The 72,089-nt window shown below is 44.2% G+C and overlaps 2 protein-coding genes across 4 annotated transcripts in view; one reads left to right on the forward strand and one right to left on the reverse strand.

Moving 5' to 3' along the window:
* Positions 1-7,517: 7,517 nt before the first annotated feature.
* LOC109868823 (neurocan core protein-like) lies at positions 7,518-37,409 on the forward strand. The gene is made up of 19 exons (XM_031802248.1): positions 7,518-7,695; positions 10,505-10,576; positions 11,586-11,975; positions 13,573-13,747; positions 13,861-13,988; positions 14,090-14,383; positions 19,864-21,369; positions 23,941-24,113; positions 24,253-24,510; positions 24,755-25,089; positions 25,175-25,509; positions 25,607-27,262; positions 28,161-28,274; positions 28,685-28,798; positions 30,973-31,131; positions 31,863-31,945; positions 34,588-34,732; positions 35,482-35,664; positions 35,777-37,409. Exons 2-19 carry the CDS (start codon positions 10,516-10,518, stop codon positions 35,872-35,874), a joined length of 6,207 nt encoding a protein of 2,068 aa, XP_031658108.1. The 5' UTR covers positions 7,518-7,695; positions 10,505-10,515; the 3' UTR covers positions 35,875-37,409.
* Positions 37,410-63,374: 25,965 nt separating this feature from the next.
* Positions 63,375-72,089, reverse strand: part of LOC109868822 (myocyte-specific enhancer factor 2C-like) — a 19,303-nt gene continuing 10,588 nt past the window's right edge. The window contains exons 3-8 of one of the 3 annotated variants that reach the window (XM_031802855.1): positions 69,925-70,068; positions 69,582-69,831; positions 68,935-69,125; positions 67,895-68,024; positions 65,804-65,927; positions 63,375-65,169 (exon numbers count right to left, since the gene is read on the reverse strand). In XM_031802855.1, coding sequence (XP_031658715.1) covers positions 64,836-65,169; positions 65,804-65,927; positions 67,895-68,024; positions 68,935-69,125; positions 69,582-69,831; positions 69,925-70,068 — 1,173 coding nt within the window. In that variant the 3' untranslated portion in view covers positions 63,375-64,835. Of the gene's footprint in view, positions 65,170-65,803; positions 65,928-67,894; positions 68,025-68,934; positions 69,126-69,581; positions 69,835-69,924; positions 70,069-72,089 lie in introns of all 3 variants that reach the window. The other 2 variants (XM_031802856.1, XM_031802854.1) reach the window with 2 other exon arrangements.

Genomic DNA, 72,089 nt, shown 5'->3' on the forward strand with positions numbered 1-72,089 from the left:
CAGACCAGAGGACATTTCTCCAAAAAGTACGATCTTTATCCCCATGTGCAGTTGCAAACCGTAGTCTGGCTTTTTTTTATTGTGGTTTTGGAGCAGTGGCTTCTTCCTTGCTGAGCAGCCTTTCGGGTTATGTCGATACCTTTTGTACCTGTTTCCTCCTGCATCTTCACAAGGTCCTTTGCTGTTGTTCTGGGATTGATTTGCCCTTTTCACACCAAAGTATGTTCATCTCTAGGAGACAGAACGTGTCTCCTTCCTGAGCGGTATGATGGCTGTGTGGTCCCATGGTGTTTATACTTGTGTACTATTGTTTGTACAGATGAACGTGGTACCTTCAGGCATTTGGAAATTTCTTCCAAGGATGAACCAGACTTGTGGAGGTCTACAATTTTTTCCCCCTAAGGTCTTGGCAGATTTTTTAAATTTTCCCATGATGTCAAGCAAAGAGGCAGTGAGTTTGAAGGTAGGCCTTGAAATACATCCACAGGTACATCTCCAATTGACTCAAATTATGTCAATTAGCCTATCAGAAGCTTCTAAAGCCATGACATAATTTCCTGGAATTTTCCAAGCTGTTTAAAGGCACAGTCAACTTAGTGTATGTGAACTTCTGACCCACTGGAATTGTGATACAGTGAATTATAAGTTAAACAATTGTTGGAAAAATGACTTGTGTCATGCACAAAGTACATGCCAAAACTATAGTTTGTTAACAAGAAATGTGTGGGGTGGTTGAAAAACAAGTTTTAATGATTCCAACCTAAGTGTATATAAACTTCCGACTTCAGCTGTAGATGTACACAGAGGGAAAGTGTCAGTAACATGCATGTCAGTCTCTCCTGGCTCAAAGTTGAAGAGAGATTGACTTCATCACTATTGGTCTTTGTGCGAGGTATTGATGTGTTGAAGGTACCAAACTGTCTGTTCAAGCAGTTGGCACACAGTTCGGACACTCATCGGTACAACACAAGACACAGTCCCCAGGTCCAGAGCAGAGGCTAGGAAACACACAGTATTAAATAGAGCCATGACTTCATGGACCTCTCTGCCACCCCAGGTAACTCAAGCTAGCATTAAACCAGTTTACAAAACAGATTAAAAACACCTTAATGCACAAAAGGGACTGTGAAGAGACGTAGCCATTTTATATATATTGTATTGTAATTTGCACTTTACTGTATTAGACCTATATACAGTACTAGACCTATATACAGTACTAGACCTATATACAGTACTAGACCTATATACAGTATTGTATGTATGTACTGATATATACACTGTGTGATTTTTAAAAATGTATATATTTCAGTCCTTGACTAATAATGTTCTGTACTATCTATTTGTTCATGTTCATGTGGACCCAGGAAGAGTAGCTGATGCTTTTGCAGTGGCTAATGGGGATCCTAATAAATTCCAAGTGTCAATAAAGAGGCTAGCTCTTAAGGATCTCTTATTCGTCATTCTGTCACCACGCACTTAACTGTGTGACATCATTCCTGGTGTCATGGATCTGCTTGTGGCTGTCATGCAGTGACAGATGAAGAAGACATAATGACACTGCCTCCTAGTTCTGAGGAGGGGAGAAGGAGAGGAGATTCAACAGAACAGAACAGTGTTTTTATTGGTCAAATCAAATCAAATCAAATTCATTTATATAGCCCTTCGTACATCAGCTGATATCTCAAAGTGCTGTACAGAAACTCAGCCTAAAACAGCAAGCAATGCAGGTGTAGAAGCACGGTGGCTAGGAAAAACTCCCTAGAAAGGCCAAAACCTAGGAAGAAACCTAGAGAGGAACCAGGCTATGTGGGGTGGCCAGTCCTCTTCTGGCTGTGCCGGGTGGAGATTATAACAGAACATGGCCAAGATGTTAAAATGTTCATAAATGACCAGCATGGTCGTATAATAATAAGGCAGAACAGTTGAAACTGGAGCAGCAGCACGGTCAGATGGACTGGGGACAGCAAGGAGTCATCATGTCAGGTAGTCCTGGGGCATGGTCCTAGGGCTCAGGTCCTCCGAGAGAGAGAAAGAAAGAGAGAATTAGAGAGAGCATATGTGGGGTGGCCAGTCCTCTTCTGGCTGTGCCGGGTGGAGATTATAACAGAACATGGCCAAGATGTTCAAATGTTCATAAATGACCAGCATGTTCGAATATAAGAAGGCAGAACAGTTGAAACTGGAGGACTATTGGTCCATAGTCTCTCCATGTTGTAGCTGCTCGCTTGGCTGTTCCTGAACTATGGTAGAGGACAACCTGTAGAAAACACCTGGTCTCCTGCAGTATGGTGGAGGACAACCTGTAGAAAACACCTGGTCTCCTGCAGAATGGAGGAGAACAACCTGTAGAAAACACCTGGTCTCCTGCAGTATGGTGGAGGACAACCTGTAGAAAACACCTGGTCTCCTGCAGTATGGGGGAGGACAACCTGTAGAAAACACCTGCTCTCCTGCAGGCTCTCTGGCTTTATGGTAATGCTGATTGTGTTTTAGACTGGAACACACAGACTCACGCACATACTCACACACACAAACACACACACACACACACACACACACACACACACACACACACACACACACACACACACACACACACACACACACACACACACACACACACACACACACACACACACACACACACACACACACACACACACACACACGGTAGCTTCAGGTGGTCCAGCTGGTCATGAGGAGGCTGGTACCCCAGGAGAAATAACTGTTAACACAATAAGACCTGAAGCAGCCATGTTTTAACAGAGAGAGGGCCGAAGTAGGGTAGTCCTACTCTGATTGATTTCTCAGCCTGGCAGTCTGGTGTTGATATAACAGCTGGTCTAGTCGTCCTGTATGTCTGATGGTTAGAAAATCACATGAGAGTTTATTGGTCTTATACACAGTTTAGCAGGTGTTATAGCGGGTGCAACAAAATGCTTGTGTTACTAGCTCCTAACAATGCAGCAAAATGTCAAACAATTCAAATGTATAGAGGGAAAAAGGCAAGAAATCAAGAACGGTGGGACAAATTTATTTAGCAACCCAAATAGCACAGTAGCAGTAATCAAATGCAATCTATATGTCACATTGTATAATGATTGGAGACAGGCGCCAGAATACGTAATATTTTCCCCACCCAAACAAAATAGCGAGGTGTAAACCTCGTGTAGACCTGCGTGTTATTGTGCACTTGTTTTACGGGTCTCGTCCCATGCTGTCACAGTTGTCATAAGAACAGGACCAAGGCGCAGAGGATGTTGAGTTACACATATTTATTGTAAAGTGAAACTTAAAGAATAAACAATAGATCAATAAATGAACAACTGAACGTGAGTACGTGGTGCACAAACACAAAACAAACACAAAACAATATCCCACAAACACAGGTGGGAGAAATATCTACTTAAATAGGATCCCCAATTAGAGACAACGATTACCAGCTGCCTCTAATTGGGAATCATACAAAACACCAACATAGAAAATATAAACTAGAACACAACATAGAAACAAGGGCTCTCTATGGTCAGGGTGTGACACATGCATTATTTAGAGGTTTACACATATACTACCGTTCGGGGTCACTTAAACATTTCCTTGTTTTTGAAAGAAAAGCACATTTTTGTATCCATTAAAATAACATCAAATTGATCAGAAATACAGTGTAGACATTGTTAATGTTGTAAATGACTATCGTAACTGGAACGGTAGTGTACGCTGAGTATACCAAACATTAGGAACACCCCCCTTTTGCTCTCAGAACAGCCTCAGTTTGTCGTGGCATGGACTCTACAAGGTGTCGAAAGCGTTCCACAAGGATGCTTGCCCATGTTGGCTCCAATGCTTCCCACAGTTGTGTCAAGTTGGCTGGATGTCCTTTTGGTGGTGGACCATTACTGATGCACATGGGAAACTGTTGAGCGTGAAAAACCAGCAGCGTTGAAGTTCTTGACTCAAACCGGTGTGGCTGAGCCTGCCAACTACTACCATACCGCGTTCAAAGGCACTTAAATGTGTTGTCTTTCCCATTCACCCTCTGAATGGTACTCCTACACAATCCATATCTCAATTGTCTCAAGGCTTAAACATCCATCTTTAACCTGTCTCCTCCCCTTCATCTACACTGAAGTGGATTTAATAAGTGACATCAATAAGGGATCATAACTTTCACCTGGATTCCCCTGGTCGATTCTGGGTAAAGCAAAGGAGGTTGAGCAGACTGACAGTCCACTGGTAGCTCTCATAAGAATGATTATGTAAAACATGGTATTATTGTCATGTCCTTGTGTTAAAGGCTTTATACTAGTTCAAGAGAATGCATTTGTCAGTTTACAGTTCTGCTGTGCATTGGCTGATTTTCCCATGACAAACTGTCCCTCTCTGGTTTAAGATAGACTGCAGTACACACACACACACGTACACACACACACATATACACACACACACACACACAAGCTCTGCAAACGATAAGCACTTATAATCGCTGGTATTGATACAGCTCTGTGTGTGTACTCCATGTGTGTGGTTACATGTGACTGGATTTGTAAACAATACCTGGCACACACACACACACTAATCTCCTCCATCTGAGGCTCAGAGACGGACCTGTGTTTACATCAGTCAGTACTACCTTCTGTTTCATACAGAAACATTACCATGGAGGTGGTTACTGATGTGTCACAGGACCACCCGTATGTATGTGTGTCCATCCGTAGTCTACTGTTCTCATCTCTCCATGCACTCCCCTATGCCTGTGTGATCTCACCTTGCCTAACTACTTTCAGGAGTTTAAATGTGTTCATATTGGTGATAATGATTTATAACAAGTTGAATGGCTTTGCTCTCTTCATACACTACACTACACACACACACACACACACACACACACACGCACACACACACACACACACACAACATTGACATTGGTGTGTTTAACAAGGGGACTGTTAGATGGTGAAGGAAGTGAGGAGTTTGTTGTGATAGTGATGTTAGGTTCTGCTGTTAGTTCAGCATTAAAACTAATATCTCTGTTAAAGTGGTGTGTATCAAACCTGTTTAGTCATTAGCAGTCACTGTAGTATGTTACAGTGGAGTGACTCAGCTTTCAGATGAGTACACACACACACACAGTTTAAACTGCTCCCAACTACTGACACACTGTTTCCACACAGGAGAGAGCTCAAAGTGTGTGAAAATGGTTCACATGTTTTGTTTGAACTTTTGGGGGGAGTGTTAATGGTTTGAGTGTGTGTGTGTGTGTGTGTGTGTGTGTGTGTGTGTGTGTGTGTGTGTGTGTGTGTGTGTGTGTGTGTGTGTGTGTGTGTGTGTGTGTGTGTGTGTGTGTGTGTGTGTGTGTGTCATAAACTCTATATTGAAGTCCATCTCTCCCTGTGAGTGTTGCCTCCAGGGTTGATATGAGTCTTTGAGTGTTTCAGGATGAGTAACACTATGCTATACTATACTAAATGTAGTGAAAACCTGATATAAATTGGTAAAACTGTATAAAAGTTGAACCCTTTAACAAGCCAACCTGTGGTGTCAGACCGACTGTAGTCAATCACACTACTGTCTACTGTTTGATGTAGGTTGTTCAGCGGCTGAGTGAAGCTGATGTTTGATTTTCCCCCGCTTTCCCTGACAGACACACACACACACACACACACACACACACACACACACACACACACACACACACACACACACACACACACACACACACACACACACACACACACACACACACACACACAGGTATTCAACATGCCCATGTGTTTCCAGTCCTGCCTAACAGGCTACCTGATACACACTTCCTGTTTCCACATGGAGACCAGGCTGTAAACCTGCTTCATTAGCCCAATGACCTGTTCCCCCTCCTTCCTTGCACTTGAATCTCAGTAGCATACATTCCAATGTGGTTTTCATACAGGTATACAGCCATTGGTTTGAATCTCAGTAGCATACATTCCAATGTGGTTTTCATACAGGTATACAGCCATTGGTTTGAATCTCAGTAGCATACATTCTAATGTGGTTTTCATACAGGTATACAGCCATGGTTCGAGAAAAAAAAGAACCCAGCACACTCTCATTGCTCTGATGCAGTACATGCAATAAATACCAGTACATTGTTTTACTGTATGGATTATACTGACGTTTTAGTGTGTGTGTTGGAAGGAGGGACCACTGTCATCGTCCAAGGCTGCAACCAATGAGGATCAGGCTCTCCAGCGTTCTACTGATGTCAGTCCTGACTCTGAAGACCTGTTTAAGGACTTCTGAGTACTGACTTTTCACTCCTCCATCAAATTCTGCCTATCCCTCACTCCTTTTATCTCTCTATCCTCCATCACTTACTTCTCTGTCACTCTATCAGCTGGTCCCAGCTCGCTCCCTACCCCTACCCCTTAGCCCTAATTGATCCTTCTATGTTTGTAAATCTACAAGATCTGGATAGGTATAAGCAGTGTATTGATGGAGCTTCCACCACATTCCTTCCACATCTGCAAACATCAAAGGGTTAGGGCCAAGGGGAAGGGGTAGGGAGCACATTGGGATATTCTATCACTCACTATTTTCCCTCTCTATCCTCCATCCCTTGCTTTCTCTGTCTCTCTATCCCTCTACACAGGTGTGGCCAACACCTGGTACTAATCAGCTGCTCATCATAAGGACCTTGGCAAGCTGAATCAGGTGTAATGGCAGGGCTGGAACTAAAGCCCACTAGCTCTAGAGAATAGGGTTGGCCACCCTTGCTCTATCCTCCATCTCTCCGCCTATCAAGACGTTCTAGTTCCAGCTGTATAGAACTCCCCGACCACTCAATCCTGTGCCATCCTCTATCACTGAAACTACTGAACAGAATTACAGAGGATGCCAAACAGACTGTTAAATAGACAGAAGTGAAGAAGTATTTTTATACTGTACCATTGTTTACCAAATGGGATCATTTATAATAATGTAAGGGATATTTGTATCCTCAAGATGGAGGAACATGAACTAAGTGCTTATTTTAAGATGATGAACAAAAGTGTCAGTTCCTTATGTAATGCTGTATGTGTATGAAACTCTAATACAGTGTAATAAAATAAAGTGAAGGCTAAGATAAAATATAACAAGGGCTGTTGTGTTCTCTAGTATGTTAACTGTGGTTTGATAATGATCTGTTTTGGGGGGGCTACACACAGACAATGATGGAAAGACAGTTATCTTATATGGCATCCTTTATATCGCATCCCGGAGGACATTGAAAACATTGTGAAATGATTACCGGTGACTTATTTTGTTGGGATTCTGCCTGGGTGCGCTACTGAGTCATTTTAACTTATGGAGCATAAATTGTTTTAGGCAACCCCATCTCTCTCTCTCTCTCTCTCTCTCTCTCTCTCTCTCTCTCTCTCTCTCTACCCCCTTGTGTTTTATGATACGGGGCGGTATAGACATTTGTGTGTAGGGCATGTGCGCCCCTCCTCTAGCTGGTGACGGATAATAGTAGTGGGTGTGAGGTGGATTTGAACTTGAAGCCGGGGCAGATTGGAGGAGACTCCTAACTGATGTCCGAGTAGACTGCGCTCTGAGGAGAGAAAGAGAGCTCTATACAGCGGGAACTAGAACGTATATTAGTCTGGTTCTGGAACTAGAATCCGGGATCTTTGGAAAGTTGATCGAAAACTTAGTTGGTGGATATCTGGACCCAAGGTAGGATATTATCGTTGCTTGATTCAATTGCTTTTTTATGTATGTCTGTTGTCATTTGTCATAGGCTAAGTAAGGGTAGTCTTATTATTACTTTTTAATAAACTGCCGTTTTCTCAGTCGCATATGAGACGTTTTGCAGTGGACGTCTTTGTAACAAGGCCTCAGTTGAAGATGATAGTTCACATTGATGTCTGCTCATTGACATGTTTCACGCTTTGCTTGCTGTGATTTATCACCGTCTATACTGTATATCCACGGGCATTCAAAGAGAGAGGTGTTTGGGTGGTCAGGTTGAGGAATGTTCTCAATGAACGAGGACCTATAGCCTACAACAGCTCCATTAACAGACCTCACACCAGGGGTTAGCGCTTTAATGGCCAGGCCATTTACAGTGATCGACAACATGTAACCTTTTCAGCACAGCTACTGCTGTAGACGATTGAGAGGCAAGCGAATTTATCATTTCTGTTTCGGGACGCCTCTGAGTGGCGCACGTCACAGTTGTCCAATTGCGCGAAGGAACATCTGGAGTGAAGTTGTCCCCATTGCCCTCAGCTTCAGCCAGGTGTGTGTGTGTGTTTAGCCATTTTCTACGGAGCTGCTGGAGAGATGTCCCTGCTTGTCAAAGCTGTTTTCAGTGTGTCATTTCACTGATTGTTCCAATACGACTCAACGCAGTGTCCCAACAAGGTTTTTATTAGTTCCATTATCCTACTTAGTGGCTGTAGCTTTTATAGTCATGAGTCTCTTGTCCATTGGTTCCCCTGTTCCAGAACAGCACCACTCTCTATTGTCAGACAATAGGGCTCCTAGCTCTGTGTTTTTGTGTTTTACCTTTCAACACCATAGTGAAGTGAAGTAGGTTGTAGTAAATTTAGCATGTAGGCATTTCAACACAAAGGCTAAACAAAAAGAATCATGTTAAGTACATAGTCTACTGAAAGGCTGGTAATGGCTCACATCAACACCATTATCCCAGAAACCCTAGACCCACTTCAATTTGCATACCGCCCAAACATATCCACAGAGGATGCAATCTCTATTGCACTCCACACTGCCCTTTCCCACCTGGAAAAAAAGGAACACCTATGTGGGAATGCTATTCATTGATTACAGCTCAGCGTTCAACACCATAGTACCCTCAAAGCTCATCACTAAGCTAATGATCCTGGGACTAAACACCTCCCTCTGCAACTGGATCCTAGACTTCCTGACGGGCCGCCCCCAGGTGGTGAGGGTAGGTAGCAACACATCTGCCACACTGATCCTCAACACTGGAGCTCCCGAGGGGTGCGTACTCAGCCCCCTCCTGTACTCCCTGTTCTCCCACGACTGCATGGCCAGGCACGACTCCAACACCATCATCAAGTTTGCTGATGACACAACAGTGGTAGGCCTGATCACCGACAACGACGAGACAGCCTATAGGAGGAGGTCAGAGACCTGGCTGGGTGGTGCCAGAATAACAACCTATCCCTCAACGTAACCAAGACTAAAGAGATGATTGTGGACTACAGGAAAAGGAGGACCGAGGACACCCCCATTCTCATCGATGGGGCTGTACTGGAGCAGGTTGAGAGCATCAAGTTCCTTGGTGTCCACATCAACAACAAACTAGAATGGTCCAAACACACCAAGACAGTCGTGAAGAGGGCACGACAAAGCCTATTCCCCCTCAGGAAACTAATCATATTTGGCATGGGTCCTGAGATCCTCAAAAGGTTCTACAGCTGCAACATCGAGAGCATCCTGTGACTGGTTGCATCACTGCATGGTACGGCAATTGCTTGGCCTCCAACCGCAAGGCACTTCAGAGGGTAGTGCGTACGGCCCAGTACATCACTGGGGCAAAGCTGCCTGCCATCCAGGACCTCTACACCAGGCGGTGTCAGAGGAAGGCCCTAAAAATTGTTAAAGACCCCAGCCACCCCAGTCATAGACTGTTCTCTCTACTACCGCATGGCAAAGTGGTACCGGAGTGCCAAGTCTAGGACAAAAAGGCTTCTCAACAGTTTTTACCCCCAAGCCATAAGACTCCTGAACAGGTAACCAAATGGTTACCCGAACTATTTGCATTGTTTTCCTTCCCCCCCAACCCCTCTTTTACGCTGCTGCTACTCTCTGTTTATCATATATGCATAGTCACTTTAACTATACATTAATGTAAATACTACCTCAATTGGGCCGACCAACCAGTGCTCCCGCACATTGGCTAACCGGGCTATCTGCATTGTGTCCCACCACCCGCCAACCCCTCTTTTTACACTACTGCTACTCTCTGTTCATCAGATATGCATAGTCACTTTAACCATATCTACATACTACCTCAATAAGCCTGACTAACCGGTGTCTGTATATAGCCTTGCTCCTCTTATTTTCAAATGTCTTTTTACTGTTGTTTTATTTCTTTACTTACCTACACACACACACACACACACACACACCTTTTGTTCGCACTATTGGTTAGAGCCTGTAAGTAAGCATTTCACTGTAAGGTCTACACCTGTTGTATTCGGCGCACGTGACAAATAAACTTTGATTTCATTACTTACATCAGCCGACAGTATGTCACTTGCTCAGACTTGGTCAATACTTGTAGTAAAAACTGACTGTGCATAGCTGTTCCAATAGGGCCATGCAAGGTGAGGGCCCTGGAGTGTGTGCATGTGTACACAGGTAGAGTCACTAGTTTAGGTCCCACTTTGGATTTCCCCCCTCAATCGCTACAGTTGATGTTAAAGTAGGTATATACTGTATGTAATTCATGATCATTTTGATATAATGAACTCAGTGTGTATTGGTTCCACAGGTTCTATAGAAATGTTACATCTCAGACACCTGCTTTGGCTGATGTTTCTCTGTTCTGCTTTAGCTGAAAAAGGTGAGTCTTGCTGTGTATGTGTGTGTGTGTATGTGTGTGTGTGTGTGTGTGTGTGTGTGTGTATGCGTGTGGGTGTTTTTTCACTGACAAACTGGAAACAGGTCATTCGTTTTACACAAAAGCAGAAAGAGACATTCACGCAGCTCCATTCATCTTTCTCAATCCTCAAGACACGCACACACATGCACACAGGGTTGCTTAAGTAACTTTCTAAATGTAATCTGTTAGTTACTAGTTAACTGTCCAAAATTGTAATCATTAATGTAATGTTTGCATTACACAAACTCAGTAACGTAATCTGATTACTTTCTCTTAAGAGGCATTAGAAGAAGACAAAAATGATCCATCACAAACTAAACCCATTCACAAACTAAACCCATTCACAAACTAAACCCATTCACAAACTAAACCCATTCACAAACTAAGCACATTCACAAACTAAACCCATTCACAAACTAAACCCATTCACAAACTAAACCCATTCACAAACTAAACCCATTCACAAACTAAGCCCATTCACAAACTAAACCCATTCACAAACTAATCCCATTCACAAACTAAACCCATTCACAAACTAATCCCATTCACAAACTAAACCCATTCACAAACTAAACCCATTCACAAACTGAACCCATTCACAAACTAAACCCATTCACAAACTAAACCCATTCACAAACTAAACTCATTCACAAACTAAACCCATTCACAAACTAAACCCATTCACAAACTAAACCCATGCTCTGTGTATCTGTCTGCTCTTTGTCATTTAGTGACTTGCAGGCGATCTGTCCTGAATTACACCCATCCACCCTGTGTGCTATCTGACCTGATATAACTGTAGTCATTTTAACTATTAAGCCCTGACCTAGACCCTCACTTTATGACCTTTAACCCCAATCCCTAGCCATGATCCCAAACCTCATATACTTGCTCATCAGTTTTGATAATATAGACACTTGTGTCCTTACTTGCATGGCTAGATAGTAACTCCCTCTTTCTCTGTCTTTAGATCCATCATGGAGGATGACGGTAGAGAAGGCTGCCCCCGTTAGTGGTTCTCTGGCTGGCAGGGTGGTGCTACCATGCCACTTCTCCATCACCCCCACCACACACACCCCCACACTCACCCCTAGCACCCAGGGCCCAGAGGACCAGCTGAGGATCAAGTGGAGCAAGGTGGAGGGAGATGGGGAGCGTGTGGTGCTGGTGGCCCATGGAGGAGTGATCAAGGTGGGGCAGGAGTACAAGGGAAGGGTGTCTGTGCCCAGCCACCCCCAGGCAGTAGGGGATGCCTCGCTGATCGTTGTCCACCTGAGGGCTAGCGACGCTGGGCTCTATCGCTGCGAAGTCATGCATGGGATGGAGGACACCCAGGATACTGTTCATCTCAATGTCAGTGGTGAGTGGACACACACACGGTAGCAGACACACACAGTAGCACACACTCACACACACATTTCGCCCATTAGAATGTGTAAATAACATAATATACGCCATTTAGCAGACTCTTTATCCAAAGCGACTTACAGTCATGCGGCATACATTTTGCGTAGGGGAGGTCCATGCGCTTTTGTCTTTAGTTCCAGTAGTTGTAATATAAATAATGGGAAACTCTCTAATACTAACTGTTTCCTGTTATTCCCACTCAGACATGCTGGTCCATAGGGAGCCTCTAGTTAGTCTGTAAAGGTGCCACGGTGTGGTCATGTATCAGCCTTATTATGGTGGAATAGTGCAGGTAGCTTTCTTGGACAGCAGAGCTGAGCAGCAGGCCAAGTCATCATCGCTAGACGGAGGAAGTAACTGGCAGACAGTGGTGTTGTAGGACTCCAGGAGGGGGACGGTCTTGTACATCTTGAGACCTGAAGACTGGTGTTAGTGACTCAGCTTCATCATTACCTGCTCAGATGGCAGGAGATTCAGACTGGGACTGTGATGTGTGAGGCAGAGCAGATGTCTGGCTGAAACATTTAGCAGGTCTGCATACGTAGATGGAGAAACATTATTGTGTATTCTGCCCTGGGAGTACTGCTATGTTACTATGGTTGTAACACATTACCTCATGCTGGGTCTGATCTGTGCAGACCTACAGGGCTGGTGTAGGTCTTCTGAGGATAAGGTAGAGGTGGTCTGCTCTTAACCTAGAACTGTATCCCTCATCTGACAAATTCATCAGTAGTCTACAGTAGCTAGTTTCACCATGTTTCACAGCACGGCAGTCAAGTGTCCATCAAGTGTCCATTAGTAAACAAAACCACACATTGTCTGCAGGTCTCTCTGGGAGTCTTTTTGGGTAGCATGCTGATGTCAGCTGGCTCTACACCTGTAGTATTGTTCACTAAACATAGAAACCTGTGTTCCAAATATTCTGCTCTGATAGATTTGTCTTATACATTGTGTTATATAGCTCATTTGGGGGGTGGTGTGGGTTACAATGTACTACTGTGTGTGGCATTCAAGCTGGGTATCTTTCAAAAGGAGAGACCCCCTAAATAGCCCAGATTATCATAGATTCCACATTAGAGATGAACAACAGCCTGTTGATATAGTACAGCCTTTGTGTGTGTGTAGATACAGCCTCTGTTCAGTCTCTGTTCACTAGGCAACAGACAGAGACTGTTCTATCAGACTAACAACTGTCCTTTTACTGCACGTCAAACTACTCAGTCAACTCTATAACTGGAGCCAGCTTCCTAGAGGGAAAAATATTCAACTCTTATGAACTTGGAAAATAGGGGTCTGATACCTCTGCAGAACCATAGTCGTGTTACTTGGTTGTCGCAGTTTCCTTATTTGAATGCACCTTTTGTACAGTAAGTGGATCTGGATAACAGTGGATCCAAAACTACACACACACACACACACACACACACACACACACACACACACACACACACACACACACACACACACACACACACACACACACACACACACACACACACACACACACACACACACACACACACACTGACCTCCTGTCTTTGTCTCTCCAGGTGTGGTGTTTCACTACAGGTCTAGCTCTAGTCGTTACACCTTGTCCTTCCCTGGGGCCATTGAAGCGTGTCTCGCTGCCGGGGCCACCATCGCTACAGCCGAACAGCTGACCGCCGCCTTCGAGGACGGACTGGACCAGTGTGACGCCGGCTGGATAGCTGACCAGACTGTCAGGTGTGTGTGTTACCTGAGCTATCAACTGATATACCCATCTCAGGGATACCTCCATCCTGTCAGAGTTTGTATTGAAGACTACATTTCCTGTGCTCCCTCTCGCTTCCCTGTAGATACCCAATCACGAAGCCCCGTCCTGGTTGCATGGGCGATATGAAGCACAGACCTGGGATCAGGACGTATGGGCTCAGAGACCCTAAAGAGACCTATGACGTCTACTGTTATGTAGATAAACTACACGGTGAGGGAGTGTTATTGTTGATGTTTCATGATAGTGAGCTAAATCTATGTCAGCGTGTGCCTCTTTGGGTAAAGTGTGTGTATATCTCCCCTGTACTGTAGGCGAGGTGTTCTACACTCCTGTCAGCTACAAGCTGACCCTTCGCCAGGCCAAGCATGAGTGTGAGAGGCAGGGGGCGGTGCTCGCCTCCCCTGGTAACCTGTTCGCTGCGTGGCGTGGAGGACTGGATCGCTGTGATTACGGCTGGCTGTCAGATGGCAGCGCCCGCTACCCCATCTCCGTCCCCAGGCCCCAGTGTGGAGGAGGGCTGCTGGGGGTCCGGACCCTGTACCGATTCCCCGACCAGTCAGGCTTCCCCAACCCTATTGACAGACATGGAGCTTTCTGTTTCAAGGGTAAGACTACTGTAATACTATTACCACCACTGTTACTGAAGTTGCTGTCGCTGCTGCTAAGAAAATGAGGACAATGGCAATTACATTTATGCTAATGAGGATAGGAAGGAAGAGGAGGAGGACGAGGATGAGGAGGGAGAAAATGAAGAGGAGGAGGATAATGAGAAAGAGAGGAGTAGGAGGAGAAAGGGGGAGAGAGGAGACATGTCTCTCTCTCTCTCTCTCTCTCTCTCTCTCTCTCCCGAAAAGACAGAGGAAAAGTGAGAGAGTTGATCCTCTATTGTAGTAACAGACAGGCAGACTTGGCAGGGGAGTATCACCAGGGATATTTATGCAGCTTGAGTTTCTCTCAGGCTCAATGAGTTATGACCCGTCCTGTGTGAGGAAGAACTCTCACCCTGTTTTCACTTCCTGCTGAGGGTTGTCTAAATGGCCAAGCCTGGGGGGACAGATCACATCTCAGTAGAGAGAGCGAGGAGGGGATGGGGAGAGGGAAAGTGAGGTATGGAGGGAATGAGGGAGGAGTAGAATGAGAAAGAGCGAGAGAGACAAAAAGGGGGGAGAGGAGGATGGCAGTGTTATGTGAAAGTCCTTTTACAGCAAAAGACTAAAGAAATATGCATGTAACCCACATCTATTCCTACATCTCCCGTTGATATCAATGCATGATTTATGTAATAGTTAAAGTTACGGGCATGTGTTCTACGTTAGGATCTGGCCCACTAAGTGTTCAAAGCTTTTATTGTGTTATCATGTTGGACATGTCTGTTTACGCACTGAGAGTTTACTTTATATCACATCTGGAAAGACAATGGCCCACTCCCTTCCTCTCCCAGACCTACTGTACACCCAATACTCTCTGCCTTACAGTATCACCCCATACTCCCAGACCTACTGTACACCCAATACTCTCTGCCTTACAGTATCACCCCATACTCCCAGACCTACTGTACACCCAATACTCTCTGCCTTACAGTATCACCCCATACTCCCTGACTTACTGTATCACCCCATACTCCCAGACTTACTGTATCGCTCCGTACTCCCTGACTTACAGTATCACCCCATACTCCAGACTTACTGTATCACCCCGTACTCCCAACATCTCCATCATCTCTACCTTACTGCAGTCACCAACCTCTCCATCCTCTCTCTACCTTACTGCAGTCCCCAACATCTCCAACATCTCTACCTTATTGCAGTCACCAACCTCTCCATCCTCTCTCTACCTTACTGCAGTCACCAACACCTCCATCATCTCTACCTTACTGCAGTCACCAACCTCTCCATCCTCTCTCTACCTTACTGCAGTCACCAACACCTCCATCATCTCTACCTTACTGCAGTCACCAACCTCTCTATCCTCTCTACCTTAATGCAGTCACCAACATCTCCATCATTTCTCTCTACCTTACTGCAGTCACCAACATCTCCATCATCTCTACCTTACTGTAGTCTGCAACATCTCCATCCTCTCTCTACCTTACTGCAGTCACCAACCTCTCCATCCTCTCTCTACCTTACTGCAGTCACCAACCTCTCCATCCTCTCTCTACCTTACTGCAGTCCCCAACATCTCCATCATCTCTACCTTATTGCAGTCACCAACCTCTCCATCCTCTCTCTACCTTACTGCAGTCCCCAACATCTCCATCATCTCTACCTTATTGCAGTCACCAACCTCTCCATCCTCTCTCTACCTTACTGCAGTCACCAACATCTCCATCATCTCTACCTTACTGCAGTCACCAACCTCTCCATCCTCTCTCTACCTTACTGCAGTCACCAACACCTCCATCATCTCTACCTTACTGCAGTCACCAACCTCTCTATCCTCTCTACCTTAATGCAGTCACCAACATCTCCCTCATTTCTCTCTACCTTACTGCAGTCACCAACCTCTCCATCCTCTCTCTACCTTACTGCAGTCACCAACATCTCCATCCTCTCTACCTTACTGCAGTCACCAACCTCTCCATCCTCTCTCTACCTTACTGCAGTCACCAACACCTCCATCATCTCTACCTTACTGCAGTCACCAACCTCTCCATCCTCTCTCTACCTTACTGTAGTCTGCAACATCTCCATCCTCTCTCTACCTTACTGCAGTCACCAACACCTCCATCATCTCTACCTTACTGCAGTCACCAACCTCTCTATCCTCTCTACCTTAATGCAGTCACCAACATCTCCATCATTTCTCTCTACCTTACTGCAGTCACCAACCTCTCCATCCTCTCTCTACCTTACTGCAGTCACCAACATCTCCATCCTCTCTACCTTACTGCAGTCACCAACCTCTCCATCCTCTCTCTACCTTACTGCAGTCACCAACACCTCCATCATCTCTACCTTACTGCAGTCACCAACCTCTCTATCCTCTCTACCTTAATGCAGTCACCAACATCTCCATCATTTCTCTCTACCTTACTGCAGTCACCAACATCTCCATCATCTCTACCTTACTGTAGTCTGCAACATCTCCATCCTCTCTACCTTACTGCAGTCACCAACTTCTCCAATCTCTCTCTACCTTACTGAAGTCACCAACCTCTCCATCCTCTCTCTACCTTACTGCAGTCACCAACATCTCCATCCTCTCTCTACCTTACTGCAGTCACCAACCTCTCCATCCTCTCTTTACCTTACTGCAGTCCCCAACATCTCCATCATCTCTACCTTATTGCAGTCACCAACCTCTCCATCCTCTCTCTACCTTACTGCAGTCACCAACACCTCCATCATCTCTACCTTACTGCAGTCACCAACCTCTCTATCCTCTCTACCTTAATGCAGTCACCAACATCTCCATCATTTCTCTCTACCTTACTGCAGTCACCAACCTCTCCATCCTCTCTCTACCTTACTGTAGTCTGCAACATCTCCATCCTCTCTACCTTACTGCAGTCACCAACCTCTCCATACTCTCTCTACCTTACTGCAGTCACCAACCTCTCCATCCTCTCTCTACCTTACTGCAGTCACCAACCTCTCGATCCTCACCAAACCTTACTGCAGTCACCAACCTCTCCATCCTCTCTCTACCTAACTGCAGTCACCAACCTCACCATCCTCTCTACCTTACTGCAGTCACCAACCTCTCCATCCTCTCTCTACCTTACTGCAGTCACCAACCTCTCCATCCTCTCTACCTTACTGCAGTCACCAACCTCTCCATCCTCTCTCTACCTTACTGCAGTCACCAACCTACCTTACAGTCTCCAACTCCATGGCTGATTTAGCCCAATGTCTCCAACATGGTTGGTTAAGGCCAATTCTTTAAGGTTCAGGGCTTAAGACTGGATCCTGGCTCGAAACATGGCTCTGATTTGTTGGGTCACTAGAAAACCTTAAAAACGGTAGGTGGGTCGCAGCAGAGACCCAGTTACAGTTAGGAACCCAAGTTTATAGTGTGGTGTTGTAAGGTGGTTGGGTTCTGCAGAGAAATAGGGCTCTGTTTAACTCTATCTCTCTCCTGTTCCTCACATTTGGGGCTGTGTGTTTTTTACGAGGGGAAAACCCAACTCCTGCTCTCTAAGACAGAAACAGGACAGGTCCCTAATGCACTACAGCTGGCCCCTTCCCAGAGAGAGAGTGTAACGAGAGAGAAAGCAAAAGAGGAGGGAGAGAGAGATACTGAGTAGGAGAGCGAGCAGGCAAGTAATACTTGCCCAGGAGTATCATTATCATCATCATGATCATCGTCAGAATAGATTTACGCACTTGCAACCTTCTTTTTCCAGGAACAAAATATTATGTTGCAATCTAGTGGTTTCTAAAATACCAGAAAATGAAATCCATGACATAATTCCCATGTAAATCACCTGAAACAGTAAGGTCTCTGACAGTGTGGTAGTGATTTATACAGCTCAGAACGTACAGTATATGTGAGCTGCCTCATGCACAGTGGACGTGACATGGCTATAGGGACAGGGGACAGACTGCAGCCCAGCCAACCAGATGGCCTGGCCCAGCCAAACACATGACATCAGACCTGGACTGGAGCTAAGCAGGAGCTGTTCCCCTCACAGTGTGAGTGAGCAGGCTAACTAACTCCCCTGAGGGTCTCTGCTCAGAGTAATGCCAGCTATAAACGCCCCCAACACTCACACAGAGAGAGAGAAAGAGGGGGGTGGGGGTGGAGAGGACAATATAGTGATGGAGAGGGAGTGAACGGCAGAGAGAGAGAGGGAAAAAGAAAGTGAAAGGTTGGGAAAGAGAGAGAGGGAGTGAGAAGGGGTAAGGGGGGGGGGACCCAGCTCCTTCATCTATACATGGACTCAACATTTTGAGAGGAGGTGGGGTGCTGAAATGGAATATATACATTAAACATAATTATGTCATTACCGTGTGTCAATAAGGTTAACATGCGACAGCTGCCCATGTGTGTGTGTGTGTGTGTGTGTGTGTGTGTGTGTGTGTGTGTTTGTGTGTGTGTGTGTGTAAAGATTTACTAGGGATCCACAGATGTTGTTGGATGCCAAACTCATATTTCTCGGTGGTTTACACAGACAGCCTGTGGGTGGACTATATGGGCAGACAATGTAAAGACTTTGGGTAAGGCTAGAAAAGAGGGAGGGCTAACATGTTGGCTTAAGATGTGCTCCAGTGTTGAAACATAGCAGGTTATGTGAAGCCAAAAGGGTGCGTGTGTGTGCGTGTGTGTGCGTGTGTGTGCTTGTGTGTGTGCGTGTGCGTGTGCGTGTGCGTGTGTGCGTGTGTGTGTGTGTGTGTGTGTGTGTGTGTGTGTGTGCTTATGCCAAAGAATCTCCCAAGGGAAAAAGGAGGTTGGAGGTGTACAGTTGTTGTAAAACTGCACGTTTTAACACAGTTCAGACACCATGCTGTCTAAAAATACAGACCTCCTGGCAGTTAGAGAGAGAGGGTTATTATGCTGACAGATTGACACCACTGGCACTGACACTTCCACTAGTTTATTCTTGACGACTGACGTCTCTCTTTAAAAATAAAACTCTCTGAGTTGGATTGCCTTTTACAGCCCGTTGCTGTGAGCTGACACCGTTCTGATTCTGACAACACCATGTTTAGCATTCTCTGTTAACGTTGAGATTCTTGTTTTTTATTTACTATGGCACAGCATCGAACATCTGACCCCATCTGACCCCCATGGTTCATCTGTATATCTGTCCCCCATCTAACCCTCATCTGACCCCCATGGTTCATCTGGATATCTGACCCCCATCTAACCCTCATCTGACCCCATGGTTCATCTGGATATCTGACCCCCATCTAACCCTCATCTGACCCCCATGGTTCATCTGGATATCTGACCCCCATCTAACCCTCATCTGACCCCCATGGTTCATCTGGATATCTGACCCCCATCTAACCCTCATCTGACCCCCATGGTTCATCTGGAACATTACTGTACCTTGACTGTTATCTCAGGTGGGGGTATATGTTCCTGTTAAAGGTGTTGTGTCCACAGCTCAGCATCTCCCGTCTCCCTGTCTCTGCAGGGAAGGAACCAGAGATCACCTCTCCTGGACCTGTGACGACCACAGACGCTCGCAGGACAGACGCAGCTCCAGACAAAGCTGATGCCATCTACCACACAGCCAGAACTGACCACACAGTTACAGACCCGATTCACTCAGCCAGAACTGACCACACAGTTAAAGACCAAACTCACACAGCCAGAACTGACCACACAGTTACAGACCCAACTCACACAGCCAGAACTGACCACACAGTTACAGACCCAACTCACACAGCCAGAACTGACCACACAGTTACAGACAGAACTCACACAACCAGAACTGACCACACAGTTACAGACCCGATTCACTCAGCCAGAACTGACCACACAGTTACGGACAGAACTCACTCAGCCAGAACTGACCACACAGTTACAGACAGAACTCACACAGCCAGAACTGACCACACAGTTACAGACCCAACTCACACAGCCAGAACTGACCACACAGTTACAGACCCAACTCACACAGCCAGAACTGACCACACAGTTACAGACCCAACACACACAGCCAGAACTGACCACACAGTTACAGACAGAACTCACACAACCAGAACTGACCACACAGTTACAGACAGAACTCACACAGCCAGAACTGACCACACAGTTACAGACAGAACTCACACAGCCAGAACTGACCACACAGTTACAAACAGAACTCACACAGTTACAGAGGAACCTCTCCCCACAGACAGACCACACCAGACTACTGCAGAGCAAGACAGAAGTCAGCATGCAGGTGGACTACATGAGACAGCTTATACAGGCACAGACAGACATCACACAGCTACTGATAGAACACACACCACCAAACACAAACATCACACCACTGACTATACGACAATAGACAAAGACAGAACTACAGGCAGAAAAACAGACTTCACTGTTGGTACCACTCTGTTCCCTGAGTATGACGTGGATGACTTTGGCCCAGACCTAACCAAGGTAGAGTCAGTTCCTAGCAGGGGTGATACCCTGTTCCCTATGCAGCTGCCCCCTCTCCCCACCACCCGCTCCCAGCCCATCCACCCCCACCTCGACATCAACCAGGGGGGAGACCAGGAGGGACAGGGAGAGACTCAGATAGGCTCAGGCAGAGGGGAGAGCAGTGGGAGTGGGGAGGGGAGCAGTAGTGATGGGGGAAGTGAGGGGGAGGACAGGGTAGTAGTGATTCCTACACAGGGCTTCATGGCCGGGACAGGGATGGGATCAGACCCTTCACGCCCAGGACAACCAGGTTACCCAGGACGTCCAGGGTCAGTCACCCCAGAGCAGGGCCAACCAGGCTGGGACAGAGTGACAGGACAGAAGCCTGCTGTGGTCTACAAGGAGGAGGAGGGCCAGAGCTCTAGAAAAACAACCCATAGCATAGCAGGAGCCATGGAATCATACAGCGTGGACCAATCGGTGGCGATCCCTCATGAGGCATCTCCCACCAAACCACCCTTCCACCTCATCATTGTCAACGTGCATGACAAGAACCAAACAGGTGAGAGTTTACTGTTGACTCTAGTGACATGGTGTGGAGAAAAACACAATATTGTTTAATGTACTTCACAACCAGCCTAACTCTTATCTCAGGACTGCTAAGTAGACGCACTGTAACACCTGTGTGTAGAGGTATTTTCCTCACGATTGTATCACCAAACTATGCAGTGTCTCAGCCCTCTTGTTGTGAAGTGACTTTAATGTTGTGTACTCTAATATTAGAGAGTCTCTGTGGGTTACTGTGTGCTGAAGGACTCTGTACTCACTGTACCCACAGTGGCCTGCTTATATTGATGCTCTGTAGGCAGACCGAATAGAGAGAGAGAGATCACATGGAAAGAGAGTATACAGGACACATTGTTAAAGAGTGTGTGTACCACGGACAAGAAGGAGACAGTGACCACTCTTAAACCAGACTACTGCTGGACAACTGTGACCTAAACTGACCTGATACATCTCCATAATATATTCATATCTCCAGATTACCACCCAAGACACATTTACGAGGGGTCTCTGAGATCTGTCATATCAGGAAGCCTTGGTTGCTGTAGGACTTCAGGATCTGTGGGAGCATTTTTAGATTCAGGGCTGACCTCATTTAGCTGCGTGTGTGTGCGTGCTTGGAGTCATGCCTTGAGGACATGTGTGGCTTGACGAGGTTGAGCTCTGGATGCTTTCTAGGTGTTTTATGTCTTGTTTTAATAGAGAAGTTGTATCATTATCACCCCTGTCCATTTACAAGCAACACCCGTTTACATGCAAACACATCACATTCTGCACAAACAGAATCTGTTGGTCTTAGCTTGGTCCTCCAGAGAGAGTGAAAAAGAGAGAAAGACGCGCATACACACACACACACACACACACACACACACACTACAAGTAGGCCTAAGCATTTCGTTGGATGGTGTATACCATGTGTATCATGTACATTATGACCAATAAAACTTTAAAGTTAAACTTGGAACACACACAAGGTCCACTGGCAGAGCCTGTTTTAGCTCAATCAGCGATGTAATCATTGTCAACTAATTACTCCCTCCTTCTCCAACCTTCATCCCCCTAACTCCCCCGTCCCCGTGCCTCTCCCTCTTTCCCCTTTGATGTGCGTGAGTCGACACTGCTCCCCTACCCCCATCCAAGGTATAACATTTATGAATGGCTATTGTTTATTATTAAAGGGGTATATTGTATATTGTAGTAAAAAGTTAGGTAACATTTCACCCAGTAACTCAATAAGAGCTCAGTTCTTCAGTGGGTTATAGTCCCATTGTTTCTACATTAGAGGAAATTGAGAAATTGAAATATATAGTATTATGGTTCACACATCCTGTTTCACATATAGTAGATATTTTTGATTCAGGGTCACAATTGGACACCTCTTTAGGTTGGGAGTGGGTTTTATTAAGATGGGTAAGTCTGACGCACACACACATTTAAGTAATTTATTAGACGCTGTTATCCAGAGGGACTTACAGGAGCTCAAGGGCATGTCGACAGATCTTTCACCCAGTTGGCTCAGGGATTTGAACCAGTGACCCTCAGTTTACTGGCCCAACTCTCTTAACCGCTAGGCCGGATATATATATATATATATATACACACACACACACGCACGCACGCACGCACGCACACACACACACACACACACACACACACACACACACACACACACACACACACACACACACACACACACACACACACACACACACACACACACACACACACACACACACACACACAGATTAAAATGATTTATTTATACCATCTCGTCACGGTTTTTATTTGTCCCCAGAGATATAACTAACCTCAGGTTTAGTGCTGCCTGTCCATATGTGCTTCCCCCTTGCACCCGTTCCCACGATATATGTTCCATGTGTACCATAAAGACCTAATGAAGACACACAAACCTGCCTTGTTCCAGTAATACGTCTGGCTCGGATCGACCCAGTCGTAGCCAACACACAGCAGACACTATTCACTCTTTGTGGATGGTATTGCAATGCTGAAACAATTATAATTGATCAGAAATGTGGAAGAGGGATTCCCCATGGTGTTTCTGGTAGACCTTAATCTGCAGGTCCTGATGCACACACACACACACTTATTTGGATCCACAATGTAGATTTCAAGAGGTATCCAAACCTCTCAAAGGTCCCTGTATACATGGACACTGAAAGATAAAGAAACCTCCTTCTCCAAACAGCTAGGCTGCCTCTAACAGCTGAAACAGAGCAGTACCTAGCCAACTGTTTTGCTTTGGTCTGGAGGCCACATACTGCAAGCCTATGAATGTGGCTGAGACTGACAAATATAAGTATCACAGTGTATCAGAGGCTGTCCAAGCGTGCTACGAAGGGCTGTTATTTTATGTAGCAGTCAAATGAGCAGCTTCTGGAATCAGCCCCCCCCAACCACCATTAAAGAAAGCACATCATCATCAACATCGTGGGATATGTCCACAAGGGAGCATCTTTCTTGTTTTACTATCCTCGTGGGTCCCCACTAGGATAGAACCAACCCACACACACACTCTCTGACTTCTCCCTGTGTTGCCCTGTGCTTCCAGTCGACCACATCCTGCAGATCCTTGGCCAGCCTCTAGGGGGTAATGGAGATTTCCAGTCCCCTCTCATCCCAGCCTTCCCATTCATCCAGACTGAGGCCATCCAGGGCAGCGAGGACAGTATCCATCCCATCACTCTCCCCCCAACACTCAGCTTCATCAACGGGAAACACCAGGTCAGATTTACTGTGGTTGTCTGGATTTGTGAGATATATTCAGCATCTCTTTCAAGGACAATGGAAGTAGAAAATCATCATCAGGATGGGTTGCATAAAGTGACACTACAGGAAAATGAAAATGAATTCATTCATTTAGGTGACTCTGGAGCCAGAGCTGCCAGGGAAGGAGCAGGAGGCGAGAGGAGACCAGTTTGAGACGGCCACACCAGTCCACATTGAACTGGGGGAAGAGATGGATCATGACGAGGAGGAGAAGAGCCTCACTCCCTTTGACTATGGAGCTATTCATACTGGAGAGACCAGAGAGTCCACTACTACAGACAGAGACACAGACATAGACACAGACAGAGACACAACTACAGACAGAGACACAACTACAGACAGAGACACAACTACAGACAGAGACACAGACAGACACACAACTTCAGACAGCGATACAGACAGAGACACAGACAGAGACACAGATAGACACACAACTTCAGTCACAGACCAATATACAGATAGAGGGAGGACACAGACAGGAGGAAAGACAGAAAGCTCTAAAGAAACAACCCCTTCTTCCCTACACACATCTCCAGGCTCTTCCCCAGTCTCTTCCCCAGTCTCTTCCCCAGTCTCTTCCCCAGTCTCTTCTCCAGGCTCTTCCCCAGTCTCTTCCCCAGTCTCTACCCCAGGCTCTTCCCCAGTCTCTTCCCCAGTCTCTTCCCCAGTCTCTTCCCCAGGCTCTTCCCCAGTCTCTACCCCAGGCTCTTCCCCAGGCTCTTCCCCAGTCTCTTCCCCAGTCTCTTCCCCAGGCTCTTCCCCAGTCTCTACCCCAGGCTCTTCCCCAGTCTCTTCCCCAGTCTTTTCCCCAGTCTATTCCCCAGTCTCTTCCCCAGTCTCTTCCCCAGGCTCTTCCCCAGTCTCTACCCCAGGCTCTTCCCCAGTTTATTCCCCAGTCTCTTCCCCAGGCTCTTCCCCAGTTTATTCCCCAGTCTCTTCCCCAGTCTATTCCCCAGTCTCTTCCCCAGTCTATTCCCCAGTCTCTTCCCCAGTCTATTCCCCAGTCTCTTCCCCAGGCTCTTCCCCAGTCTCTTCCCCAGTCTCTTCCCCAGTCTCTTCCCCAGTCTCTACCCCAGTCTCTTCCCCAGTCTATTCCCCAGTCTCTTCCCCAGTCTCTTCCCCAGTCTATTCCCCAGTCTCTTCCCCAGTCTCTACCCCAGTCTCTTCCCCAGTCTCTTCCCCAGTCTCTACCCCAGTCTCTTCCCCAGGCTCTTCCCCAGGCTCTTCCCCAGTCTATTCCCCAGTCTCTTCCCCAGTCTATTCCCCAGTCTATTCCCCAGTCTCTTCCCCAGTCTCTTCCCCAGTCTCTACCCCAGTCTCTCCCCCAGTCTCTACCCCAGTCTCTTCCCCAGTCTCTTCCCCAGGCTCTTCCCCAGTCTCTTCCCCAGGCTCTTCCCCAGTCTCTTCCCCAGTCTCTTCCCCAGTCTCTTCCCCAGTCTCTTCTCCAGGCTCTACCCCAGTCTCTTCCCCAGTCTCTTCCTCAGTCTCTTCCCTAGTCTCTCTCCCAGTCTCTTCCCTAGTCTCTCCCCCAGTCTCTTTCCCTCTCTCTTCCCCAGTCTCAGCCTCATCCCCTAGTTCCCCCAATACTTCCCCAGATGGCATCTTCCCCTATGAGGACATGGAGTGGTCAAGCGGCCATACCCAGGAGGGCTCAGCAGATGATACCCGGCCCACCCCAGCCTCAGATAGCCAACCAGGTGTGGTCACGGACGAGACAGAGATTGGAGGGGCGGAGAGCGTCGCACACACTCCATCTCACACACACCACACTTACACCAAAGACACACAAACTCCCTCACAGACCGAGGTAGTAGACTTTGAGGGGTCTACGTCGACAGAAGAGGAAGGCTCGGCCCAGGAGGTGTACCCACATGAAGACCCCAGATTCACCAGCCCTGGCAGCCCTGGAGCCATTGAGGCTCCCCTGGTGGGGCCTGGGGTGGAGGGACAGGTGACTGTTACACCCGAACCGGGAGCCAGACCAGGAGCCAGACCAGCCCAGGCAGGAGAGACTGTAGGAGACCGCACTGCAAATCACATAGACTCTTCTACACAGCACACAGACTACCCCCTCCAGCCTACCACGCAGGATAAAGATCTCTCCACTCACACTAAGGATCAGACCAGATACCCCACTACACAAACCACCCAGCATGCCACACACGATAGAGATCACTCCACATACACTAAGGATCAGACCAGATACCCCACTACACAAACCACCCAGCATCCAACACACGATAGAGATCACTCCACACACACTAAGGATCAGACCAGATACCCCACTACACAAACCACCCAGCATGCCACACACGATAGAGATCACTCCACACACACTAAGGATCAGACCAGATACCCCACTACACAAACCACCCAGCATCCAACACATGATAGAGATCACTCCACACACACTAAGGATCAGACCAGATACCCCACTACACAAACCACCCAGCATCCAACACACGACAGAGATCACCTCACACACACTAAAGAGCAAACCAAACAACCCTCTCACCCTAGATTCCCCACCACCCACCACCAGGAGCAAACCAGCCTCTCTACCACAGATCAGAAGACCACACTGCACCTGAACCTGACACACACACCCCCTGCACACCCCTCCACTCCACCTCCCACCCGCGCCTCCAATTCACCTTCTGCACATCCCTCCACTCCACCTCTCACCCGCCTTTCCACTCCACCATCTGCACATCCCTCCACTCCATCTCTCACCCACTCCTCCACTCCACCTTCTGCATATCCCTCCACTCCACCTCTCACCCACTCCTCCACGCCACCTCTCACCCACTCCTCCAATCCACCTTCTGCACATCCCTCCACTCCACCTCCCACCCACTCCTCCACTCCACCTCCTGCCCAACCCTCCACTCCACTTCCTGCCCGCCCCTCCCGCCCCATCCCTGACTGGGCCCTGACCACCCAGACCCTCCAGCCTGATGGGGAGGAGTTTGTGGATTATGACCATGTGAATGGTTCTCCTCTGCTGGAGGCCAGTCCCCCTGTTCCTGAGCAACCCCAGTCCACCTATCAGCCTGAAACAGGAACTGACTACTACATCGAGGCCCAGACCGTCGATGTCAGACGTAGGTGTAAATCTCAGAGCCTATTCAATGTTTAACGATGGGTGTATGACGTCATCATGGCCATTAGTTGTTGTTGAACGTTGATGATAATAATAATGTTATTGATGATGATAATAATATTATTAATAATGATCGTAATGTTATTGATGATGATAATAATGTTATTAATGATGATAATAATGTTATTTATGATGATAATAATTGATGATGAAAATAATGTTATTGATGATGATAATAATAATGTTATTGATGATGATAATAATGATATTAATGATGATAATAATGTTATTAATGATGATAATAATGTTATTGATGATGATAATAATGTTATTAATGATGATAATAATATTATTAATAATGATTGTAATGTTATTGATGATGATAATAATGTTATTAATGATGATAATAATGTTATTGATGATGATGAAAATAATGTTATTGATGATGATGAAAATAATGTTATTAATAATGATCGTAATGTTATTGATGATGATAATGTTATTGATGATGATAATAATGTTATTAATAATGATCGTAATGTTATTGATGATGATAATAATGTTATTAATGATGATAATAATGTTATTGATGATGATAATAATTGATGATGAAAATAATGTTATTGATGATGATAATAATGTTATTGATGATGATAATAATGTTATTAATGATGATAATAATGTTATTAATGATGATAATAATGTTATTGATGATGATAATAATGTTATTGATGATGATGATGATGATGATAATGTTATTGATGAGGATGATGATAATAATGTTTTTGATGACAATGATGCTGATGATGATGACAATGATCGCGATGACGATGTTAACTTTGCGATGATGCTAATGATAACTGCTGTGATGATGAGGATATGTGTGTGTCTTTTCTCAGCTCTGCAGCAGTGCACGGTAAATGTGTGTCTGAACAAAGCATCTTGCTACCAGAGAGGCAACGCCAGCATCTGTGTATGTGCACCTGGATACACCGGACAGCATTGCCAAACAGGTACACACATCTCCATAATATATTCATGTCTCCAGATTACCACCCAAGACACATTTATGAGGGGTCTCTGAGATATGTCATGTCAGGAAGCCTTGGCTGCTGTAGGACTTCAGGGCTGACCTCATTTAGCTGCGTGTGTGTGCGTGCTTGCAGTCATGCCTTGAGGACATGTGTGGCTTGACGAGGTTGAGCTCTGGATGCTTTCTAGGTGTTTTATGTCTTGTTTTAATAGAGAAGTTGTATCATTATCACCCCTGTCCATTACAAGCAACACCCGTTTACATGCAAACACATCACATTCTGCACAAACAGAATCTGTTGGTCTTAGCTTGGTCCTCCAGAGAGAGTGAAAAAGAGAGAAAGACACACACACACACACAGTTATATTATATTCTATGTCATTTGTGTAGATGTTGATGAGTGCCAATCCAACCCGTGTGCTAATGGAGCCACCTGTATGGACGGAGTCAACTCCTTCAGCTGTGTGTGTCTGCCCAGCTACACAGGACAGCTCTGTGAACAAGGTAACACACACACCAGTGCAGCTGTTTTAAACCCCTAATCAAAGCTTTTACAAGAAAGAGGCAGCCTTTCAAGACAACTCACAGTTCTGTCCAAAAGTGTTAAATGGTTCTAGTGGAACTGCCAGCTCTTGTTCGTATTTAGTCAGTAAACAGACTCCATTCTCTGGATCAGGCTGAGAACACCATTGTCCAAGGTTGACTATGGCTTTGTATAGGGTGCATCACACACACACACACACACACACACACACACACACACACACACACACACACACACACACACACACACACACACACACACACACACACACACACACACACACACACACACACACACACACACACACACACACACACACAGTGAGTCATGTCTATGCTCCCTGGATATCCCCTAACGCTGGGCGTTGGCCTCACACTAGATTAGTTCCAGCTCCATCCCTAGTACTGCTACTTTTACTCAGCAACTATACTGTACATACATGCATGCTCACATGCATACACCCAATAACATGTGCATTCACCCTCGTACTGTATCTGTAACAGCACATACACAAATATCATGCTAAACAAACACACTGACAGCCACACCTGGAGAGCCACAGCTGTGTTCTGATGCTATTGGGCCAGAGGAGAGAGGGCAAGGACAGAATCAGTCCATTATTTTATTAGAAAGATGTTGCAGCTGTGGTGGACTGGATCAATGCAGGCTGTACTAACCACTGGCATGGACTAAACCAACTCTTTATCCAATACAGCGCTGATCGTTGACAAGTTTGTGTATGTTTGTGTTTGTGTGTGTGAGCATGTGTGTATGTAAGCGCGTGTGTGTCTGAGCATCTGTGTGTGTGTGTGTGTGTGAGCCTGTATGTGTGTGTGTGTGTGTAGCCAGTGACGGGGGTATGATAAGTTAATAAAGGTGATCTGAAGCTCGCTGATGAGAGATGCACCTTGAGGCCTTGATTAAAAGTCATTTCATTGTCAATTGCACTCAAGGACCAACTGAAACTTTCTCCTTTAACCCATCCTCTCTGAATCTGAGAGGGCGTTACCTGCTTTACTCATGGGCAGAAATACAGATTGTTGGCTTGTTGGCTCAGGGATTCAAATTATTCAAATGGTCAACCTTTCGGTTACTGGCCCAGTGCTCTAACCGCAAGGCCACCTGCTGGCCCATAACCCACCACCTGACACACATCACAGACATGCTCAGTCTACCAGTCTAGCTTTAACCCTTTATAATGTTTGCATGTTTCTCTAGACATTATAAGTGATGACGTAACAAACACCTGCCTGTTCAGCCTGTACGATATGAATAACACTGGTCATTCCCTAGCAACGAACTTAGCAACAAGACTCACGGGAAACAAGCTAAACAGACCTGAGAAGGGATTTTTGCAGATTGGCATTTGTCGTATCAAGTGTCTCATCTTTAAATTATGTCAACGCATGATGTGTTGCTTTTCATAACATATTGAGCCCATTCAACATTCTACAGTAGAACACTCAGAATAAACTTGTAGAAGAATGCAACTACTCTAAACAACTATTCAGAATTCTAATTCTATGACAACAGCTCATCCAAGCCAGCAGCATGCCGGATCATGGTTTTCTGACATAGCATTGTGGACCCACTAACATACACAAATCTTGCAAAGTCCCAAAACTACAAAGAGGGTTCAGTATGGAGTGACAGTCCCTTAATGCAGTAGCATGCTCTTCCATTCTCGACTTACACGGGTGGATCAATGTGGATGAATGCATGAGAGCGAGCAAGCTTGTGTGTGTGTGTGTTTGGCCTAGAGAACAGGGAAACTTGTGAGGGTTTCCAAAGCAGATAATGAGCTCCAACTGGGAGTCTGTGAGCTCATTCAGTCAGGGACCTTTCTAAACCAGCTGGAGCTCTTTCTCTTGTACAGTCCACACTTCGTTTTAGTTTCTCTCTCTAACTCTCTCACTCTGTTTCTCTCTCTAACTCTCTCACTCTGTTTCTCTCTCTAACTCTCTCACTCTGTTTCTCTCTCTAACTCTCTCACTCTGTTTCTCTCTCTAACTCTCTCACTCTGTTTCGATCTCTTTCACTCTCTGTTTCTCTCTCTTCTCCCTTTGTTTCATCTCTGTGGATATTGTTAGCCATTGATTCATCTGTTAATCATTGATTCCTCTCTCTCCCCCAGACACGGAGGTGTGTGAGTATGGCTGGCAGAAGTTCCAGAGCCATTGTTATAAGTACATCACCCACCGACGGACCTGGGACGCTGCCGAGAGGGAGTGTCGTGTCCAAGGAGCCCACCTAGCCAGTGTCCTGTCACAGGAGGAGCAGCTGTATGTCAACCGTAAGTCCCGCCTCCCTTAGGTTGTCATTAGTCACAGGTAACAGGTCCAGGTTAGGGTGAGAGGTCAAAGGGTAGAGAGTATGGAGCGTAGAGATATTGTGTGTCATATGTAGCACTCAGGACTCCATAATGAAACTGTTTTGATGAGTCTGCACAACAAACTGTACAAGACTGATGTTTGTGCAACATGCAGCTCTGGCTGTGGTGACAGCATGACAACAGTTTTCCTGACTAGTTTATTGGGGACAGTTCACAGTAGGGGGTACTCACGTCATACCCTAGGGCTGCTTACCTACTGTAAAGTAAGTACCCCCTCTGATTTGGTCTGTATCATTCATACACACACACCTCAAACTACCCACTGGGCACAAACGTCAGCTCAACGTCTAGTTTTGATTTACATTTGGTTGAGTTGTCAGCTAATGTGAATTCAGCGTAAAATCAACACATTTCACCATGTCATTGGATTTAAAAGTTGGGTGACAAAAATATCCAATCAGTTTTCCACATTGATTCAATGTCATCACATAGAATCTTTGGTTGAAATGATGTGTAAACAACATTGATTCACCTAGAAAGGGGGAAAGAGGGAGAGATCTGCAGTGTTTTGGGGCTCAGAAAGCAGCCTTTGGGAACAGGAAGCTGGTGATTCACACATCTTAAAATGTATTTGTGATTTGCTGTTGTAGAGTTAGACAGATGCAGTCATAACTGTTGTTTCTCACCCCCAGGTCTGGGCCATGACTACCAGTGGATCGGTCTGAACGACAAGATGTTTGAGAGAGACTTCCGCTGGACAGATGGCAGCATCATGGTAGAACAGGAGAAAATTCCCTGATAAGATTCACTACATGGTCAAAAGTATGTGGACACCCCTTCAGATGAGTGGATTCAGCTATATCAGTCACACCCGTTGCTGACAAGTGAATAACATCCAGCACAGAGCCATGCAATCTCCATAGACAAACATTGGCAGTAGAATAGCCCGTACTGAAGAGCTCAGTAACTTTCAGTGTGGCACCGTCAAAGGATGCCACCTTTCCAACAAGTCAGTTCGTCAAATCTCTGCCCTGCTAGAGCTGCTCCGGACAACTGTAAGTGCTGTTATTGTGAAGTGGAAACGTCGCAAAGTGATTGGCCACACAAGCTCACAGAATGGGACCGCCGAGAGTTGAAACGTGTAGCGTGTAAAAATCGTCTGTCCTTGGTTGCAACACTCACTACTGAGTTCCAAACTGCCTTTGGAAGCAACGTCAGCACAATAACTGTTCGTTGGGAGCTTCATGAAATGGGTTGCCATGGCCCGAGCAGCCACACACAAGCCTAAGATCACCCTGCGCAATGCCAAGCGTTGGCTGGAGTGGTATAATGGTCGCCGCCGCCATTGGACTCTGGAGCAGTGGAATCACGCTTCACCATCTGGCAGTCCGACGGATGAATCTGGGTTTGGCGGATGCCAGGAGTAAGAGTGTCAACTGTAAAGTTTGGTGGAGGAGGAATAGTGGTCTGGGGCTGTTTATCATGGTTCGGGCTAGGTGCTTCCAACTTTGTCGCAACAGTTTGTGGAAGAACTTGACTGGCCTGCACAGAGCTCTGACCTCAACACTATCGAACACCTTTGGGATGAATTGGAACGCCGACTGCCTAATCGCCCAACATCAGTGCCCGACCTCATTAATACTCTTGTGGCTGAATGGAAGGAAGTACCCACAGCAATATTCCAACATCTAGTGGAAAGCCTTCCCAGAAGAGTGGAGGCTGTTATAGCAGCAAAGGGGGGACCAACTCTACATTAATGCCCATGATTTTGGAATGAGACTTTCGACGAGCAGACTTCCACATACTTTTGGCCATGTAGTGTATGATATGATGTGATATGGGTGTTACAGATGGTTTTAAGACACACACACACATACTACGCAGGGAATGTCTAGCTGTTTTCTCTGTATGAAGTGTGAGCTAAGATATGGAGTAAGGACAGTGTGTGTTTGTGTGTGTGTGTGTGGGTGTTGCTGCGCACACACAGCCACAAGAGAGAGACGCAGATGATACTGTTGAAACAATGTTGTTTTTTAACGGCGTTATCGCTCAGTGCTGCAAGACACAACCTTGTTCAGTTCTAAGTGTACATGTGTGTGTTTGAGTTAACATGCATTGATGCATAGCTGTAGCCGTTTGGACCAGGGACACTGCAACAAAAAGATCCTAAAGAAGAGAAGGGGGAGAATTCCCCCTGTCCCCATGCCAGAGGGTGTTGCTGGTGGTCGGGGGTTAGCTAAACATCTGGTTCAGTTTCACAGTAGAGATTATAGGTCTGGCTCACTGAGATGGAGCAATAGCGCCCCTGTATGACCTCTTTGTGTATTACAGCCACATGCTAACTCCACCTCAGCACTATTCTGTCACAGTAGGAGTCTCCGCTGGGTTCTCTCCTCTAGAGGCTGTTCATAAGTAAAGCATAGCTCTATTCTGTCACAGTAGGAGTCTCCACTGGGTTCTCTCCTCTAGAGGCTCGTAGAGGCTGTTCGTAAGTAAAGCATAGCTCTATTCTGTCACAGTAGGAGTCTCCGCTGGGTTCTCTCCTCTAGAGGCTGTTCGTAAGTAAAGCATAGCTCTATTCTGTCACAGTAGGAGTCTCCACTGGGTTCTCTCCTCTAGAGGCTCGTAGAGGCTGTTCGTAAGTAAAGCATAGCTCTATTCTGTCACAGTAGGAGTCTCCGCTGGGTTCTCTCCTCTAGAGGCTGTTCGTAAGTAAAGCATAGCTCTAGTCTGTCACAGTAGGAGTCTCCACTGGGTTCTCTCCTCTAGAGGCTCGTAGAGGCTGTTCGTAAGTAAAGCATAGCTCTATTCTGTCACAGTAGGAGTCTCCGCTGGGTTATCTCCTCTAGAGGCTCGTAGAGGCTGTTCGTAAGTAAAGCATAGCTCTATTCTGTCACAGTAGGAGTCTCCGCTGGGTTCTCTCCTCTAGAGGCTCGTAGAGGCTGTTCGTAAGTAAAGCATAGCTCTATTCTGTCACAGTAGGAGTCTCCGCTGGGTTCTCTCCTCTAGAGGCTTGTAGAGGCTGTTCGTAAGTAAAGCATAGCTCTATTCTGTCACAGTAGGAGTCTCCACTGGGTTCTCTCCTCTAGAGGCTCGTAGAGGCTGTTCGTAAGTAAAGCTTCTGACAGCTTACAGAAAAAGCAGGGTTAACAAAGGAAACTTGTGTATAAACCGATAGGCTTGTTGAAAGGTCATCTGGTTCCTATAATGGCTAGTGATGAATGAGATTGGTAAAGAAGTTACAATGAGATTCCTCCCCTGTGTTATACAGTGACTACCTTACAGGTCATGTATACTGTGAATGATGATATTATACAGTAAGGGCTGTGTGAGCTATCAGGGTAACTGTGGAGCTGTTAAGCTGCTATTGAATATGACTGTTGGTAATGATGAGAGCGTGTGATTGTTTGTTTGCAGCAATATGAGCACTGGCGTCCCAACCAGCCAGACAGTTTCTTCCAATCTGGAGAGGACTGTGTGGTGATGATCTGGCATGAGGGAGGACAGTGGAACGATGTACCCTGCAACTACCACCTCACCTTCACCTGCAAGAAGGGCACAGGTAACACAAACATTATTGGGTCAATTCCAGTTCAATTCCAGTTCAATTCCAGTCAATTCAGAAAGTAAACCAAATTTCAATTTTTTTCATTGAAAAACATTGAAGAGATTTGGAATGGGTCCTCAGATCCTCAAAAGGTTTTACAGCTGCTCCATCAATTCAGAAAGTAAACCAAATTTCAATTTTTCTCATTGAAAAACATTGAAGAGATTTGGAATGGGTCCTCAGATCCTCAAAAGGTTTTACTGGTTGCATCACTGCCTGGTATGGCAACTGCTCGGCCTCCGACCACAAGGCACTAGAGAGGGTAGTGCGTACGGCCCAGTACATCCCCGGGGCCAAGCTTCCTGCCATCCAGGACCTCTATACCAGGTGGTGTCAGAGAAAGGCCCTAACAATTGTCAAAGACTCCAGGCACCCCAGTCATAGACTGTTCTCTCTACTACCGCACGGCAAGCGGTACCGGAGTGCCAAGTCTAGGTCCAAGAGGCTTCTAAACAGCTTCTACCACCAAGCCAAAAGACTCCTGAACAGCTAATCAAATGGCTACCTAGACATACACTCTCACACACACACACACACACACACACACACACACACACACACACACACACACACACACACACACACACACACACACACACACACACACACACACACACACACACACACACACACACACACACACACACACACACACACACACACACACACTCACACCTTACCCCTGTCCTCTCTCCTCCCTACAGTCTCTTGCAGCCAGCCCCCATTGGTGAAGGATGCCTGTGTGTTCGGTTCTATGAAGCCTCGTTATGAGATCAACACTCTGGTTCGTTACCACTGTAAAAACGGTTTCATACAGAGACATGTCCCTACCATCCGCTGCCGTGACAATGGCCAATGGGACAGCCCCAAGATCACCTGTATGAGCCGTGAGTACCTTCCATTTCCGCTGTCTCAATGACTACCAGAACTGACTACAGCCACCAACTAATCAGGGCCTTGATGCAACGACATTAACAATCTCTCCTTTTGTTTTTTCAGCCGCTACCTACCAGAAGGCTTTCGTTTCTCGGCAACGTACCGATAATCACAATCATAACCAGAATCAGTACAATCACAACCAACAATACAACAATTAAAACAACCAAGACCAACAGAAGAATTACAACTAGCAACATCAGGGCAGCCGTAACCAGCAGCAACAGAGCCAGAGAGAGACGAGACATCAACACTAATCTGATTTCTGGTCAGTCCTTAAAAGCGCAGATAAGGTTGCAAAATTCCAGGTAACTTTCCCAAAATTCCAAAGTTTTCCAGAAATCCTGGTTGGAGGAATCTGAATTTCCTGTTATTCCCTCCTGATTCCAGGACTCTTCCAATGGGGATTTCTGGAATTTTGAGTAATGTACTAATCCCAGACAGAGTCAGATCAGATCCAAGGGGTTAGCTAGGGCCAGACGCATTGACATACTTTCAGAACTATTTATAAATATATATAGCTAGGGCCCTGGATAGGGCCATGGGGTATTTCACAAGGCATAATCACAATCAGCAAGCCTAAACTCTCATTAAACACAGGTTTAATAAACATTGTAACACATTGAGTCCATTTCAAATTCAACTAGGACAAATGAAGTTTCAGAATATTTTTGAAGTTAGTTGGCTAACTTGATCTTGATCTTGCTTAGTGAAATCCACCCCAGATCACGTCTGATTCTTCCGACAACAACACACACTGCCTTAATGGTTAACACAGCAACAGTGTCTGTCTCTAGAACAGGGGAGCTTTTCTGTGCCTGCTCTAGAGGGACACATCTCAATCCAATGCTTTCTGAAAATGTCCACTTTATGCTGTTTCTTTTTCCTGAGAAATAATCCACTGAAAAGACACATAAAATATATATTTGGCTCACTACTAGAATGTCTGCCTGTGCCCTGGTGACAAGTTTGCAATTATTCCAGTGAAAGAGACCCTAGTTTATTATTTGGAATAATGAGCATTCACATAATCACATCAGCAAGTTATGAAGGTTTATATGAATCATTCCATATTTTCTGCTCACAGAATGGAAGATAGAAGTTGATTGTTCTCATATACAACCCCCTTCAGAACAGCTTCAGTTTGTTGTGGCATGGACTCTACAAGGTGTTGAAAGTGTTCCACAGGGATGCTGGCCCATGTTGACTCCAATGCTTCCCACAGTTGTGTCAAGTTGGCTGGATGTCCTTTGGGTGGTGGACAATTACTGATAAATACAGAAAACTGTTGAGTGTTAAAAACCCAGCAGCATTGCAGTTCTTGACACAAACCAGTGTGCCTGGCACCTACTACCATACCCTGTTCAAAGGCACTTCAATCTTTTGTCTTGCCCATTCATCCACTGAATGGCACACATACACAATCCATGCCTCAAGGCTTACAAATCTGTCTTTAACCTGTCTCCTCCCCTTCATCTACACTGATTGAAGGGGATTTAACAGGTGACATCAGTAAGGGACCATAGCTTTCACCTGGATTTACCTGGTCAGTCTATGTCACGGAAAGAGCAGGTGTTCTTAGTGTTTTGTATACTCAGTGTAGACTTGATTCAATATTGTGCATACAGGCAGTATGTCATGTGAATTCATTTTATGTAAAAAAAATAAAAAATAATGAGCCACATGTTTTTCACCATCTTTGGTCAATTAAAAAGTCACTATGAAGTGCAATCTTTGTTCATGACAAGTGACTGTTAGCATATAAGGGATATCTGTGACAGTCACCTCCTGCAGTGGCTCTCCAGCGTATTAAAAACATCAGTAATACAGTGCCTTGCGAAAGTATTCGGCCCCCTTGAACTTTGCGACCTTTTGCCACATTTCAGGCTTCAAACATAAAGATATAAAACTGTATTTTTTTGTGAAGAATCAACAACAAGTGGGACACAATCATGAAGTGGAATGACATTTATTGGATATTTCAAACTTCAAAAACTGAAAAATTGGGCGTGCAAAATTATTCAGCCCCTTTACTTTCAGTGCAGCAAACTCTCTCCAGAAGTTCAGTGAGGATCTCTGAATGATCCAATGTTGACCTAAATGACTAATGATGATCAATACAATCCACCTGTGTGTAATCAAGTCTCCGTATAAATGTACCTGCACTGTGATAGTCTCAGAGGTCCGTTAAAAGCGCAGAGAGCATCATGAAGAACAAGGAACACACCAGGCAGGTCCGAGATGCTGTTGTGAAGAAGTTTAAAGCCGGATTTGGATACAAAAAGATTTCCCAAGCTTTAAACATCCCAAGGAGCACTGCGCAAGCGATAATATTGAAATGGAAGGAGTATCAGACCACTGCAAATCTACCAAGACCTGGCCGTCCCTCTAAACTTTCAGCTCATACAAGGAGAAGACTGATCAGAGATGCAGCCAAGAGGCCCATTATCACTCTGGATGAACTGCAGAGATCTACAGCTGAGGTGGGAGACTCTGTCAATAGGACAACAATCAGTCGTATATTGCACAAATCTGGCCTTTATGGAAGAGTGGCAAGAAGAAAGCCATTTCTTAAAGATATCCATAAAAAGTGTTGTTTAAAGTTTGCCACAAGCCACCTGGGAGACACACCAAACATGTGGAAGAAGGTGCTCTGGTCAGATGGCAACAATGCAAAACGTTATGTTTGGCGTAAAAGCAACACAGCCCATCACCCTGAACACAACATCCCCACTGTCAAACATGGTGGTGGCAGCATCATGGTTTGGGCCTGCTTTTCTTCAGCAGGGACAGGGAAGATGGTTAAAATTGATGGGAAGATGGATGGAGCCAAATACATGACCATTCTGGAAGAAAACCTGATGGAGTCTGCAAAAGACCTGAGACTGGGACGGAGATTTGTCTTCCAACAAGACAATGATCCAAAACATAAAGCAAAATCTACAATGGAATGGTTCAAAAATAATCATATCCAGGTGTTAGAATGGCCAAGTCAAAGTCCAGACCTGAATCCAATCGAGAATCTGTGGAAAGAACTGAAAACTGCTGTTCACAAATGCTCTCCATCCAACCTCACTGAGCTCGAGCTGTTTTGCAAGGAGGAATGGGAAAAAATGTCAGTCTCTCGATGTGCAAAACTGATAGAGACATACCCCAAGCGACTTACAGCTGTAATCGCAGCAAAAGGTGGCGCTACAAAGTATTAACTTAAGGGGGCTGAATAAATTTGTACGCCCAATTTTTCAGTTTTTGATTTGTTAAAAAAGTTTGAAATATCCAATAAATGTCGTTCCACTTCATGATTGTGTCCCACTTGTTGTTGATTCTTCACAAAAAAATACAGTTTTATATCTTTATGTTTGAAGCCTGAAATGTGGCAAAAGGTCGCAAAGTTCAAGGGGGCCGAATACTTTCGCAAGGCACTGTACCTTCATCGTAAAGATAATGTTTAAAAAAATGTTTTTTTTTATACAAACAGTATGTATACAATGATAAAGAGGAAAATATAGAGTATAATGAATGTCAGGTATGTGGGTGAACGTGTGCTGTGGCTAGAGACCTGACTCATAAGATAGAGGATAAACGTTATATATTAAGACATATTCATTTCATTTATTGTTTATGTTACACCAATGAATGGACTGTGATACTGGTAAAGGTCATGAGAACTGAAGTGATTTTTACAACAATGACTTATTTTGCTGTTTACAAAAATCTGCCTTGTTGTACCTTGCAGAGAAAGATCCGTATCTTACATTATGTCTCATTTCAGTTCTTTATGTTGCACACAACCTGTTTAGTAAAGTTATACAATCCAGATATCTGAGCTGTTACCGTGCTGGGCAGGGGGTTGACCTGTACCGGAGAATCCCCCCAAACTGCTCTCAACAGAAGCAACTTTGAGAAACACTCAGGTCGTGTTCCCCTGCTCAGACAATGAATGTATCAACCAATGGATGCGTGCCAGATCACCATTAGGCACCAGATTGCTGTAACATATGAATTTGTTGGCTGATACGTAAAATACCTATCCAGGCACATCTAAGCAGAGTAACACAACCTCAAAGACACTTGAACTATGACCTTTTAGAAATACAAATTATTCCTTTTTACGTAAGGAACATTTTTGATCCCCCAAAAATAGCTCAAACACTTTTTCAGTATATCCTGTTACTATCGTCTGTAAAATATCTGTATAAATCAATTGCTCCTGATTAAGCATGAACAACAGTACAAAGAGGAGACTGTATTGACAGTTTATCGGCTAATATCGCTGTTCCTCAGTTAGAAGATTCTGCTGCATTTGTCTTCTTTGTTTACTGCTTTCATACATTCTGTTTGCTCTGTTTTTATCATGTCTGTTTCTACCCAGAGAGTGTTGGGGATACTGTATCGGAGGAGGCAGAGGGAATGTGATTTATCAGAGAATAATTTGTCTGTTTTTATGTTTATGTTGTGTATGTCGCCAAAGACCCACTAATAATGTACCTATACACCATCCTCTGCTCCATCGCAACTTCTGCTGTGTGTGCAATAAAAATATGATAACGGATTTTATCCATGTGTATCAATGTTCTCTCGCTTCATATCTCAATGCAGAAGATTTGTCATTACATGCACTGGAGCTTGTTGAAAATATTACAAATAGTGTCTTTACCTGCAATAAGTATTGATTACCAATAGAGGGAGCCACTGTACTTTATTTTAGAGAGTGGGGATGCATTCTAATGTCTAATGCTTAAAGAGTGATGATATACTCTCAAAAAGTGAATGAACAAATAAGTGACTGAAGTGAGTGAATGGGTGGGGGACATGAAAATAGCCCTTTGCTCTGGAAACCAGCATGAAAATATGAAACGCCACCAGCAAACCAACCACCCTCATGACATCATCCAGCTTCTAAAACAATCTGCTGCTTTGAAAGACATTTTTCAGTAACAAGATCAAGGAACAGAACAGGAATACCACGAGAAGACACCTGTGTACTTCTGTAATTCCTCAAACTGGCAGGAAAACACGCACATTTGGAAACACGTACATTACTGAGGGCCTGCATGTGTGTGTTGGTACCCAATACCCTTATCCTCATACCAAATCCTCTACCACCATCCTCCTACTATATCCTCGACCCCTATCCTCCTACTATATCCCCAAACCCTATCCTCCTACTATATCCTCTACCCGTATCCTCTGACTAAATCTATACCTATCCTCCCACTATATCCTCAACCCCTATCCTCCTACCATATCCCCTATACCTATCCTCCTACTATATCCCCTAACCCTATCCTCCTACTATATCCTCTACCCGTATCCTCTGACTAAATCTATCGCTATCCTCTTACTATATCCTTGACACCTATCCACCAACTATATCCTTTAACTCTATCCTCCTACCATATCCCCTTTACCTATCCTCCCACTATATCCTCAACCCCTATCCTCCACCCTTATCCTCCTACTATATCCTCAACCCCTATCCTCCTACTATATCATCTACCCCTATCATCCTACTATATCCTCTACCCCTATCATCCTACTATATCCTCTACCCCTATCCTCCTACTATATCCTCTACCACATTTTCCAACTATTTCCTCTACCCCTATTCTCACACCATATCCTCTACCCCTATCATCCTACTATATCCTCTACCCCTATCCTCCTACTACATCCTCTACCCCTATCATCCTACTATAACCTCTGCCACTATGTTCCTACTTCATCCTCTACCCATATCCTCCAACTATATCCTTTAACCATATCCTCCTACTATATTCTCTACCCCTATCCTCCTACTATATCCTTGTCCCTATCCTACTACGATATCCCCTACCCCTATCCTCCTACTATATCCTTGTCCCTATCCTACTACGATATCCCCTACCCCTATCCTACTACGATATCCCCTACCCCTATCCTACTACGATATCCCCTACCTCTATCCTACTACGATATCCCCTACCTCTATCCTACTACGATATCCCCTACCTCTATCCTCCTACTATATCCTTGTCCCTATCCTCCTACTATATCCTTGTCCCTATCCTCCTACTATATCCTTGTCCCTATCCTCCTACTATATCCTTGTCCCTATCCTACTACTATATCCTTGTCCCTATCCTCCTACTATATCCTTGTCCCTATCCTACTACTATATCCTTGTCCCTATCCTACTACTATATCCTTGTCCCTATCCTACTACTATATCCTTGTCCCTATCCTACTACTATATCCTTGTCCCTATCCTACTACGATATCCCCTACCCCTATCCTCCTACTATATTCTCTACCCGTATCCTCCTACTATATCCTCTACCCCTATCCTCCTACTATATCCTTGTCCCTATCCTCCTACTATATCCTTGTCCCTATCCTCCTACTATATCCTTGTCCCTATCCTACTACTATATCCTTGTCCCTATCCTCCTACGATATCCTTGTCCCTATCCTACTACGATATCCCCTACCTCTATCCTACTACTATATCCTTGTCCCTATCCTACTACTATATCCTTGTCCCTATCCTACTACTATATCCTCTACCCCTATCCTACTACTATATCCCCTACCTCTATCCTACTACGATATCCCCTACCTCTACCCTCCTTCTGTATACCCTACCCCTATCCTACTACGATATCCCCTACCCCTATCCTACTACGATATCCCCTACCCCTATCCTACTACGATATCCCCTACCTCTATCCTACTACGATATCCCCTACCTCTATCCTCCTACTATATCCTTGTCCCTATCCTCCTACTATATCCTTGTCCCTATCCTCCTACTATATCCTTGTCCCTATCCTCCTACTATATCCTTGTCCCTATCCTACTACTATATCCTTGTCCCTATCCTCCTACTATATCCTTGTCCCTATCCTACTACTATATCCTTGTCCCTATCCTACTACTATATCCTTGTCCCTATCCTACTACTATATCCTTGTCCCTATCCTACTACGATATCCCCTACCCCTATCCTGCTACTATATTCTCTACCCGTATCCTCCTACTATATCCTCTACCCCTATCCTCCTACTATATCCTTGTCCCTATCCTCCTACTATATCCTTGTCCCTATCCTCCTACTATATCCTTGTCCCTATCCTACTACTATATCCTTGTCCCTATCCTCCTACGATATCCTTGTCCCTATCCTACTACGATATCCCCTACCTCTATCCTACTACTATATCCTTGTCCCTATCCTACTACTATATCCTTGTCCCTATCCTACTACTATATCCTCTACCCCTATCCTACTACTATATCCCCTACCTCTATCCTACTACGATATCCCCTACCTCTACCCTCCTTCTGTATACCCTACCCGTCCTCCTAATTTATCCTCTTTCCCATCCTCTTACTTACACCCCCTCCAGGTGTCGCTGTCGAACGCATCTTTGACTTCCGGTCACAACTTGCAGACTTGTTTAGGTGTTGCTGTGCGTTTTGTTGCCAACCTTACCTTGCTACCTGACAACTTGACTGTTTTTACTTTTTAATTACCGTTTATATTTTTAGTTTTTCCCCTCGCTCAACTTTTTTTTCATTCAACTATTTCACTCCGGACGCTTTATCTGGACATGGTTCGTCAGGACGTCCAACAGCCAAAGCTAAGTAGTAACATTAACATGATGCCTTCTAATTGCAGTCGCTGTATTTAATTTTTTATTTTATTTCACCTTTATTTGACCAGGTAGGCTAGTTGAGAACAAGTTCTCATTTACAACTGCGACCTGGCCAAGATAAAGCATAGCAGTGTAAACAGACAACACAGAGTTACACATGGAGTAAACAATTAACAAGTCAATAACACAGTAGAAAAAAAGTCTATATACATTGTGTGCAAAAGGCATGAGGAGGAAGGCGAATAATTACAATTTTGCAGATTAACACTGGAGTGATAAATGATCAGATGGTCATGTACAGGTAGAGATACTGGTGTGCAAAAGAGCAGAAAGGTAAATAAATAAAAACAGTATGGGGATGAGGTAGGTAAAATTGGGTGGGCTATTTACCGATAGACTATGTACAGCTGCAGCAATCGGTTAGCTGCTCAGATAGCAGATGTTTGAAATTGGTGAGGGAGATAAAAGTCTCCAACTTGAGCGATTTTGGCAATTCGTTCCAGTCACAGGCAGCAGAGAACTGGAACGAAAGGCGGCCAAATGAGGTGTTGGCTTTAGGGATGATCAGTGAGATACACCTGCTGGAGCGCGTGCTACGGGTGGGTGTTGCCATCGTGACCAGTGAACTGAGATAAGGCGGACATTTACCTAGCATGGACTTGTAGATGACCTGGAGCCAGTGGGTCTGGTGACGAATATGTAGCGAGGGCCAGCCGACTAGAGCATACAGGTCGCAGTGGTGGGTGGTATAAGGTGCTTTAGTAACAAAACGGATCGTCCTACTATATCCTCTACCGCTATGCCTCTACTTCATCCTCTACACATTTTTGCGTTTACACCATCTTTGCGTCTACATCATCTTTGCGTTTAGTTTTTGTGTAAATAGTGTTGTTCTTTTGTTGTCCTAGGTTTAATTGCACAGAACAGGTAAGTGTCCAAAGGTATCAGTCCAATTATCAGAAGTTGTACCAGGTTGTTCTCAGTCCAAGCACGTCCTTCAGGCTATGGCATGAATAATCCACTAACAATGATCTTTATCTCCCTCCCTCCCTCAAATCCATCTTCCCTTTCTGTTCCTGCATAGAAATAACAGATTAAATCAAATGAACCTTAAATTGTACAGACCTAAACTATGCCTGTACAATTTCAGGTCCCAGATTACAAAAAAAACATGGATTTTGTCTCACACCTCGTGTTTTACAGTATCTAAAAATAAAACATCACAGTTTTAATGATACCACTAACTTCCTCCACATGACCTCCCTCTCTCCTATCTCCTCTCCCACATCCCCCTCCCCCTTCTTTTCTCTGTAAATGTAATAGGTTCTCAATGTGTGTGAGAACCTACCTATCACTCCCCCACCCTGCGTTGCACCAGTCCAAACCCCCATGCCAAGCCTCATACAGCTGGTCAAACGACGCCATGATGGAGTCCTGATCGGAACACTCCCACTCAGCGTCAATGAAGTTCAGGTTGTAACGAACTAGCTGAGGGAAGTAGGGGTAGACGATAACAGGGAGAGGAGAGAGGAGAAGAGAGGGAGAGAGAGGGAAATAGAGAAGAGACAGTGTCACGACTTCTGCCGAAGTCGTTGCCTCTCCTTGTTCGGGCGGTACTCGGCGTTCGACGTCACCGGTCTTCTAGCCATCATTGATCCATATTTCATTTTCCATTGGTTTTGTCTTGTCTTCCCACACACCTGTTTTCAATCCCATTCATTACCTGTTGTGTATTTAACCCTCTGTTTCCCCTCATGTCTTTGTCAGAGATTGTTTATTGTCAGCGTAGTGTTTTTGTTGTATAGGTGCGCGACGGGTCTTCATACCCATATTTGTTTATGTTCTTTTTCCTGTTTAGTGTTATGGAGCATGTTACTATGACATTATTAAAAGACTCCATTTTACACTCCGTTTGACTCTCCTGCGCCTGACTTCCCTGCCACCTATACACATATGCCTGACAGACAGGAAAAAATCAATACCATAACAGCAATAAATAACACATACATTTGCTTCGGGTTTTATGTCTTCACTTAATCTCTCTTTAAACAAAACAGTAATAGCTAAAACCCCATTACCTTATAGCCTTTTATCAAATCCTACTATTTCTATTCCAGTGTTGTGTTTGTGTGTGGTGGCTGTAGGCCTGTAACTCCAGGCTTTAGATTGGCAATGGTTGATCATTCTCATATATAATAAAACAGGTCTGGCTGGGTGATGTATGGAGTTATACCCTGTCCCATGGAGGAGAGCCAGGAATGGAAATATAATTGATGAACTCCATTACTCTGGCCTGACTCTGTGTGTGTGTGTGTGTGTGTGTGTGTGTGTGTGTGTGTGTGTGTGTGTGTGTGTGTGTGTGTGTGTGTGTGTGTGTGTGTGTGTGTGTGTGTGTGTGTGTGTGTGTGTGTGTGTGTGTGTGTGTGTGTGTGTGTGTGTGTGTGTGTGTGCTTCTGCATGAGTGTGCTTGTGTGTGCACCTGCATGCGCATGCCTGTGTGTGTGCACATGCGTGTTTGTGCGCGTGTGTGTGCCCCTGACAGTCCTCCTGGGTAGTCTCAGCTCGTGGTGCTATATATAGCCAGAACCCTGAGCCAGCTAGACAAGGACAGGCTGCTGCGGAGTTGACACAGTCACTTTACCAAAGCCCAGTCACTTAAAATGATGGTTCTCCCAAAGTTAGTCAAACATTTCCATACCTCAAAAGTGATCGGAGTGCATTTTAAATGCTGTGTGAGGGCATACTTTCAGTGTGTGTGTGTGTGTGTGTGTGTGTGTGTGTGTGTGTGTGTGTGTGTGTGTGTCTACGTGTGTCTACGAGCATCCATGCGTGTGTTACCTTGCAGGTCCAGAGACACCACACCCATGCCGTTTTCCATCCCATCGATGACCTCACACTTATTTCTCCCATAATCCTCCAGTGTGAGCTATGTGATGACCAGCGACGCATCGGTAGGAGCCGAGTCCTGCAAGTAGATGCGTCCATGGAAACGTCCGTAACTCCGCTTGTGGAAACCCATGGCAATGAACACATCCCCCTAGAACAAGATGAAAAATGATTTGTAATTGATGTCATCAGTTGGCACCAATGGATACTTCCTGGTCTCTTTTATGACAGACTATCCCCCATATTGCAATACCTTTGAACAGACCTGTAGAGTATCTGACTCTGACCAAAATTCTTGCATTATATGGATGGAAAAGGAGGTTTGATTCAAGTTTTACCCTGGTCTATTTTATGACATAGGTTATTGTAGAAACACACCTCTTTGAGGTATTCTGAGGTCAGCTTAGTCCATTTTATCCTCAGTTTGAGGTTGGTCGGCAGTGACACGTCTCTGTGGTCTGACCAATCTGATTCCAGCTTCAAGATTGCTTCGATCACGTGGACTGGGATATGTTCCGGATAGCCTCAGACAACAACATTGATGTTTACGCTGATTCGGTGAGCGAGTTAATTACCAAGTGCATAGGTGATTTTGTAATCACGGTGACAATTAAAACCTTCCCCAACCAGAAACTGTGGATTGATGGCAGCATTTGTGCAAAACTGAAAGCACGAACCACTGCTTTTAAGGTGACCGGAAACATGGCCGAATAGAAGCAGTGTAGCTATTCCTTCCGCAAGGCAATCAAACAAGCTAAGCATCAGTATAGAGACAAAGTAGAGTCGCAATTCAACGGATTACAAACACCGATGTCTTGCTCCCAGACAAACTAAACAACTTCTTTGCTCGCTTTGAGGACAATACAGTGCCACTGATACGGCCCACTACCAAAACATGCGGGCTCTCCTTCACCGCAGCCAACGTGAGAAAAAACATTTAAACTTGTTAACCCTTGCAAGGCTGCCGGCCCAGACAGCATCCCTAGCTGCGTCCTCAGAGCATGCTCAGACCAGCTGGCTGGTGTGTTTATGGACATATTCAATCAATCCCTATCCCAGTCTGCTGTTCCCATATGCTTCAAGTGGGCCACCATTGTTCCTGTTCCCAAGAAATCTGAGGTAACTGAGCTAAACGCACCGTAGCACTCACTTCCGTTATCATGAAGTGCTTTGAGAAACTAGTCAAGGATCATATCACCTCCACCCTACCTGACACCCTAGACCCACTCCAATTTGCTTACAGCCCCAATAGGTCCACAGACAACGCAATCACAATCACACTGCACACTGTCCTAACCCATATCTGGACAAGAGGAATACCTATTTAAGAATGCTGTTCATCAATTACAGCTCAGCATTTAACACCGTAGTACCCTCCAAACTCGTCATTAAGCTGGAGGCCCTGGGTCTCGACCCCACCCTGTGCAACTGGGTCCTGGACTTTCTGACGGGCCGCTCCCAGGAGGTGAGGGTAGGAAACAACATCTCCACCCTGCTGATCCTCAACACTGGGGCCCCACAAGGGTGCGTTCTCAGCCCCCTCCTGTACTCCCTGTTCACCCATGACTGCGTGGCCATGCATACCTCCAACTCAATCATCAAGTTTGTAGACGACACAACATTAATGGGCTTGATTACCAAGAATGACGAGACAGCCTACAGGGAGGAGGTGAGGGCACTCGGAGTGTGGTGTCAGGAAAATAACCTCTCACTCAATGTCAGCAAAACAAAAGAGATGATTGTGGACTTCAGGAAGGCTACTTTACTACTACTATTCAGGACTTTCAGCCTCAGGAGGCTGGAAAAATGTGACTTGTCACTGAAAACCCTCACTAACTCTTACAGGAGCAAAATTGAGAGTATCCCTGTCGGACTGTATAACTGCCTGGTACGGCAACTGCACCACCCACAACCGCAAGACTCTCCAGAGGATGGTGCCGTCTGCACAACGCATTACCGGGGGCAAACTACCTGCTCTCCAGGACACCTACAACACCCGATGTCACAGGAAGGCAAAAAAGATCATCAAGGACAATAACCACCCGAGCCACTACCTGTTCACCCCGCTTCCATCCAGAAGACGAGGTCAGTACAGGTGCTTTAGAGCTGGGACAGAGAGATTGAAAAACAGCGTCTATCTCAAGGCCATCAGATTGTTAAACAGCCACCACTAGCACAGAGAGGCGGCTGCCTACCTACAGACTTGATATCATTGGCTAATTTAAGAAATGGAACACTAGTCACTTTAATAATGCCACTTTAAGAATGTTTACATATCTCGCATTACTCATGTCATATGTATATAATGTATACTGTATCCTTCACTATCTATTCTTTACTCTCTATTACATCTTAGCCGCTCTGTCACTGCTCATTCATACATTTTATACTAATTTATAATAATACATTATTGTTTGTGTAGTTACTTCTGATGAAAGCTATAAATGTTCACAAATGTTTATTTAAAGTCAGTCATCTTCAGAACATCAATTAAACGTATTCTTGATTTACTGTCGGCATCGGACTCAAATACTATTCCCATAGTGCCAGAATGATGTTTCTATGTGCTGTAGTTGAATGTTAGCTTGGGTACCTGACTTTCTGCTTTCAACAATGCTATATAGGTTTAGTTCTTCTGGCTCACAGGTATGGTAGAGAGAGTATTGTTTTCAGAGCTCTGTAACATTCTGATCTGTCAAGCAGAGTGTGGTGCCGGTATCCATAACGTTGTTATGATGCTCTTACCATGCTAATAGCCTAAAATCATGGGCAGAGTTTAAGGTCAACTTCAGCTCTCAACTCACTCTCTTACATTTCACCAGCTTACAACCATGGGCTCTCAAACAAAAAGAGAGATATAGCTTGTACTGACAGATGTTATTTTAGGGATTTGAGTGGTTTGTTTATCTCTAAACACACATGGGGGGGGGGGGGGACAGGACACACAGTCAGAGATAAGGAGAGACACTCTGGCACTTTGAGGGAGAGATGACTGTCTGTCAGTGGGAAGGTACAGTACGTACGGCCACTGTGGGGATGACGTCATCGATGCACTTATTGATGAAGCCAATGACTGATGTGGTGTACTCCTCAATACCATCAGAGGAATGGTACATATTGGAACATATTCCAGTCTGTGATAGCAAAACAGTCTAGTAGCTTAGCATCTGCTTCATCTGTCCACTTTTTTATTGATTGAGTCACTGGTGCTTTCTGCTTTAATTTTTTGCTTGTAAGCAGGAACCAGGAGGATAGAATTATGGTCAAATTTGCCAAATGGAGGATGAGGGAGAGCTCTGTGTCTGGAGTAAAGGTGGTCCAGAGTTTGTTTCCCTCTGGTTGCACATCTAACATGCTGATAGAAATTTGGTAAGAATGATTTAAGCTTCCCTGCATTAAAGTCCCCGGCAACTAGGAGCGCCGCCTCTGGGTGAGCGTTTTCCTGTTTGCTTATGGCGGAATACAGCTCATTTAGTGCGGTCTTAGTGCCAACATCAGTCTGTGGTGGTATGTAGACAGCTACGAAAAATACAGATGAAAACTCTCTAAGTGGATAGTGTGGTCAACAGCTTATCATGAGATACCCTACCTCAGGCGAGCAAAACCTTGAGATTTCCTTAGATGTCATGCACCAGCTGTTATTTACAAAAATACATAGTCCGCTGCCCCTTGTCTTACCAGACGCCATTGTTCTATGTTGATAATGTCGTCGTTCAGCCACGAAACTGTGAAGCATAAGATATTAGAGTTTTGAATGTCCCGTTGGTAGTATAATGTTCCGCGTAGGTCATCAATTTTATTTTCCAAAGATTGCACGTTTGCTAGCGGAATGGAAGGAAGTGGAGGCTTATTCGATCGCCTACGAATTCTCAGAAGGCAGCCCGACCTCCGGACCCTTTTTCTCCTTCTTCTCTTCAGGCAAATGATGGTGATCTGGGCATGTTCCCGAGAAAGCAGTACATCATTCACGTCGAGCTCGTCAGACTCGTTAAAGGGAAAAAAGGATTATGCCAGTTTGTGGTGAGGAATCACTGTTCTGATGTCCAGAAGTTATTTTCGGCCATAAGATGGTAGCGGCAACATTTGTACAAAATAAGTACAAATAAATGGTTACAAACAATGCAAAGAAACTAACAAAAAAACACACTTGGTTAGTAATACGTAAAACATCAGCCTTCTTCCCCAGCGCCATTTATGTACTGGATAGATGGATAGCCATCTATTTTCAACTTCAACGTCACCAACTTCAGCGGTGACGTCTCGGTTTGCATCACATTTTCACATGGACGTATATGAAGGAAAAAGGAAACCGCACACTGCTCTTGATAGTATCACTGATATTTGATAAGCTTACGTATCGGCCTCACGGCCGTGATTTTTTTTACATTTGCACCCTTATGTAGACCTAGCCCCGCCCACATCCGTTCCACACATCAAAGGGGGTTGGAGGCGAAGGAAAAACAAATAAGTGCTACCAAATATAACAATATGCATTTCATAAATATTATAAAAGTGTATAAATAAGACATACGAAACACGTCTGTAAAACCCCATGAGGACAAAGCAAGTTTTCATTAGTCATTGGGTACATCGTAATAAAGGTCAAATAAAATAATAAATCGTATGAAAAACAGTAATCTTAAATAGGCACATAATTCATGTTCAAATTCACAACATAACATACATAGGCATTTCATCATTAAGTCCTTTAGGAAATAATGTCTGTAGGGTGAAAATCCAAAAACATTCTCTTTTACTCAGAGTATTATTAATATCACCTCCCCTGTCTGATATCTTAACTTTCTCTATGCCACAAAATCTAAAGATAGAAATGTCATGCTTTAAGTCATTAAAGTGTACTGCGACTGGATAATCCCTGTCGTTTCTCCTGATTGAACTTTTATGTTCACTAATTCTCTCTCTGCTTGAGAGAGCGGGAGGTTTTACCAACATAGCAGAGCCCACATGGACATTTAATAATGTAAATAACATGGGTGGTGGAACACGTAATAATGTCATTTATTTAGAACCATTTTCCTGTGTGTGGGTGGCAGAAATATTCACACTTCATCATATTGTTGCACTGTGCACATCCTCTGCATTTATAGCTACCATTTGGTAGAGGGCGTAAAAGAGTCTGGCTGATTTTCTTTTGTGGCTGGCAGTTGGTTTGAACCAATTTATCGCGGAAATTGCGACCTCTCCTATACACAATAAGTGGTGGACTTTTAAATTCAGCTGGCAAAACTGGGTCCGATGATAAAATATGCCAGTGTTTCATGACCACATCTCCCACTTTTCGCGAGTTCAAAGTATATGTAGTTGTGAACATTACAGAGTGTTCTTTAGCTTTAGTATATGTAGTTGTGAACATTACAGAGTGTTCTTTAGCTTTAGTATATGTAGTTGTGAACATTACAGAGTGTTCTTTAGCTTTAGTATATGTAGTTGTGAACATTACAGAGTGTTCTTTAGCTTTAGTATATGTAGTTGTGAACATTACAGAGTGTTCTTTAGCTTTAGTATATGTAGTTGTGAACATTACAGAGTGTTCTTTAGCTTTAGCATATGTAGTTGTGAACATTACAGAGTGTTCTTTAGCTTTAGTATATGTAGTTGTGAACATTACAGAGTGTTCTTTAGCTTTAGTATATGTAGTTGTGAACATTACAGAGTGTTCTTTAGCTTTAGTATATGTAGTTGTGAACATTACAGAGTGTTCTTTAGCTTTAGTATATGTAGTTGTGAACATTACAGAGTGTTCTTTAGCTTTAGTATATGTAGTTGTGAACATTACAGAGTGTTCTTTAGCTTTAGTATATGTAGTTGTGAACATTACAGAGTGTTCTTTAGCTTTAGTATATGTAGTTGTGAACATTACAGAGTGTTCTTTAGCTTTAGTATATGTAGTTGTGAACATTACAGAGTGTTCTTTAGCTTTAGCATATGTAGTTGTGAACATTACAGAGTGTTCTTTAGCTTTAGTATATGTAGTTGTGAACATTACAGAGTGTTCTTTAGCTTTAGTATATGTAGTTGTGAACATTACAGAGTGTTCTTTAGCTTTAGTATATGTAGTTGTGAACATTACAGAGTGTTCTTTAGCTTTAGTATATGTAGTTGTGAACATTACAGAGTGTTCTTTAGCTTTAGTATATGTAGTTGTGAACATTACAGAGTGTTCTTTAGCTTTAGTATATGTAGTTGTGAACATTACAGAGTGTTCTTTAGCTTTAGTATATGTAGTTGTGAACATTACAGAGTGTTCTTTAGCTTTAGTATATGTAGTTGTGAACATTACAGAGTCTTCTTTAGCTTTAGTATATGTAGTTGTGAACATTACAGAGTGTTCTATAGCTTTAGTATATGTAGTTGTGAACATTACAGAGTGTTCTTTAGCTTTAGTATACAAAGTTGTGAACATTACAGTGTTCTTTAGCTTTAGTATATGTAGTTGTGAACATTACAGAGTGTTCTTTAGCTTTAGCGTACGTAGTTGTGAACATTACAGTGTTCTTTAGCTTTAGTATACGTAGTTGTGAACATTACAGAGTGTTCTTTAGCTTTAGTATATGTAGTTGTGAACATTACAGAGTGTTCTTTAGCTTTAGCATACGTAGTTGTGAACATTACAGAGTGTTCTTTAGCTTTAGTATACGTAGTTGTGAACATTACAGAGTGTTCTTTAGCTTTAGTATATGTAGTTGTGAACATTACAGAGTGTTCTTTAGCTTTAGTATATGTAGTTGTGAACATTACAGTGTTCTTTAGCTTTAGTATACGTAGTTGTGAACATTACAGAGTGTTCTTTAGCTTTAGTATATGTAGTTGTGAACATTACAGTGTTCTTTAGCTTTAGTATACGTAGTTGTGAACATTACAGAGTGTTCTTTAGCTTTAGTATACGTAGTTGTGAACATTACAGAGTGTTCTTTAGCTTTAGTATACGTAGTTGTGAACATTACAGAGTGTTCTTTAGCTATAGTATATGTAGTTGTGAACATTACGGAGTGTTCTTTAGCTTTAGTATACATAGTTGTGAACATTACAGTGTTCTTTAGCTTTAGTATATGTAGTTGTGAACATTACAGAGTGTTCTTTAGCTTTAGTATATGTAGTTGTGAACATTACAGAGTGTTCTTTAGCTTTAGTATATGTAGTTGTGAACATTACGGAGTGTTCTTTAGCTTTAGTATATGTAGTTGTGAACATTACAGAGTGTTCTTTAGCTTTAGTATATGTAGTTGTGAACATTACAGAGTGTTCTTTAGCTTTAGTATATGTAGTTGTGAACATTACAGAGTGTTCTTTAGCTTTAGTATATGTAGTTGTGAACATTACAGAGTGTTCTTTAGCTTTAGTATATGTAGTTGTGAACATTACAGAGTGTTCTTTAGCTTTAGCATATGTAGTTGTGAACATTACAGAGTGTTCTTTAGCTTTAGTATATGTAGTTGTGAACATTACAGAGTGTTCTTTAGCTTTAGTATATGTAGTTGTGAACATTACAGAGTGTTCTTTAGCTTTAGTATATGTAGTTGTGAACATTACAGAGTGTTCTTTAGCTTTAGTATATGTAGTTGTGAACATTACAGAGTGTTCTTTAGCTTTAGTATATGTAGTTGTGAACATTACAGAGTGTTCTTTAGCTTTAGTATATGTAGTTGTGAACATTACAGAGTGTTCTTTAGCTTTAGTATATGTAGTTGTGAACATTACAGAGTGTTCTTTAGCTTTAGTATATGTAGTTGTGAACATTACAGAGTCTTCTTTAGCTTTAGTATATGTAGTTGTGAACATTACAGAGTGTTCTATAGCTTTAGTATATGTAGTTGTGAACATTACAGAGTGTTCTTTAGCTTTAGTATACAAAGTTGTGAACATTACAGTGTTCTTTAGCTTTAGTATATGTAGTTGTGAACATTACAGAGTGTTCTTTAGCTTTAGCGTACGTAGTTGTGAACATTACAGTGTTCTTTAGCTTTAGTATACGTAGTTGTGAACATTACAGAGTGTTCTTTAGCTTTAGTATATGTAGTTGTGAACATTACAGAGTGTTCTTTAGCTTTAGCATACGTAGTTGTGAACATTACAGAGTGTTCTTTAGCTTTAGCATATGTAGTTGTGAACATTACAGAGTGTTCTTTAGCTTTAGTATATGTAGTTGTGAACATTACAGAGTGTTCTTTAGCTTTAGTATATGTAGTTGTGAACATTACAGTGTTCTTTAGCTTTAGTATACGTAGTTGTGAACATTACAGAGTGTTCTTTAGCTTTAGTATACGTAGTTGTGAACATTACAGAGTGTTCTTTAGCTATAGTATATGTAGTTGTGAACATTACAGAGTGTTCTTTAGCTTTAGTATATGTAGTTGTGAACATTACAGAGTGTTCTTTAACTTTAGTATATGTAGTTGTGAACATTACAGAGTGTTCTTTAGCTTTAGTATACGTAGTTGTGAGCATTACAGAGTGTTCTTTAGCTTTAGTATATGTAGTTGTGAACATTACAGAGTGTTCTTTAGCTTTAGTATACGTAGTTGTGAACATTACGGAGTGTTCTTTAGCTTTAGTATACATAGTTGTGAACATTACAGTGTTCTTTAGCTTTAGTATATGTAGTTGTGAACATTACAGAGTGTTCTTTAGCTTTAGTATATGTAGTTGTGAACATTACAGAGTGTTCTTTAGCTTTAGTATATGTAGTTGTGAACATTACAGAGTGTTCTTTAGCTTTAGTATATGTAGTTGTGAACATTACAGAGTGTTCTTTAGCTTTAGTATATGTAGTTGTGAACATTACAGAGTGTTCTTTAGCTTTAGTATATGTAGTTGTGAACATTACAGAGTGTTCTTTAGCTTTAGTATACGTAGTTGTGAACATTACGGAGTGTTCTTTAGCTTTAGCGGGTCTTTTTTGTAGCAGTTCATCTCGTGTTTTTCCCAATGCCAAATGAAGAGCTTCATCCACACATTGTGGCGAATCTCCGCTGCTTCTCCGCTGCTTCTCCGCTGCTTTTTCTAGATAATCCTCTGTGGACTGGCATATACGGCGCAGTCTGACGTATACATGGACATATATACAATGCTGAACAAAAATATAAATACAACATGGAAAGTGTTGGTCTCATGTTTCATGAGCCGAAATAAAAGATTCCAGACATTTTCCGTACCCACAAGAACCTTGTTTATCTCAAATGTTGTGCACCCTGGTCCTGCCTCCGTAACAGTTTATAAATTCCTTTTAGAAAACATTTCAATTCAGCCGTTGTGGTCTGGAAAGTATAGGGACATCTGGTGGATGGAAAGTGCAATATTAAAAAATATTTATATTTGTGTAGTTGATCATTCTCTGTAGCCTTGGCGAAACAGAAAAGGGCTCACAACTCGCACAGCTGAGATGTCTTTGCCTGGACGGTGAGTGATTGTGACTTTGACAACTTGTCTTGTATTTTTGTAGTTGAAGGATCATTCTCTGTAGCCTTGGCGGGGCTGCGGCTAGTGGTTTCCTCATGATTGACTCAAGGGGCTTGTTTGGGGACGTAGTAGGAAAGGATTCAACTACGCTCAAATGGAAAAGGACCTCTATTACAAGACATGGTGTCAGAGGAAAAGATCTTAAAAAATGGATTTTTCTGGAGTTCCTTCACCTCAGTTAGTGACACAAAAGTGAAGGTTGTGAAATCAATTAGGCAAAGAGGCAAAGACATCCCTAACTGGTAGGTGCAGTGCTACTGGCAAGAAGGAAAGCCCATCGGCTACGCTTCCAAATCTCTCACAGACTGTGAAATCAACTACGCTCAAATCGAAAAGGAGCTCTACGCCATTCTGTTTGCTCTGTTCACAATCACTCACCGTCCAGGCAAAGACATCCCTGTCGCAGACACACTCTCCAGGAAGTTTTTAGAGGATACGACGAGAGGGAAAGGGCAACTACAAGGAGCTTTGTCGTGGTCATTTCCTGTATTACTAAATGATGAGAGTTACAAACCACACACCAGTCAGAGTTATACTTAAACTTCATATTTTAATACTATGAGCTTCACCATAGCCCTGTGACTCTCAGATCAATTCATTGTCTATAAATTAATTCTGAGAGTCACAACATAATGGCAACTGAGATCTTCTATAGCAAAGATCCACCCCTCTCAACTTACATGACAAACCACAGATCTCAGGAACTCTTCACAAAGGGCCTTTGTGAGAGAGGAGTATCCCATAGCCAGATAGCATTAGCTATAAATTATTGTTCAGTTTGGTCTCTAAGACGAGGTTCTACTTCTCATTCTTGGTACTTCATAGTACCAAAACATTACCTCATCCAATGGCATATATCAATTGTCAATTCTAGATTATCCCATCTCAAATACACACCCTCATGGACAAGCTCACGGAGGGGAGTGAGCCTCTAGGTCATATACTAGGTCAAGATTCATGCAACATCAGAGGGGTAATACAATGGTTCCAGACACTGCCATACTCCTCCCCCCAATAGGAAAATGAGGGAGTGACTGGAGTACAGACATTGTGGAGCCCTTCACATGGTTTAACAGATACATTCACATATGAAGACAATCCTGACCTCTCCCCTCTCTGGGCCCCAAGTGACTTTTCCCTAGAGAAGAAAGGAAAATGCAACTGCCAACAGTGTAGTCCAAAAGAAGACATTCTAATGACAAGTATAAAGTAAATAAAACATCTTATTTATCTATGTTACCTAACTAATTCTGATTCAGCTACGACAGCTTGCAGTGGCAATTGCATGTTACGATGCTTTACTTGCTGAACATTTTCCATCAGTATGTACATGGACGACAAGTCATTGTGGAATCCGACCACAAGCCCCTTGAGTCAAACATTAGGAAACCACTAGCCGCAGCCCCTCCAAGGCTACAGAGAATGATCCTTCAACTACACTTTCCGTCCATCAGATGTCCCTATACCTTTATGAATTATGAAGCGTTTATGCGCATCTTTTCAATACATAAATCCTTTTAAAAAATCACAAATAAGTTGTTTTCATAAATATTTCAAAAACAACTACAAAAACGCTATTTCTTACGCAATAGGCTGAACAGGTGTAATGAACACGCGTAAAAATGACAATAACAAGTGCTCTAATCACCTGTAAATGCACACCAAACAGGTGCTCTAATCACCAGTAAATGCACACCAAACAGGTGCTCTAATCACCTGTAAATGCACACCAAACAGGTGCTCTAATCACCTGTAAATGCACACCAAACAGGTGCTCTAATCACCTGTAAATGCACACCAAACAGGTGCTCTAATCACCTGTAAATGCACACCAAACAGGTGCTCTAATCACCTGTAAATGCACACCAAACAGGTGCTCTAATCACCTGTAAATGCACACCAAACAGGTGCTCTAATCACCTGTAAATGCACACCAAACAGGTGCTCTAATCACCTGTAAATGCACACCAAACAGGTGCTCTAATCACCTGTAAATGCACACCAAACAGGTGTGCAGTTACTTTAGGGTGCTTTTTTAGTCTTTTGTTTTAAATTGTTATTCTTTTGTTGTTGCTTATCCTTTTATGTTTCTTGTGTAGTAAATATTTCAGGGTTTTTTTCATAGTTTTTTTCTGTGAAGTGCATTGTGTTGCATTCATGTCTGAAATGTGCTACGTAAATATAGCCTGATATGATTTATTATTCTGTTCCAGAATAAATGGGCTTTGGAATGATACCGGTCTTTCCTCCACTGCAGCTTCCTCAATTAATTCCTTGGTAGAAACAATATTTTCATCCAGGCTTTGTGTCTTGGAAAGGGTAGTGACTATTAATACATTAATCTAACAAAAAAACAGATGTGGTTTTGGAAAAGTAGGTACTTTAGTAAAAAAAAGACATCTAGTGGATGTATAGTGTCATTAGAATGAGTAGGAAATCTCTATTAAAGACGAAGGCTGGAGGAACATATTGTTTCTATAAAATAATGAATAAACGATGGAATGGATTTGTTTTCACATGGTCTTATAGCTTGTTACTTCAGAGGAAAAATAGTTGATGTATAGAAAATAAATAAGATCAACTGTATTCGTGGCATTGAGCTCTAGAATGACATTTGTTTGTCATCACACAGAGTCTGTGTAGCGCAGTCAGTCAGTCAATCAGTCAGTTTGACCCTTTTCTGATATCAATGACAACAGAATTTGGTTTTATTGCTCACAGTAGAAAATAAAATAATACATTCTGAATTAACATAATAAAAATAGCATAAAAAAACCACAATAAGAGCCAAATATTGATTACACAATGATTGAAGACACAGTATGCATCCCAAATTAGTCCATGGTCCAGATGGCCAAATTTCACAAATTGTTCCACTTTGGCGAGGCAAAGTCTGATGACAATTGTCATTAAGGTCCATGTCTGTGGGTTATGTTTTGGTAAGATAACCACTCATAGGAGGTAGCTAAATGTGGATCACTGGCATTGGTTAATTGGACCAACAGGATTGAGGATTTGCAATGTAATGTTGTATTATCAGGGAACAATCTTTGCAAAATAAGGCAATTGATTGCTATTAACTTGAGGTATGAAATAACGTACAAAATAATTGGAATGTTAATGACATCTCCATGGGTTCACCTTGGGGGGTTAAGGGTCATACCTGTATGCATTTTGGGGTATATTGATGAGACAGAATGAGCAGTATTGGAATGTGCTTTATTATCACATCGTACCATAGAGGATAACTACACCAAACCTCCCACAGAACAAGGAGACCCATTGGAAAAGTTTCATAGAGTCATCATAGATTTAATGTAAAATCAATCACAACAGCCTATTTTCAAGTTGGTGCCATTCATTTCAATGTGGAGGAACTGAATAGATTTTTCAGGACATAAATGAATAAATAGTTGGTGTAATAAGACTGAAATGGACTGAAAATGTGTGTTAGTGTGAGGAAAGTGCTAAAAGATGTCCCAGTATATATATTTAGTAAAATATTACCAGAGTGTCTGCTAAATTACTAAAATGTAAATGTAATAATGGTAGAAATATGACAAAACGCCAAAAATAAGGTCTGAAGTGAAGACGGGCTTATAATATGACCTAGCTAGAACAGGGAGCTGGATGGATGAAGTGGCGCCCCTTGCTGGCCCACATTGGGCACTCTGCCCTCTTCTTCTTGGGTCAGGGAGCTGGCTGGATGAAGTGGCTACAGTGGGGATCGGAGCCCCTGTCCGGGGGTCGGCTCCGGCTCCCTGGGTGAATTTAATAGCACCACGGGCAGGGGCCGGGACCTCTCTCCGGTGGTCGGACACCCCTCCCTGGGTTTGTCCATCACTCTCTGGCCGTCTCCCCCCTTTCTTCCTGGTGAAATGAGCAGGGTGGATGTAGTGACGCCGCCTAGGGGGTCGAGGGTAGTTTGTTGGCAGGGTTCGCCCCCCCTCTCCCTGCATTTTAAAATTATTTATTTTTTGAAACAAGTTATTTTTTAAATTTCGCTTCACCAATATGTTTTTTACACCAAAACTATTTTGTATATGTCCATGACATGAAATCCTAATAAAAATACATTTCAATTACATGTTGTAACACAACTAAATAGGGAAAACACCAAGGGGATGAATAGTTTTGCAAGGCACTGTAGGTGGATGTAGCGGCGCCCTCTGGTGTCCCTGAGTGGAGGTGGGCGCCCCTCTCCAGGGGCCGGGCCCCCCTCCCTGGGTCAGCCTCTCTGGCTCCTCCCACCATATCCCTGGGGAAGGGAGCTGGCTGTCCCCAGGGATCAGCCCATCCAGTCTCTGGAGCAAGAGTCTGAGTCAGAGCATTTTTTTATGATTTATTTTTGTACATTTATTTAACTAGGCAATGACAGCCTAGGAACAGTGACCTTATGTTCAATGACAGCCTAGGAACAGTGACCTTATGTTCAATGACAGCCTAGGAACAGTGGGTTAACTGCCTTGCTCAGAGGTAGAACATATTTTTACATTGTCAGCTCGGGGACTTGATCTTGCAACCTTTCGGTTACTAGTCCAACGCTCTACCCACTAGGCTACCTACCGCCCCATTAACATCCCCTGTAAATGCACACTGGACAGGTGTAATGAACGAGTCAAAATGTCAAAATGGCCTGTAATCACCTGTAAATGCACACTGAACAGGTGTAACAGGGGGAATATACACGGCTGTGACTATAACCGAAGATAATTCTCTTGGGAGGAAATATGGTCGGCATTTGGTTGTGAGGTATTCTAGGTCGGGTGAACAAAAGGACTTGAGTCACAATCACACCATGTGTAGTTAATCATGAAACATACACCCCCGCCCTTCTTCTTCCCAGCTATATGTAATAACACAAAGTATGATCAGCACTCATACTCTGAGATGCTTTGTGGATACGGCCCAGGTACATCAGATGCAGTCTGAATGTGGTGCTGTGGAGTTTGTGAGATGCTGGAGGAACAGAAACAGGAGTCATGGGAGTCAAACAAACCACACAGAGGCTAGTTTAAAAGTAAAGAGCCTGTATATTGTTCTGCAAAATACAAATACCTTTTAATTTCATTGCCTGTGCGGGAAAATACATGTTTATTTACGTTAGCTCCCTTCCTTCCGGTAAGAAACATTGTCTTCAAGTGGCGACAAAGGCCTGCTTCCGATGCCTGGAGCCTTGTAGCATCCAAACATTCACCTCAGAAAGACGGCCTGGTGTCTGACCCCTAATCTCTGAGTGCACTACCCACTGTCATGTGGTTGGTAGTGTTATAAAGTTCACTTAAAGAACACAATTCAACATGGCACCCACATAAATAAATCATCCAGGGACCTTCACTCAGATACCATATTACATTATTGAGACTAAAAGTCTTTATTCTGTTGATAAAACTGATACAAAACATGATATGATTGAAGTGGATATTGCATGGAGCAGACCTATATTGATGTAATCAAATTATACAACATTCTCAGAATCCCATTCAAACTATGATAATGGGTGTGGTAAATCTGAGGTACAGGTAAATTGCAGATTTTTACATTACAGACAATGTTGATGATGAAGAAAAATAAAATAGAATGAAAACAACACTGTAGCTCTGATGAGCTAGGTGAGTAGGATAGCCTCAGGCTGTTGGTTAGTCTATAACCTATTGTGGGGCTCTGCCCTCTTGTAGTCTACTGATATCATCAATCAGTATTGTATTGTATTGCAACCTGGCAACATAGAACAAAGGTGACTTTCAAAGTCAGAAGTTGTGCTTCTAGGTGGGTTTCTTATGTCTTCTCAGTAATAATATCTGACAGCATATAAAACTGTCTGTAGGGAGGCAGCCGTCCAGCTTCTGCTCTGTCTATACACGCTGTCTCTATAGTCTTAGATCTCCCAGACCCAGATTAGGCCTATTCCTGAACTAACACACACTTCCAATGGAGATTCTACATTGAGAATGCTTTTTAATCAAGGAGTGACTTCATCTGGGTTTGGAAGCAACCCTTCCTAAAGAATGTGCTATTAGGCTAACATCAGTGGCAGGTTGAGAAGCTTTAACTAAACATTTTCCTAAACGTTTGAGATTGATAGAAAATATGTGCACCTGCACATAGCTACATAATAACCCACAATATGAAGACAAAAACAAGGTTTTATCTATATTTTAACAATGTTCACATTATTTTAAGTACATTTTCAAGAACTATAGCCATCCTTAATTTCACAGACGTGGGTTAATTATTGGGTTAATTATTTGATAGAACTAGGTACAAATATACACTACCGGTCCAAAGCTTTGGAACACCTACTCATTCAAAGGTTTTTCTTTATTTTTACTATTTTCTACATTGTAGAATAATAGTGAAGACATCAAAACTATGAAATAGCATATATGGAATCATGTAGTAACCAAAAAAGTGCAAAACAAATTAAAATATATTTTAGATTTTATATTCTTCAAAGTAGCCACCCTTTGCCTTGATGACAGCTTTTCACACTCTTGGCATTCTCTCAACCAGTTTCACCTGGAATGCTTTTCCAACAGTCTTGAAGGAGTTCCCACATATGCTGAGCACTTGTTACCTGCCTTTCCTTCACTCTGAGGTCCGACTCATCCCAAACCATCTCAATTTGGTTGAGGTTGGGGGATTGTGGAGGCCAGGTCATCTGATACAGCACTCCATCACTCTCCTTCTTAGTCAAATAGCCCTTACACAGCCTGGAGGTGTGTTGGGTCATTGTCCTGTTGAAAAACAAATAATAGTCCCACTAAGCAAATCAGATGGGATGGCGTATCGCTGCAGAATGCTGTGGTAGCCATGCTGGTTAAGTGTGCCTTGAATTCTAAATAAATCACAGACAGTGTCACCAGAAAGCACCCCCACACCATAACACCTCCTCCATGCTTTACGGTGGGAAATACACATGCGGGGATCGTCTGTTCACCCACACTGCGTCTCACAAAGATACGCCGTTTGGAACCAAACATCTTCAATTTGAACTCCAGACCAAAGGACAAATTTCCACCGGTCTAATGTCCATTGCTTGTGTTTCTTGGTCCAAGCAAGTCTCTTCTTATTTTTGGTGTCCTTTAGTAGCGTTTTCTTGGCAGCAATTCGACCATGAAGGTCTGATTCACACAGTCTCCTCTGAACAGTTGGTGTTGAGATGTGTCTGTTACTTGACCTCTGTGAAGCATTTATATGGGCTGCAGAGTCTGGTAACTCTAATGAACGTATCCTCTGCAGCAAAGGTAACTCTGGGTCTTCTTTCCTGTGGCAGTCCTTATGAGAGTCAGTTTCATCATAGCGCTTGATGGATTTTGTGACTGCACTTGAAGAAACTTTCAAAGTTATTGAAATGTTCCTTATTGACTGACCTTCATGTCTTAAAGTAATGATGGACTGCCATTTCTCTTTGCTTATTTGAGCCGTTCTTGCCATAATATGGACTTGGTTGTTTACCAAATAGGGCTATCTTGTGTATACCCCCCTACCTTGTCACAACACAAATGATTGGCTCAAACACATTAAGAAGGAAATTCCACAAATGAACTTTTACCAAGGCACATCTGTTAATTGAAATGCATTCCAGGTGACTACCTCATGAAGCTGGTTGAGAGAATGCCAAGGGTGTGCCAAGCTGTCATCAAGGCAACGGGTGGCTATTTGAAGAATCTCAAATATAAAATAGATTTTGATTTGTTTAACACTTTTTTGGTTACTACATGATTCCATATGTGTTATTTCATAGTTTTGATTTTCAAAATATTTTCAAATTACCATAAAGAGAAACCACTTGTTTGTGCAGCAAAGCGTTGACTTCTCATTTTATAATAATATGGCTTTGGGAGTTCTGTTTTAACTCACACCACCTCCTCCATGTGGCTCTGTCTATCTGGCTGGTAAAAAGTCTCTTTTTCTATCCATCTGAATGAGTAGCACTGTAGTGTATATGACTCAGATAGTATTTGTTAGCATATAGCATATGGCTATTCTGACTGAGTTGAACTACAATTCCTAGGCGCCTTCATTTCAAGTGAGACATTCTAGTTGTCCAGGGTTCCAGCTGTATAATTAGAATATTAGAATGACTTCTTGATCGATCAATCACTATTATTCTATAGTTCCAGCTTTGTGCAACCTGTTGCATAATGGCTTTCACCCTCTCCTTCTTCCCTCTCCCCCTATCGTTGTCCTTTTTCTCTGTCTCATTCTATCGCTCTCTTCCTTTCTCCATCAGTCTTTCCCTCCCTTCTCTGTCTATCTCTCTATCCCTTTCATTTTCTCTCTCTGTCTGCCAAATCCTCCCTTGTTCTTCATTTATATATACACATAAATATGTTGAACCGGCAACATGAATGGGTTGTAGTGAACACTCACGCTATCTGCTAGTCAGCCAGCTGCAGATTGGGACATCAGAGCCTAGGTAGCGAGCGAACACGCACGCACACACACACACACACACACACACACACACACACACACACACACACACACACACACACACACACACACACACACACACACACACACACACACACACACACACACACACACACACACACACGTGTCCACTCACAGTGCCTGTCCTTGTGTCTCCTAGTATATTAGTGACTCACCAGTATCTTATCCATACAGAGTACCAGACTTCTTCAACCTTTGTTAGTTAGTTTACATAGTGTACATATTAATTTGCTGATTCCCTCCCTCTCCCACAAATACACAACACAGGCAACAGACCTCCCACACTGACTCCCCCACACCATATCCACCCTCACTCCTGTATAATATCACTGGTTGTCTCAAATCACTCCCTATTTCCCCATAGTTAGTGCACTACGTGGGCAATAGGGTTCCATTTCAGACCCAGTCTGTCACTGTTATATTCCCTCCACACTCCTGTATATAATGTCCCTGTTATAGTGGAACACTCTCACTCTGCACAAGAAGAATATAGGGCAAATCTGAAATAGCACCCTATTCCCTATAAAGTGCACTACTTTTGGCAAGAGCACTATGTAGGGAAAAGGGTGCCATTTTGGACACAAGCTTAATAATAGTCATAATAACACTAAACGTAACTCTACTCAAGCCCCTCCCCCTCTGTGAATAAGAGGCATGCCTTATCATGTAGCCCAGCATTTTGATAGGCGCGTTCGTTTGAGGGACGGGCTGTGGCGCTCCTGATTGGACATCGGGTGTAGCAGGAAGTTGTCATTTCCGCGGTGATCCTCTCGATCACTGCCATCGTATGAGCTGCCACAGCTGGATAGGCTGTCGCCAGGAGACTGCCCTGCCTCCGCTGGGCCCTGATTTGTTGGGTAGCCATGGGACACACCCCCCATCCCTCCGTTGACAAATCCGATGCCTCGATCTCTGGGCGGGGAGGTGGGCTCTGACTTGATGTAGAGGTTCTGATGGACATTCTGGAGGGTAAGGTTGGAGTTCTGACAAATGTTTCTGACAGAGGAGAGGAGAGATAGTGATTACAAAAGAGGAGAAGGAAACAGACGCACGCACGCACGCACGCACGCACGCACGCACGCACGCACGCACGCACGCACGCACGCACGCACGCACGCACGCACGCACGCACGCACGCACGCACGCACGCACGCACGCACGCACGCACGCACGCACGCACGCACGCACGCACGCACGCACGCACGCACGCACGCACGCACGCACGCACGCACGGCACGCACGCACGCACGCACGCACGCACGCACGCACGCACGCACGCACGCACGCACGCACGCACGCACGCACGCACGCACGCACGCACGCACGCACGCACGCACGCACGCACGCACGCACGCACGCACGCACGCACGCACGCACGCACGCACGCACGCACGCACGCACGCACGCACGCACGCACGCACGCACGCACGCACGCACGCACGCACGCACGCACGCACGCACGCACGCACGCACGCACGCACGCACGCACGCACGCACGCACGCACGCACGCACGCACGCACGCACACACACACACACACACACACACACCACACACACACACACACACACACACACACACACACACACACACACACACACACACACACACACACACACACACACAATTACCCCATGTGTCCCAGTGCTGACTGCTGTATATTCTGTAGCGGTTGTTGCTGCCAGCCTGTTACTGATCCCAGGTGGAGAGATCCTGATCTGTTACCAAACCCTGACAGGTCACCCAGAGAGTACTCTACAGAGGAAGGAATAGAGAGGGGGGAGACAACAAAAGTTACACATCTTGGGCAAATCTGAAATGAATTCTTCTTATTCGCTATAAGAGTGTTACTTTTGGTCAGAGATGGAGCTGAGGTCACTGTCCAGAAGACATTAGATTAGATGAGTTCATTAGTCACATGCATAGGGTTGCAGAGGTAATTGCAGGGTACAGTGAAACTCTAATGTCCCTGAGGGAATGTCCATAGGAGGAGCAGCAAGGGAGGAAGTGAGAAGTGAATGAAACAATAATACAAATAATAACACATATTTACAGAAGACGGAGTGGTAGAAGACGGAGTGGTAGAAGACAGAGTGGTAGAAGACAGAGTGGTAGAAGACAGAGTGGTAGAAGACGGACTGGTAGAAGACGGACTGGTAGAAGACAGAGTGGTAGAAGACAGAGTGGTAGAAGACAGAGTGGTAGAAGACAGAGTGGTAGAAGACAGAGTGGTAGAAGACAGAGTGGTAGGAGACAGTGGTAGAAGACGGAGTGGTAGAAGACGGAGTGGTAGAAGACGGAGTGGTAGAAGACAGAGTGGTAGAAGACAGAGTGGTAGAAGACAGAGTGGTAGAAGACAGAGTGGTAGAAGACAGAGTGGTAGAAGACGGAGTGGTAGAAGACGGAGTGGTAGAAGACAGAGTGGTAGAAGACAGAGTGGTAGAAGACAGAGTGGTAGGAGACAGAGTGGTAGGAGACGGAGTGGTAGAAGACGGAGTGGTAGAAGACGGAGTGGTAGAAGACGGAGTGGTAGAAGACAGAGTGGTAGAAGACAGAGTGGTAGAAGACAGAGTGGTAGAAGACAGAGTGGTAGAAGACAGAGTGGTAGAAGACGGAGTGGTAGAAGACGGAGTGGTAGAAGACAGAGTGGTAGAAGACAGAGTGGTAGAAGACAGAGTGGTAGAAGACAGAGTGGTAGAAGACAGAGTGGTAGAAGACAGAGTGGTAGAAGACAGAGTGGTAGAAGACGGAGTGGTAGAAGACGGATGGTAGAAGACAGAGTGGTAGAAGACAGTGGTAGAAGACAGAGTGGTAGAAGACGGAGTGGTAGAAGACGGAGTGGTAGAAGACGGAGTGGTAGAAGACAGAGTGGTAGAAGACAGAGTGGTAGAAGACAGAGTGGTAGAAGACGGAGTGGTAGAAGACAGAGTGGTAGAAGACAGAGTGGTAGAAGACAGAGTGGTAGAAGACAGAGTGGTAGAAGACGGAGTGGTAGAAGACGGAGTGGTAGAAGACGGATGGTAGAAGACAGAGTGGTAGAAGACAGTGGTAGAAGACAGAGTGGTAGAAGACGGAGTGGTAGAAGACGGAGTGGTAGAAGACGGAGTGGTAGAAGACGGAGTGGTAGAAGACAGAGTGGTAGAAGACAGAGTGGTAGAAGACGGAGTGGTAGAAGACGGAGTGGTAGAAGACGGAGTGGTAGAAGACAGAGTGGTAGAAGACAGAGTGGTAGAAGACGGAGTGGTAGAAGACGGAGTGGTAGAAGACGGAGTGGTAGAAGACAGAGTGGTAGAAGACAGAGTGGTAGAAGACAGAGTGGTAGAAGACGGAGTGGTAGGAGACAGTGGTAGAAGACAGAGTGGTAGAAGACAGAGTGGTAGAAGACAGGGTGGTAGAAGACAGGGTGGTAGAAGACCGGGTGGTAGAAGATGGAGAGGTAGAAGACGGAGTGGTAGAAGACGGAGTGGTAGAAGACAGAATGGTAGAAGACAGAATGGTGGAAGACGGAGTGGTAGAAGACGGAGTGGTAGAAGACGGAGTGGTAGGAGACAGTGGTAGAAGACAGAGTGGTAGAAGACAGAGTGGTAGAAGACGGAGTGGTAGAAGACGGAGTGGTAGAAGACGGAGTGGTTGAAGACGGAGTGGTAGGAGACAGTGGTAGAAGACGGAGTGTTAGAAGACGGAGTGGTAGAAGACGGAGTGGTAGAAGACGGAGTGCCTACCTGTGTCATATGAGGTGGAGAGGGCAGAGGGGTACCCTACCATACCCTGCCCGGGCAGAGTAGGTGTTGCTATGGAGACTGCGGGGGTAGCCAATGTCTGGGCAGACTGGGAGTGGTTTATTCTCTGGTTCTGAAACAACATAATAATAAACTAACATTAGTACACTTGTGGCTAGAAGGATTTGGGTCTATGGTCATTCTAGACATAAACAGATATTCAGCATAGCAACTCCACGTTGTCCATCTGTGTGATGTCACACTACTTACCAGCATCATGTCAAAATCCTCACACTGGCAGCATGAAAAACAATACAACTCATATTAGAGTACGGAGGGGGTTGGAGGAACTGTGTAGGAGTCAGAGGAACTGTGTAGGAGTCAGAGGAACTGTGTAGGAGTCAGGGGAACTGTGCAGGAGTCAGAGGAACTGTGCAGGAGTCGGAGGAACTGTGCAGGAGTCAGAGGAACTGTGTAGGAGTCAGGGGAACTGTGTAGGAGTCAGGGGAACTGTGTAGGAGTCAGAGGAACTGTGTAGGAGTCAGAAGAACTGTGTAGGAGTCAGAGGAACTGTGTAGGAGTCAGAGGAACTGTGTAGGAGTCAGAGGAACTGTGTAAGAGTCAGAGGAACTGTGTAGGAGTCAGAGGAACTGTGTAGGAGTCAGAGGAACTGTGTAGGAGTCAGAAGAACTGTGTAGGAGTCAGAAGAACTGTGTAGGAGTCAGAGGAACTGTGTAGGAGTCAGAGGAACTGTGTAGGAGTCAGAGGAACTGTGCAGGAGTCAGAGGAACTGTGTAGGAGTCAGAAGAACTGTGTAGGAGTCAGAGGAACTGTGTAGGAGTCAGAGGAACTGTGCAGGAGTCAGAGGGACTGTGTAGGAGTCAGAAGAACTGTGTAGGAGTCAGAGGGACTGTGTAAGAGTCAGGAAGGTTCTAACTGTCTCAGGGGAGATGGAGAAAGAGGAGCTAGACAGAGATGGGGGGAGGAGCTAGACAGAGATGGAGGGAGGAGATAGACAGAAATTGAGGGAGGAGATCACTCACGATGGAGGGCATGTTGTTCTTGTTGCCAGGGGGTAGCAGCGTGCGGAGGTCCGGCTTGCGGTTGCCAATCAGGGTCATGGAGTTCATCGGGGGCGAAGTCTTGGCCTGAATCATCGGGGGTGAAGTGTTGGCCATGCCTCCTGGAGATAACAGCCCTGGTGAGGTACAGTGGTTACCATAGTTACCACTACCTAGGAGACGGATAGACAGGAGAATACTGGATGTTTTTCTTGTTTAACCTGGGAGGACAAATTGAAACTGTAATCATAATAGGCCTAATATAATATACAGTACCAGTCAAAAGTTTTAGAACACCTACTCATTCAAGGGTTTTTCTTTATTTTTTACTATTTTCTACATTCTAGAATAATAGTGAAGACATCACAACTATGAAATAACACATATAGAATCATGTAGTTACCAAATCAAAATATATTTTATATTTGAGATTCTTTAAAGTAGCCACCCTTTGCCATATGTGTTATTTCATAGTTTTGATGTCTTCACTATTATTCTAGAATGTAGAACACAGTAAAAACAAAGAAAACCCCTGGAATGAGTAGGTGTTCTAAACTGGTACTGTACATTATCAATGCATCAGACATTAGAAAAGACAGCATGTAAAGTAAATAGCATAGTTAACTCACCAGCGTTGGAGACGGTGTTAGACAGCTCTGAACCCATCATCCCTCCTGAGTTTCCAGCACTGGGGGGTTGGTGTGTGTGTTGGGGTCCAGGCGACATGCTGTTCCTCTGCAGGCCAGAGTGTGTTTGGCAAAGAGGCAGAAGACTGTGGTTATACAAGGATCCCCCCACCCCGGGGTGAGAGTATAGTAGTCCACTGTTGTTTTGGCCCTGGATGGAGCCAACCATGTCGTAGTTAGGCGGGGGGAGAGCCTGCTGGACAGAGACAGACACCAGGGTTAGCAAGGCAAATGGAGAAGTGGAACAGGCATGAGTGGATACACACACAGGTCCAGTTGTACTTACACAGAGTCTCTGTCTGCTGATCAGGAGGTCAATGTCTTCATTGATTTTGCGGTATTTGTCCTCTGACTCGGGGCTCTGACCAGCAGAGTCGTCTGCCTCGATGTCGGGACTGTCACAACCATTTAGACCCTTCTTACGCAGAGTCTGAGAGAGACAGACACAGAGAGAGACAGAGAGAGAGAGACAGACACACAGAGAGAGAGACAGACACACACAGAGAGAGACAGACACACACAGAGAGAGAGACAGACACAGAGAGAGAGAGACAGACAGAGAGAGAGAGACAGACACAGAGAGAGAGAGACAGACACAGAGAGAGAGAGACAGACACAGAGAGAGACAGACAGAGAGACAGAGAGAGAGAGAGAGAGAGAGAGAAAAACACACACAGAGAGAGACAGAGTGGTGTTGGGGGTAAAACATACGACATTATAAAATCCATGTACACAAACAACAAGTGTGCGGTTAAAATTGGCAAAAAACACACACATTTCTTCACACAGGGTCGTGGGGTTAGACAGGGATGCAGCTTAAGCCCCACCCTCTTCAACATATATATCAACGAATTGGCGAGGGCACTAGAAAAGTCTGCAGCACCCGGCCTCCCCCTGCTAGAATCCGAAGTCAAATGTCTGCTGTTTGCTGATGATCTGGTGCTTCTGTCACCAACCAAGGAGGGCCTACAGCAGCACCTAGATCTTATGCACAGATTCTGTCAGACCTGGGCCCTGACAGTAAATCTCAGTAAGACCAAAATAATGGTGTTCCAAAAAAGGTCCAGTCACCAGGACCACAAATACAAATTCCATCTAGACACTGTTGCCCTAGAGCACACAAAAAACTATACATACCTTGGCCTAAACATCAGCACCACAGGTAACTTCCACAAAGCTGTGAACGATCTGAGAGACAAGGCAAGAAGGGCATTCTATGCCATCAAAAGAAACATAAATTTCAACATACCAATTAGGATTTGGCTAAAAATACTTGAATCAGTCATAGAGCCCATTGCCCTTTATGGTTGTGAGGTCTGGGGTCCGCTCACCAACCAAGACTTCACAAAATGGGACAAACACCAAATTGAGACTCTGCACGCAGAATTCTGCAAAAATATCCTCCGTGTACAACGTAGAACACCAAATAATGCATGCAGAGCAGAATTAGGCTGATACCCACTAATTATCAAAATCCAGAAAAGAGCTGTTAAATTCTACAACCACCTAAAAGGAAGCAATTCACAAACCTTCCATAACAAAGCCATCACCTACAGAGAGATGAACCTGGAGAAGAGTCCCCTAAGCAAGCTGGTCCTGGGGCTCTGTTCACAAACACAAACACACACTACAGAGCCCCAGGACAGCAGCACAATTAGACCCAACCAAATCATGAGAAAACAAAAAGATAACTACTTAACACATTGGAAAGAATTAACAAAAAAACAGAGCAAACTAGAATGCTATTTGGCCCTACACAGAGAGTACACAGCGGCAGAATACCTGACCACTGTGACTGACCCAAAATTAAGGAAAGCCTTGACTATGTACAGACTCAGTGAGCATAGCCTTGCTATTGAGAAAGGCCACCGTAGGCAGACATGGCTCTCAAGAGAAGACAGGCTATGTGCTCACTGCCCACAAAATGAGGTGGAAACTGAGCTGCACTTCCTAACCTCCTGCCCAATGTATGACCATATTAGAGAGACATATTTCCCTCAGATTACACAGATCCACAAAGAATTCGAAAACAAATCCAATTTAGAAAAACTCCCATATCTACTGGGTGAAATTCCACAGTGTGCCATCACAGCAGCAAGATTTGTGACCTGTTGCCACGAGAAAAGGGCAACCAGTGAAGAACAAACACCATTGTAAATACAACCCATATTTATGCTTATTTATTTTATCTTGTGTCCTTTAGCCATTTGTACATTGTTAGAACACTGTATATATATATATAATATGACATTTGTAATGTCTTTACTGTTTTGAAACTTCTGTATGTGTAATGTTTACTGTTAATTTTTGTTGTTTTTCACTTTATATATTCACTTTGTATGTTGTCTACCTCACTTGCTTTGGCAATGTTAACACATGTTTCCCATGCCAATAAAGCCCTTGAATTGAATTGAATTGAATTGAATTGAATTGACAGACACACAGAGAGAG

This window comes from Oncorhynchus kisutch, linkage group LG23, assembly GCF_002021735.2.
Source record: "Oncorhynchus kisutch isolate 150728-3 linkage group LG23, Okis_V2, whole genome shotgun sequence".
Lineage (NCBI taxonomy): Eukaryota > Metazoa > Chordata > Actinopteri > Salmoniformes > Salmonidae > Oncorhynchus > Oncorhynchus kisutch.

Coding starts and splice junctions, on each gene's coding strand:
- LOC109868823 (XM_031802248.1), top strand. CDS start 10,516: ATGTTACATCTCAGACACCTGCTTTGGCTGATGTTTCTCTGTTCTGCT. Junction 31,132..31,862: donor GGAGCAGCTGTATGTCAACC/GTAAGTCCCGCC, acceptor TCTCACCCCCAG/GTCTGGGCCATGACTACCAG. Junction 34,733..35,481: donor CACCTGCAAGAAGGGCACAG/GTAACACAAACA, acceptor TCCTCCCTACAG/TCTCTTGCAGCCAGCCCCCA.